The sequence below is a fragment of the Saccopteryx bilineata genome, chromosome 4 (genome assembly GCF_036850765.1).
Source record: "Saccopteryx bilineata isolate mSacBil1 chromosome 4, mSacBil1_pri_phased_curated, whole genome shotgun sequence".
NCBI classification, from domain to species: Eukaryota; Metazoa; Chordata; class Mammalia; order Chiroptera; family Emballonuridae; genus Saccopteryx; species Saccopteryx bilineata.
Window position 1 is genome coordinate 40,526,518 of NC_089493.1, and position 72,089 is coordinate 40,598,606.

At 38.5% G+C, this 72,089-nt stretch overlaps 1 protein-coding gene across 7 annotated transcripts; it reads right to left on the reverse strand.

Annotated features, from left to right (window-relative positions):
* Positions 1 to 5,416: 5,416 nt before the first annotated feature.
* Positions 5,417 to 45,702, reverse strand: PPM1A (protein phosphatase, Mg2+/Mn2+ dependent 1A). 7 transcript variants are annotated; one of them, XR_010731362.1, is made up of 9 exons: positions 45,569 to 45,702; positions 44,685 to 44,908; positions 39,698 to 39,747; positions 15,060 to 15,913; positions 12,209 to 12,326; positions 7,968 to 8,076; positions 6,493 to 6,550; positions 6,321 to 6,415; positions 5,417 to 5,495 (listed from the first exon to the last, which is right to left on the reverse strand). XR_010731362.1 is itself a non-coding variant. In XM_066277398.1 (7 exons), exons 2-7 carry the CDS (start codon positions 39,705 to 39,707, stop codon positions 5,466 to 5,468), a joined length of 1,179 nt encoding a protein of 392 aa, XP_066133495.1. In that variant the 5' UTR covers positions 39,708 to 39,747; positions 44,685 to 45,005; the 3' UTR covers positions 5,423 to 5,465. The 7 variants fall into 7 exon arrangements, 1 of the variants encoding a protein (XP_066133495.1); XR_010731361.1 differs by lacking the exon at positions 45,569 to 45,702 and adding an exon at positions 45,117 to 45,160; XR_010731360.1 differs by lacking the exon at positions 45,569 to 45,702 and adding an exon at positions 45,020 to 45,100.
* Positions 45,703 to 72,089: the final 26,387 nt, after the last annotated feature.

Here is a 72,089-nt window from a genome sequence, read left to right on the forward strand (position 1 = left end):
ATGTTACCCCCCAAAACTAATTTTTTTACTGTCAATCACTATTTCCCCAAAACGCAACCTTTAAAAAGAATACTTTAATGTCGGATTCCAGCCTAGTCCCACATCTACCTCCTCAATCTTAAAAAATGAAACAATTCCTCAAAAGAAGTCAAATTATTTTGATGGCCTTGAAATATTTCTTATGGCTTTGCAGAAAAAAGGTGATGCCCTATTACACTTTAGTAGGATCTTAATCACAGGCCCCTGAACCACTGCAATGCTGTAAACTTTGGGAAGTTATGTACATTTTCCTAAGTAAGGAAGTTCCTAGGATTCATCAGCCTCAAAGGGCCTATAACTTAATTGGTTAAGAACCATTGCTATAGTGAATTTATGCCTACACCTAAGCCTGATCATTACCCAATCTCCTACAAAAATCTAACTGCAGATAGTACCATACAAATGGAAACGTTATTAAAAGTCCTTTACTGGGTCAGGACTATGCAAAAAGGAAAAACTCTAAATAATTTTTCTAAATGTTTAGTTCAAAGCTATTAGAAAACTGGTTCTGGAGCAATGAAAAGAACTGGAAGGTTGGGTTTTGTGATGAAGAAGCACTGCATTCATTTTTCTCAGTTGTTTCTGTGTTGAAGGAGCAATAATTTTTATCATTCTTTCCCTTTCCCTGGTAGAAAAATCAAATTATCTGAAGTAGGAAAGGCTGGTTCTTACTGGTTTATGTGATGCAACAGTTCTTAATAATATGCAGCTGGGTCTAAGGAAGACCTTCCTGTAACTTTAAAAACAATTAAGAGTAATCCTCCTCTGTCATCCTCACTGGCATATCCCCATTCCTTCATCTCCCAAGTTTTCTTAATTTTGGCCCAGTTTTACAAGTATTAATTGGCCTTGGTGAGGTAATAAATTAAGTTTTCTTGCTTAAAAAAAGAAAAAGAAAAAGGAATGGGCCTGTGTCAATCTGAAAAAGAGAAAACACCAGTACAGGAAATGAAGCAACATTTCATTCAAGATCAAGGCAAAAAAAAAAAAAGTCATTTTGTTGTTAGAGCAATTTAAACACCCCCGCATCCCCCCCCCCCACTTAATAAAAGTGTAAGTTTTCAACTACAGTTTCAATATATTTAGGTTCTTCTAACTGGCACACTCCTACCTGCAGATAATATATATGATCAGGAAAAGATGAGATAGGACGCCATGAGTTCTTAAGCAGGTAAGAGGGAAATAAGCTGAGTTGACGTGAACAAAAGTGAAAATGTGCCTTTGACCATGAAGTGGAGCCTAATGCCTCTTGTCACTTCTGCATATGGCATTCTGACTGTCAGTAATAACTAATACTTAATGACACATTATTCTGACCAACAAAAATACAGATTTATATTCATAACATTTAGAAAATGTATTCTTATATCAAGCATATTCTGAAGTAATGTTTAATTTAAAACATACAATACAAAACAAAACTCACGGCACATTATTGAAAGAAATAAAGTAAAATTAGACTTCTAAAATTTTAAATTATAGTCTCCCTAAATCCTAAACAAACAAACAAACCCCTCCCCAAAGCTCCAACTAATTAAAGACCAGATGACTCAATTAAAAAATGGCCACTTCACCAGCTGGATGTGCAAGCGAAGGTGTATGAAACAAAGTCTTTTAAGTTTCCTTCCAAGAGAAACCTCCAATGAGTGACATTTATATACTGAAATATTTATAAAATATTTTCTAACACCAAATCCTAACATAATACTGTACAAACAGGAATCAAAATTTTAAAAGGCTTAAACCTCTCAAATTTTATGAATAAAAAGTATACACATCATGAAATTCAAAATTAAAACAAAGAGAAAACCCTTAACCAATGTAATCATTTCTTTCAAAAATCACAAACTGTATTCTCATATGAATTTGTCCAGTAAAAATAGGCAGTGAAATTATTTATATATATTTAAAAATGCCTTAAACTCAAAATCCACCAAAATTTCTAGTGTTACAGAATTTTAAGAAATGCATGACCTATTTTTCTGACTTGCTCTCAGCAGGAGCAAAGCCCATTTGGTAAAGGCGATCAAGCATACTGAAAAGACATGTGCTTCATCAGTCCAACTTTATTCCTATGCTGAGCAAAACTTTCTTTTGAATGAGAAAAAATTTTTTTTTAACTTTGTGGAGGAACTAAACAGATTTTCAAGTGAATAAAGGAAATACAAATCAGCTCTTTAGGGCTGAGACCTGCCTTGTTCAGGAAATTATCTGATAGGTGAACAAAAATTTTTTTGGATGAGTTATATTATTACATACATTAGATTATAAAGTCTACTCAAATGTAAACTCCTTGAAGGCAAGGATCTATTTCCTCATTTCTTTATAGTCCAAGGGGCTTTGCCTAGAACAGTGTTTTTGCAGATAACTACTCAATACATTTGTGGAAAAGCTCAGTTATAAGCTGGATTAATATGGTCAAATGGATGATCACTAATTCAGATTATTTGAATCAGACTCGATTTATCCTTTGATCCAAATTTCTCAATGTTATTAAGTGGCTGAAGCAGTACACTAATTGCATAGTACTCTAGAAACAAGTTAGTGCTTCATAATTAAAAAATGTTTAAAATAGTTCTAAAGCTAAGAAAAATACCTCTTGGATTTTTAAAAGTTAACGCTAATATTGAGAACTGTTCTGTTATCTGTAAAAGTATATTCCCTAAGAAAGTAGAAATCAAGAATTTACCTTGCTAAAATAAGAGATCAGTGAAATTCTTTAATGTTAGGGTAACAAGAGTTTGCTATACAAAATGTATTTCCTACTAAATTCAGCAAAGTGGGTTCATCCTATTAAAACATTTAAATTAAAGTACATTTTGAATAGTATATTATCATTACACATGGACTTTTTCCTGCCAAAGAAAATAACATACAACACATCAAAAAGTTTTGAGGCATTGCCCTGAGATGCTAATTAGCACACAAAAGGGGGTGGGAGGTCAAGAATTTAAGTGGTACAAAATGAAGTGCACAATAGAGGTGCAAAAGTGCCTTTTAAAAGTGTGGTTGGTTCTCTAACACCACCATTACCCCCAGGAATGAAGAACACACAGTCTGCTGTTACAATGTATACTTCCTTCCTGTATTTTTATAATGAAAAACTATATCTAATATGGTAATGCTAACTCATGTGGAAAAGATTTAGTCTTTTTAAATCACAATACAGTTTTCTCTCACTTCCAAGCCTAATTTCAGTACCAGTAATTTTAACAGAGGAACAATTTTCTTTTTTAAAGGCTATCAAATTTAAAAAGGCTCTATATATGCTATTATGGTTTAAAATATAGCTTTTTATCATATATTTTACTTGTGATTTAAGATTTTGCATTTCAAAATCTAATTCAAGGTTTTGAAATTTCCAGAACTAAAAACTTGAGTCTACTTAAAAAATTAAGGATCTGGCTTCTTGTAATAGAGACTTAGTTTTCAGTACCAGTCAGTATGTGTCTGGTAATCAATCTATACATACTAAAAGTACTGCTATTCATTAAATGCACATTTAGATGCTCGCAAAGCCATAACTTAAAACAGTATCATAGTTCGCACTCTACCACAGATTTAGACATTAAACATTTATTTGTAAGTAGGGAATTGGTTCTGTAATTTCAACTGTTATGAATTTCTAAATATAAATAGTTTTTCTTAATTCATGCTAGATTAAGATATAAATTAAATACAATTAAGTTACATTTAATCACCTCACAAATAAGAGGGATAATGAAAAGATTTTGCTGGTATGTAACTACTTAAATCTGAGACATTTCACATTACTTTTTCCACTATTCCCCTAACTTTACATTAGTTTTAAGGCTATATATACAAATATGTATATTTCCAAGTTATGGAAAAAACAAATATAACAAAACTGATTATATTACCTTTTATATACCAAGTTTTGATTTTGTATTCAAATGCTGAATTTTAATTATTTTCTAGTGGGGAACCTGCCTACTGAATGACTAAATTACATAGTGATAAATACAATACTCACCCTAAAGATAGAAATACAGAAGGGCACAGAACAGTAGTCTTTCCATGTGACATATTTTAAAACTTACTTTCACATGCTTAACCAGAGGAATTTAAGCCTAAATTAAATTAGGTTATTTTTATATCTACAGTTCTTTAAACTTTGAAAGTTATTTTTAAAGGCCAACAACTAAATATTATCAACATGCTGTATTTCGAATCACAAATACATCTTAACTACTTGGATTCTAAAGACATTGGCCAATTAAAAATCACAGGCAAACACACACTCACAAACATACACACACACACACCTACCATAGTGTTGTTAGATTGTAAAGCTCTGACATTTTAATTAAACAGTAGGCAAATTTGAGCTGATACATATCTTAATGAAAAATAAGCAGCCAGAAAGAAACCCATTTAAAAAATAGATTAAGGAACAACAGAGACTTAAATCTTTTAGTTTTGCTAATGGAAGGGAAATAGTTCCATCTATGCCTTGAGTAACAGGATTTTCCAATTAAAAGAGACTAACATCTTTCCTCATGAGAAACTTCTCATTTACAGGGCATGGTGTTTTAAAAGGGAAGGTAAAGGAGGAATTACACATACATGATTAAATTTCTTGTTTGTTAAATCAAGCTTTATTGATAAAATGGAATTCAGAATATCTTACTAGGAACAGCAGCAGGCCCAGCCAATCATGATAGCAAAGATGTGGCAGTCTCCTACTGTATGTAGGAAGCTGCTGCTTATCAATAATTAAATGTGAGGACTTGTAAAGAGGTGCGAAGAATCAAGGCATTACAGCCCCAAGACTGATATTCTTATGAATATACTGTATAACCTGCAATACTCATGGCAACAAGTAGAGAACCTAAAAGACAGTTAAATGAAGGGACCAGCTTTATCAACAATGCAAATCCCGCTGCCAAGAACATTAAGATAGTTTCCAATTAACTCCCTGGATGTTCGGCTTTACGAGATTTTTCGAATTTTTCTCCATAATCATGTGCACATTTGAGCATCTAGCTGACATGGCTGCTGCTCTCCCTGTCCCAACCCCAAGTCCACTCACAACATGACTTGAAAGGTCTATACATCTGTTGTATCACACAAGCCAAACATTTCTTGTAACTTTGATAGTGATTTAAAAGCAGTTCATAATTAAATATGAGCATTTTGTACAAGGACAATTACACTTTACAAAAAACAAAATCATACAACAAAAATTGCTGGAGTCTGATTTACAACATGAATTATGGTTTGAAATCATGTTTACATAAGTCAAATTTACAAAAAAGAAAAATCAGTTCTGGGCTAGCTGTTGTACTGCTGAAGTTCTCTGATGTAATCACTCTCACCCATGTCATATGCCCTTCTTTAAAGTCGAGGATGGATATTTATCTCCTTTGGGTGTGAAGGTCAATTCCATGGACAGATGAGCAGTCTTACCACATATCATCAGTTGATGTAGAGTCCTTTATAAAAGGAAACAAAGCAAAACAAAACTAAGTTACAGCTTAGAGGGGCCACAATACATCACTGGCTGGATAATGCAGGAAGATAGGTTTTGTCAAGCTGACTTTCAGAATATAAATATTTTTTAAAGTATGTATGTGCATGTATGTATATGAAATATCAGTATTTAATCTTTCAAAAAAAAAACAAAACAAAACCCTGTTAACCCTTTGTTTTGTTCTGGAACAAAATACTACTTGAAATATGTCATGAGGTTGACCTAATGTATTTCTAAGCCAATAAAACTACTAAAAATTTTTATTTTTCTTCAATAAACCCAATTTATTTTATTAGAACACTATATTTATAAACATTTATTGCATAAGAGATTAAGACCTCAAGTACTATGAGTTTGGAGGTGGCTTTGTAATGTAATATATAAAATATTTCAGAGCTTTCCCAAATAATCTGAACTTACTACTCTGTACAACAATACAACACAATAGTAACAGGAAACTTAATTGAAGAATGTCATTCTACTATTTATTTATAAACAGAATTTCTATTCTGATACTTAAATAAAGTATATACTTCAGGGTTTCTGGCAAAGGTATTTTCAAGCATAAAAACTATTTAGTGAAGATGGGCATTCTGAAGTTCTGTTGCAGGTGCTTACAAACTCAGAATAATTCAAGATTCTAAGTAGAGATATTCTTCCTAACTTAAAAAAAAAAGAAGCTTAGTGGAGGCAAACCTTCTGAAGGTGATTGCTGCTGGTAGAGGCTTAAAAATCCCACGAAAATTCAAAGGGACTTTCTTCTTTTTTGAGAGAGGTGGCCACTCACCATGATTATGTCCTCAATCACTAGAACTGTGGTGCAGGCAGAGTTCAGAGCAATCAGTCAGGGTGTGTGTAAGAGAATGGGTGCAGTGAACAGTTCTGCAAAAACAGGTAGGAAGGATATGCATTTAGAGTGGCGGGGAAGGGAAAGCAGAGGGAACTGAAATGCTACTTACAGTGTCATCGTTTTTGTAAGGATTCAGTCTATTGTAAACGGCTTCAATTACATTCCGCCTAAATTTTAAAAAATGAAGAAAATTAATTCTTCTTCAGAGTACAAAATTGTTTAATAACTCATAGCCAGATGTTCATTAAAATGGCAGATGACCTTACATTTGGAAATTATTTTAGTTCTATTTCTTACTGTCAATAAGTGAGCCTCAGTTTAAGATACTTAGGGCCCACAGTTAAAGTAGAGGTAATTTTACTGTAAAATGTAACATTCCATCAACACAATTAACAGAAGACTAAAATTCATGATTAAAAAAAAAACAGCCTATATGGACTATTTCTATTTGAACTGGCTTAAGTGGTTAAGACTCAGCAATGACAATGCAGTTCTTAAAATGTAATACCAATTTATTCTGGTTAAGAGTTCAATGTTAATTTTGAAGTAGAAATAACCTCAACTTCTGTTATAGTAATTTATATATTTTTTAGATTTAAGTTTGTAAGTTTTATAATGCTCTTTTAAAACAGATTAAAACTGAAATGTGAAACATTTTTCTGACAAGTCTAGGAATTAGTTTTTGAATCATATTTTGTTAAAAAAAAAATCTGTAATGGCATTTAAGTTATAGCTGCCCTACTTCCAAAACTGATCTGAAATAATTTTATAAACAATAACTTTATAGAAGGTCATATTGGAAGAAAAGGTTTCCAATATACAAAAGCTTCAAACAGAAAGCCTTATAATTACTATTCAGTGAAAGATTATAAAGAACATGGCTACATTTACAGACCACAGTGCAGAATCAAAGATATTACTCAATATATCTTTGTAGGTCAATTTTACGACTATCTAAGGTAAAAGTATTTTAAGTCTTAAATTATAAAACGGCTTAAAGTCTCCACTTGAGTTTATAAATACTGTAAATTCAATATGTAATAGACAAGCCCAGCCCTATGAAATAAAGTGCAAAGAGAAAAAGATAAGAAATTGAACCTTACACCAAACCCCAAGCTATCAGCAATCAACAACTAAAAACCTGGGAAAAGTCAGATGTAAAGAAATAGCCCCAATGCAGGAGAAAGATGCTCATCTCTGGAGTAAATTATTTAGAGCTTGACAAGATCAAAATATAATAATAATGACACTTAGAATTTTGTTGTGCTATATTTATTTTAGTTAAACAAATTCTTTCAATATATTATCTCATTTATGCTATAATGAGGAAATCAATATAACCAAAACTTCCACTAATATCAGTCTTCAGTTAATTAGTTAAAAACAGTACCATTCCGATACCTATTCTAAAAAAGCACTACATATCACTGATATTAAAAAAAAAAAAGATTCACAAATTAAATATTCTGAAGATACAGATAATCATATCACTTTAGAAATTAGGTAACTATACATTTAACCAACAAACACCAAACGTTTTCATGTACTGAAATCATAAGCATATGCAGACAGAATGTAACTTACTTGCTTGCCAATTCACCCCCTGGTGGGAGGCTGGGGATGTTCTCACTGGCTAATGTGCGCATCACATGGACTAAGTCAGGGACGCCTTCCCCCTGCTTCTTTATGATTTCTGGGAATCAGAAGTACTTTTTTTGTAAGTGTTATCTGAATTTAATTAAAAAAAACTGAAACAAAGATAACTTAGGGTTTTTAAAGATGGCATTTACTGCATCTGAGATTTTCTAAACTAGTATAAGAAAAAAATCAAGTTGACCTTTGAAAATTTATGATAAAGGATGCACAAAATGACACAGAATATTTTCCATAATTAACTGCAAAGAATAAAAATAAAAATGCAAAAACAAAATTTCATGTTAAAATCAATATATTACATAATCATAAGTACGTGTGTATAAATGAGAATATTCTTTTTAAGATGCCAACTGTATAGTTACTTTTGAGATCAACACCTCTCCTGAGACTGAAAACATGTTTCCTGAACTTTGCCCTGAAAATACACTGCACAGATTTTTAAAAAGATAAACAATTTCAAGATCTGAATAAAAAGTAACCTTTAAGTATAGGGGAATTTACTGATTACATACTAATGCAAATTATTTTTACATATAATTTATATTTGCAAAATGATAAGTAACATGGCACAGGTTAGGTTATATATTCAAACACCATTTCGCAGTTCAATTTTTGTCTAAAGTATCTTTAAGCAATAAATAGATATATAATAACTTTTCCTTAGTTGATTATTTGAATAAATGTATAGAATGGAAAAAGGTCTAAATATCATGACAAAAATTTTAAAAAGAAAAAAAACTGATAAATTAAACTACATTTAAAATTATTAATTTCAAAATTTCAAAACATTCAGTTATTAAATGGATATAGTGATATAATCTGCAGTATTGTCATGCAGATGCATTTTATTATTCATACCAAAGAATACAAACAATTATGTACAAGCAACTTAAAGAACTTTCAAAATATTCACTTTAATACAAGAAGTCTTCACTTGAAGTTTTGCATATTTATTTTAAACGCAAGGTGATGCCAAAGGTATTTGTGTAAGTTTTATGTTCAAGTTTTAATTTTTTGTTTTTTAATGTTTATACTAAGATTATTTTCTTTGTCACCACTGGGGCAAGAAAATTATTCTAATTCTCAGTTTTTAAGTACTTTTGAAAATAACAATGCATATGAAGATCCTTCATCCTTTGATCAAATCTCAAAATATAAATTCATTCTTAAAGCGACATATTAAAAGACAGAAAATACTACCCATATTTCTTTAAATGGCTCAAATTATCCTTTTAGAATTAAGGCCAAATTCCACCATCTATTTTATTTTGCCTTGGAAAAAAGAAAAAGCCAGTCTTAAATCTGAACAAAAACCAAGGATCTCAGATTTGGTTTGCCAAGTTCCTTTATTGTGTAATCTTTAACATCTAGTATTTTTATTCTACATGGTTCTAAAGCTGGAAATCTGCTGTACAAAAGTAAGGGATTTGATGTTTACCTAAACTGCACAATTTCACAATCTATAGCTGTATTACACTTAACATACAGTCTCTGTTAAGCCAATACAATTACTGGATAGATAACTAGACATAATAGAAATAAACACTGGTGATAAGTTCAATCAATGATGGCTTTAGGTCTAAAAAACATTACCTTTAATTGTCTATATTTGATGTATCTTACATCTCCTTTGTTAAAATATAAATTAGAATATTTTAATTTTGAAGAAAATTAGAAGACAAATTCTTAAAAAATGATATAAAACTTTAAAAACTGTTAATATTGCCTATTACACATGGGATAATACATTTAAACTGTCTGACCATTAATTCTACACTAGCCTTGCTTCTTTCTACTTTTAAAAAATAAAAATAAATGAATTTCAATAAATATTCCTTTAATTGTGTTTGAACTATACATTTTAATTAGAATTGGAAAAAGACTGAATGCTTTTTATTTTAGAACATATAAGTATAGAAGATCTGTTTCACATACTCATATATAATAAACATTCTGCTCCTCCCCACTTCCCTCCACCAAGTCTGAGGGGGTTCTAGCAGTTATCTCCAAATTAGCAAGTTTAAAGGTTGGGCAGTCTTTAGCAAAGATTTAAAAAATATGTATATACAAGTATAATCTTAAATTGGCTTAGAAGGACCTTGATCTTAAGTGGTATGGTTTAAATTATGAGCTGGATCTTTTCAAAACCAAAGAAAGTCAAGTTCTAGAAGGGTACAGATAATAGGAGAACCTCTGTCCCTTACTGCAATGTAGACAGAGAAGCCAAAAGTATTCAAAACAAATGAGGTTTAGTAGGTCACAGAATTTAAAGGCACATATTTAAAGAAAGAAAAGAAAAGGTATTCTATGTCTGTTTTGGAAGCTAAATGTAGTGTTTTTCACTTAAGACGTAATGACTTTTATAATGCAAACAGTTACATTCTTTCTATGTTTTTAAATAGAGTAGTGGTTTTAATTAATGTAATATTTATTCTCTAGCTGCAGTTCCATCAAATCTACCTCAGTCAAGAATATCATATTTAATTTATGAGATAATAATCTCCAACTGAATGATACAAGTGAAATACATTACAACATATCAAAAATTTGAGTAAAATGTTCAGGTGGAAATTCTTGCTCAATAATAAGCATATAAAACTAAGTAGTGTACCATAAAATTATGTATCTAAAGTAATTATTTAGAATTGCATCAAAAATTTAAGAGCACATACTAAAAAGTAGCAATTTATTTCTAACACTTGATCCCATTTCATAGTAAATAAAACTAAAGTACTTAAAATTGTTTCTTTAACACAGTAAGAAAACACGTATGCCCCAGTTTCTTTAAAGTGCCAATAAATTAAATATCAACATATCCCAATACAAATTCTTTCTATGACTTCATACTTTTCCACTAACCAGCAGTTTCAACCAAAGTGTTATGACTTGGTAGCATCCTACATATTTTATTGTATTATATATAAATAACTTACATTGAAATGATTCATTTAAAATATAAATATTCTAAGACCCTTGGTAATAATGAGGAAAAAAACTCATTGAATAGTATATCCAATGAATGAAATACTAAACAGTACATACACACAGTCCTAAATATATCAGTATCAAGTGGGGGAGGACTATAAAAACATAATTGCAGCTCTACTAAATATTGTAGTACTGCAAATCAAACCAATCATAATTCTAATATCAGATCAATTATAATTGGTATCAAACAGTAAAAAGGGAGAAAACAAAATTAAAGTGCATATTGATTTTAATAATGCAGGCACAGCAGGATATAATAGTGTGTAGATCAATGCTTACATGCTATTAGGTCTTTAATGTGTAAACTCATGGTATTAGGAGCCCAAAATGCATTTTAACACTATTATAGGCACGCCACGTTTCTCAGGTTAAAGAAACTGCATGATTTACATGCTTATAGCATATATGAAGTAATTCGAATGCTTTGGGGAGATTTAATATTTATACCAAATAGCAGCTGTACTGAAGATCATTTAAATATTTTCAAATATTTAAAGGCATTACACTTGAAACTTACAAAAATCTTTCTGTTTCAAAGTAATCTGCAGAATTCTGACAATTATACTTGATTTTATTCAGCATTTACATTTCTGTCAGGTAGAGCGACCTAGTATGTCTTCTATTCACGTCTATGTTGTCTAGGTGAGGCAGTTTATGACTTAGGCAAGAAAGCCTAAAACAGTTTAAAATAAAAATTTTAAAGCTGTGGCACATGAAAGTTGTTAATAAACAGGCGGTGATCTTCAAGTTTTTCATTAAAAAATTAAAAACAAAACTCCTAAAGATCTTAAATTCATATACATAACTTTACAGAGAAAGATGGTAATCAAATTATAACCATCATAATCTGTTTATAATTAAATAAACCACAAATCAGACTTTCCTGGCATAAAATTACTCATGTCAGTGAATTCATAAAGATTTTAAAGCATACAAACACTTGAGCCTTTTTAAACAAAAGTATCCTGAACAGAATGTACAGGACCACACCGGTTGTTAACTGTGATAAAAACAATCACAAACATCTAAACAGCTACTACAGAAATGCCCTTTTCCCCACTTTTGTACACTAAACACTAGATGTCAAAAGCATGTAAAGATCTAAAAGCTAAAATGTTAAAGTTTGACTGTGTTGAAGTTTTTCTTTAATAAAGCTACTTATTTTTTGTTAAATGATCCACCTTCTACTCTGCTTTCCAGGTACTTGTCCAACTCTGCCTCCTTCTTCACTGCTTCTGGTGATACTTTGGGTGCATTTGGAAAACAGATCAATATCACACTCATGTTGTCTCGACTTCCCTGGGAAGAAAAAAGTTTGAGAAAATATTTTGGTTTTCTTTTTGCTCTTGGAAGCCTTGAGAACCTTTACAGCCATGCCTATTATAAATATACTTGTTTCAGTGAAAATAATTGTAAATATACTTGTTTCAGTGAAAACATATATTGTTTTTAAGAAGGAAAAAAAATATATATGCGTATGTGGAAGGGGCACACCCCTCCTTATATATATAGTATAATGTACACAGTAACCAACACTCTAAAAGACAGGAGAGAAACACTGCAGCTTACACTGCAATAATCATTTTTTAAAAGTCTATAAAACAAAAATATTTCTAAACATTGATTGGTGGCCTACTTAACTTGAATACCTAAAAACAAATACACATATACATTCAATTAATAAAACAGAAAATTCTAGTGCTAGTTCTTAAAGAGAATTTGACCTGTAATTACATGTATACTTGACATATTTATATTTAAAATAAATTATAATAAATTGTGGGGTTAATTAATTTGCATAAGTAGACATATGGAATTAGAAGTAAAACTACATATATAAACTTTATAAATCAGCTTTTGACTTCCATAATTCAAAAACATTGACAATTTATTTTTTCAAATTTTATTTTATTTATTTATTTTAAGAGAGGGAGAGAAAAAGGGAGAGAGATGAGAAGCATCAACTCTTAGTTGTATCACTTCAGTTGTTCACTGATTGTCATACATGCCAGGATGGGGGGCGGTGAGAAAGGAGGGATGCTGAAGCCAAGTGTCTTTGGGCTCAAACCAGCGACCATGGGATCATGTTGATGATCCCATGCTCAAGCTGGTTACTTAGCGCTCAAGCTTGATGAACCCACACTCAAGCCAGCAACCTTGGGGTTTCAAACATGGGACCTCAGCTTCTCAGGTCGACATGCTATCCACTGTGCTACCATCAGCCAGGCAAAAAATATTGACAACTTTTATAAAGCACATTCATTTTTAAAGACACCTAGGTATTAAAAATACTGTAATTAAAATACTTGAATCAATGATAAGAGTCCCCATTCTCCCCTTCCTGTTAGTAATTGGAGTTAACTTTCACATTTTAAATACTTAATCTCACTATATGAGAAAATTGTCCTTTTATCGTTAGTTTAAGCAAATAATACAAAACTATCTTGGGGTAAAACTGTACAAATGTGGCAAATGATAAAGTATTGAATACTTTTAAAAATAGAATAGAATGCAGAAAAGAAAAAAGTGTTATCTGAGCCATAATTTACTTATATTTGAATCTGACAATTCTCTAAAGAAAACAACTTTTAATTTAACTGACAAGTATTTAATTCTCAAGTAATACAGAATAAACCCCACAAGTAGATGCTACTGTTATGCATACTAACAGGGACAAAGAACATATGCATCAATGTTCAGTTCTCCCCAAATTCAGAAATTGACAGTTACACCATTAAGTTGTGACTCTTGATTTTTTTAAAGTTAGGGTTGAATGTTACATAAACTTGATTTTGTTGCATGCTATACAAAACTGGTTTCTAAGTAAGATCGTATTTTTAATTAATTAAGATTTTAAGTTGGCAGTGTGCATATAATACTACAAACTTTCTATTTGTTGACTTCTATTTCTGAATGTTAAAAGGAAACCAAAATATAGCCCTCAGAAGAGCTGTACATAATCAACATCTACTTAAAACAATTGAATTAGTAAATGAGCATTAATGATAAAAGAGAACAGTGTGGTAGAAAGACACTAAACCTAAGTCAGGGCTTAGATTCTAGCCTTAGTGCTACCAGAAAAGTAAATTGTATAACTCCGCAGAAGTCATTTTAAACACCTTTCAAGGAATTGGTGGTCTTTTCTTTAAGATAGGGAGTAGCACGTATCCAGTACATACCATCTGCTAAGCGAGGCACTTCATATGTATACATTAGCTCATTAATTTAGTTCCTTGACAATCTTGGGTCAGATACTATTATCTTCATTCAACAGCTGAGAGGCTGAACAGTTTGCTCAATACTCTAAAATAGTGGTTAGCTTTGATTCCAGGTCTGTATGACTCAAGTCACAGAGCCTTCTCTGGCTTCAGCTTCCTTTGTAAAATAAAGGTGCTGAGCTGACTCATCTATATACATGATCCCATTTGATCATCACATAACACTATTAGACAGGGTATCAATATTTTTTACCTTTTTTACAATTAAGGAAACAGTTTCCAGATAAGTAGCTTACCTGAAGTCATACAGTCTCCTATCAAGTTCTTCTGACTCCATGTCCAATACTATTTCTATTACATCACACCAATTGATCACTAAATTCTCTTTGTTGGTGCTACAGATTCATCAGACCATAGTCTCAAAGTACTAAATGTATTAAGACATCACATAGTAAAAATAAAGTATGAAAATTCTAAAATATATTTCATTTATAGATGCTGAAGCCTAACCTCTTGCCATCCTGTTTTTCAAAACATGCACTTTACCTTTGACAATCTTCAACAATATTAAAAAGCTCAGTAGTCATGGTTACTAAAAAATTAAACATTGATTATAACTCTTACATATATGGTGCCTGGGTAATTTATTTATAAAAAGTGATCCTATAGTTTCATAACTGGTGAAGAGTATCCTGCAATTTTGCCAAAATCTTATTTCAGAGAATTACCAGGTTCTAACATGATTAAATACTAGGGTAGTAATTAAGATGGCATAAGATCATTTCATCTTAAAAAAAAACAAAACTCTAGCTACCTTATACAAACAGGTGTCGACTACTTCATTGCAAACTTTCTCAAGGTCATCAGTGACTTCAAGTCTGGATCTTACAAAATCACAGAGCTCTTCATTTCCCATAACATCCCAAATACCATCACATGCAAGGATAATGAACTGATCATCTTCTTCAGATCTTTCAATATCATGGACTTCAGGCTCTGGTGAGACAAGCTGCTCTGTAGGACCTTTTCCATGAACACATTTGTAATCAAAGTCCCCAAGGGCCCTCGATACAGCCAGAGAGCCATTCACACGCTGAATCATTACAGAACCACCTGCATTCTGAATTCGTTCTTTTTCCAGCGGATTACTTGGTTTGTGATCTTGTGTGAAGAAGTGAACTTTCCTGTTCCTACAAAGTAAACCTCTTGAGTCTCCACAGTTAATGAAATAAGTATGTTGAGGAGAGATTAAGACACCCACAGCTGTTGACCCACTTCTATCTGCACCATGTTTCTTCTCTGACATAACTCTCATGTGTTCATCAATCTCCAGAAAACCTGTTCTGATTCCATTCTTTACATTTTCCACAGAAGGTGCTCCTGCAGACCCTTTGAAATCCTGGTTATTGGTGATGTGATCTAACAAATGCTCACAGCAGTATTTGGCAACCTGAGAACCAGCATGCCCATCATACACAGCAAAGAATGACCATGTTTCAAGTCCACTTGGCAAACCAATCACAGCTGTATGTGCATCCTCCATTTCAACTCGCCAGCCTTGCATGCTGCTTAGCCCATATCGCAACCCATTACCCTGCCCCTGGGCATTATGTTTTTCCATCTTTGGCTTGTCTAAAAATGCTCCCATTATGTCTTGATTCTTTAGGTCTGCAAAGGAAGAGAAATAAGGAAGTTAACAATTTTATAAACAAAATACATATCCAATAACCTTTTTGAGAGTGAAGAAGATACAAAGAAAGCTTTCAATAATAACTCACAACTCTTGTAATAAGCAAACACCCACTGTATTGTTGACTTGGAACCTGGCTATTAACAAAGATGACTTGGGGGAAGAATGATTAGAAACAACTAAGAATGGATAACAGAACTAAAGCAGCAAGATAAAAATGGCAGACCCTGACACTGTCTTCAAGGTATAACCACTTGAGGCAGAAAGAATACTTGGCAGTAGCCATTAATTTACATAAACCAGGCCGCAAATTTCAGGATGCACTGAACTTGTGACTCTTTTAGGAAATCTCAGAACTAAATTGTACATGTATACTGTATATCAAGAAAAGCCAAGTGAATTCACAGGATATACCAAAAGCCCACTAAATCAAACATTTAACATAGTGGAACGTCAAACCTTCCCAAAGTTTGATCCCAAATTACTTAGTTTTATTTCTACTTGATCAACCCTCTGAAAAAGTAAAAAGTGACCTAAAGGTTCAAATGTGCACACTCTTGCCTTTATGTCAGTCCCCTTAACTGGAATCCCTTGCCTCTCCTCCCTACTTATAAAAAAAGCATACCCATCCTTTAAAGTCTAGCTCAAATTCTACCTTTTGCATAGGGTTTACAGTCTTTGATACAGTAAGTTATTAAATTACCATAAGTGGTCATGTTTCAATTTTCAAGTTGCAAAGCAATCATACATATAACAAAACATATAAATATAACAAAATTAATCTACTGTAATCCACTAGTATTCTAATCTATTGGTAATAACATGTATCATTATTATTGTACTCTATGACCATTAGATATAAATTGTAAAGGAGATAAAAAGATCATTGGACAGCCCTGTGGATAAGCCTGAAAGCTTAGCTAACTTAATTCTTTTCTAATAATCAAAAGCTAAAACCCCTGGTCTAAAATGTGTAGGATTTAGGTTGGACTTTACTTAGGTAATAGCCTAGGAATGTAGAGACTTGGGGTCCAAGCCATCAAATGAGTCACAACTGAACACAAAGCAATGTGAAAAACGACAGAATGAGATTCAATGGAAGTGAAGGGGAAATAGGTACTAAGGGGTAGGATTGGGAAAATCTACCTAGGTAAATTAGGATACAGATATGAAACTAGGGGATTGATGATGCTGGTGATGTTAAGTAAGCTCTGAGCAGGAGCCAGGAGAGAAAAGGGAAGAAAAACCCCTAAGGAAAAGAATAGTTTAGCAGCAACCTACCCCAGTTCTTTTTCCTACTAGGGTCAAACACAGAGAAGTCTAGCTAATTGGTCCAATAAAATAATCTCCTGCCCATTCCTTTGACCCCTAATGTAATTCCAGTAATCAAAGGTAAATAATGAAAACTAGCTATCATTCATTCTTTATGTTGGTATTCATCAGATTACCATCTGACAAGTTGATACACATTATGGCAAGGGTGAGTGTTTCGACTGGACAAAGATTAACATGACCTCTGAATGAAGACACCCTAATGGCAGATAATGTTTAAGAATTCTAAAAACAACTCAGTTTTACAAGTATTACCTTTCATTCTCTTCAACAACTCTATAAAGTGGGTAATATTATTATTTCCAATTTACAGAAGAACCTTAGACTAAAGAACTTGGCCAAGGTCACTCAATTGATAAGTTTAGAGGAATCAGGACTCTAATTCAAGCCTGCCTGACTCTAAAGCACCATTTACTACTAAAGCAATAATCCACAAAAAATTATCTGTGGGCCTTCTAAGAAGGTAGGGAGCCTGACCAGGCAGTGGCGCAGTGGATAGAACGTCAGACTGGGATGCCGAGGAACCAGGTTCAAGACCCTGAGGTCGCCAGCTTGAGTGCGGGCTTATCTGGCTTGAGCAAAAAGCTCACCAGCTTGGACCCAAGGTCGCTGGCTCAAGCAAGGGGTTACTTGGTCTGCTGAAGGCCCACGGTCAAGGCACATATGAGAAGGCAATCAATGAACAACTAAGGTGTTGCAATGAAAAACTGATGATTGATGCTTCTCATCTCTCTCCGTTCCTGTCTGTCCCTATCTATCCCTCTCTCTCTGTCCCTGTAAAAAAAGGGGAAAAAAAGGCTGGGAGATGACTGGGCCATAGTGAGCGTAAAAAGCATGTTGTCTCATCTGTGTACCTTGATATCTTAGCTAGGCTAAAGAGGAAGAGGGCAGTATTATTTTTGAGATGCTTGACACCTACTAATCTAGCATTCCTTATCTGTACAATGGGCATAATATTAATACTTAACTGTGAATGTGCTGCAAGATTTAAATGAGGTTAATGGCTGCAAAGTAGCCACATAAGAGTCTGACAAAAACAAGGCACTCAGCAAATGGAAGTTTAATTTTCACTATATTCCTATATACATAGCCACATTTAGATTCTGATATTAGCTAACAGGGGCCTGACTGTCTCTTATAAAAAAGTCTAGTAGTCATCTTCCAGATATACATAAAAAATTGTCAAATGAATAATCCATTTAAGATAAATAGGGCATACTTTCTAAAAACAAAACTCAAACTTTTGAAAAATATACACGGTATTAGTAATGTAAACATGTAATAGACCAAGTCAACCATTGATAAAATTTTAGGTCCAGCAAATTAACAAATGGAAAATATAGTCATGAGCAAATTAATTTTGTGGTTGCACTTTCACATACTGATTCAGAAAACTTACCTCCTGGGATTGTGAGTAATTTGCAGAATCCTGGTAAAAAGAGCCAACTATAGCTACATAAATACAGCAGATGATTATGTAAATATAATACCAGAACTTATTTACTTATAAACACTATGTTTACATAGTCATCTTCCATAAGTGGACTACTAAAGAATATTTTTAGTCAAATTAGTTCACTGGCACATATCTGTAAACAATAAACACCCAAGGGAGTTCAATTTGCCCATGGAAGTTTAAGCTTCTGAGAAATTTTAGTTCTCATCTAGTCTTAAATGTACTCTGAGCACATACTAGGTCTCATCACAACACTAGCATTATCAGTTAATTTGAACTTTTCAAAACAAAGTACTATGACAAGTGTAAGACTGCATTCATCAAAGATATAACCAGAAAATTTGGTAAACATTTTTGTTTTTTAAAACCAAACTAATCCCTAAATTGAAAAATTGTAAAGCTGGGCCAGAAAGTCATTATTTAAGGTTCAACCACTGTGTTTTATTAAGCAAAAATGATCTCATAATCATAGCAAAGAATTTTGAACCTGCTCATTTGCTTTCATCCCCTCAAAATTATCCCAAAATTAAAAAGGTCTATGAACAGTATTCCACTGTTAAGCTCCTGTAGGCAATATATTCAATCCAAAACAAAAGTTATTCAAACTACTATTTAGGTGGAGTCCTTTAGTTAAAAATTGAAAAAGTAAAACCCTACAAGGTTTTTTTTGTTGTTTACTTATGGACACAATAGTCTAACAGAACATGTTTCTTCCATAACCAGAAGAAAAATTAAATGTGTGTAAAGAACATGGAAAAAACGTATATTCTCTTAGCAATCGTTACCAGAATTCTTAGGGAAAGCCCTACTTTTTCTAAGAAATACTACTTTGATTGGATATGTAAAGAAGGGACTGTAGATCAAAAGTTATACTCATATAACAAAAGATTACTGCTTAACAGGCATTTGAAGGAGTGATGCTGGTAACTGAAGGACCTTTGATGAGCACCAAGATAGGTTTGGTTATAAAAACTGGGGAGGAAAACCTGGAGATCTGTGTAAAAAATAAGAAACATAAAAACTGGAGAACTCTGGAGGAAAGAAACTATATGGCAAGAGAGACTAGAAGCTTCTGGAGTTAGGAGGGAAAGGCAAAAAGTAGAACACTAGCTAGCAGCATAGGAAGCAATGTATAACATGGTAACATTCAGGTTGTAATGGGGTATGGTATGTAAACTATATTATTATTACTACTGCTCCTCCAAATCTTTAGTATATAGTCTTCACTGCCCACTAATGCTTCCATATATGAACAGACTTTGTCAAAGGTGAGGACAAATGGTAAGTGGACCTCTGGAATCCACATTTATTGAATAGAATATTAAGCAATATATAGTATTACGTGGCTGAGGTTCTGTGAAGAAGCACATCTCTATATATCTCTGCAAAATATAATTTAGGGTACAAAAACTACTTTTAACTTGGTAATTCACAAATTACATTTTATAACCCAAGGTAGCCACCTCATAGATAACAAAGTTACCTATGGTAAAGATAAATGAGCACATGAACAAAACTTTACAGCAATTTGGGGGGGGGGGAATAAGGCTAATCTTTGGGTACTTTTTCTCCCATTTGGAACCTGAAATTTCTCATTCATCATTACTTAAAAAAATTATTTCACATATTTGTATTTACATTTACAAATTTTGATAACATGTCTAATTAGAGTCAAAATGTAGAAATGATCTGTCTAAACCTAAATATTTTACAAATGAGAAGGTGCAGAGAAATAGAATTTGTCCAAGGTCACCAAGCTAATCCAGTAAGGTTAGGAATAGGACCTAGTTTCTGGACTTGCACTCGAATTCTCCTACTTAGGCTATCCTGTATACTTGCAAACGAAGTAATGGAAATCTAAAAACATACACATTTTTTAAAGACAACACACAGGCAGATAGGTAGGGAAGGTGTTGCAAAGCTAAAACTTCCTTAAGAACCACTTCTCCCTCCATCTACTCTACATTTTTCTTCGTTTTCTAAACTTCTAAATGACCAAAGATAAATGAATCACCACCACCACCACCACTCCACAAAAAAAGGGGAAAGGATGGAAAGGTGAAGAAGAGAAAAAATAAGAAATTTAAACATAACATGTTGTTCCACTTAACTGTTCATTTAGTTGTGCATGCATTATTGCTTCTCCTATGTGCCCTGACTGGGGAACGAACATGCTACCTTGGTGAGCTGGGAGGACGCTTTATTCACTGAACTATCCAGCCAAGGCCCCATTTCTTTTAACTGAATTTACTGGGATACAGCTGTTCAGGTGTGACACTCAATGAAACATCATGTGCCTATAACCCCAAGCAGTCTCTTTTGTCCCCATTCCACCCTCCTCCCCATTTGCCCATCTCCACCCAAACCTCTTTCCCTCTGGCCATCATCATACTGTGTGTGTGTGTATTTATTTTTTATTATTTTAGTTAATCCCTCTACCTTCTACCATACAGTCCCCAACCCCTCTCCCCTCCAACAGTTGTCAGCCTGTTCCAAGTATCCATTTGTTTCTATTTTGTTCATCAGTTTAATTTGTTCACTAGATGTCATATATGAGATCATATATGTCTTTCTCTGACTGGCTTATTTCACTTAGCATAACATTTTCCAGGACCATCCATGCTGTCGCAAAAGATTTCCTTCTTTTTATGGTTGTGTAGTATTCCATTGTGTAAATGTACCACAGGTTTCTTTCTTTAAGTGAGAGGAGGGGACATAGTGAGACAGACTCCTGCATGCATCCAAACTGGGATCCAACCGGCTACCCATCTGGGGCCAATGTTCGACTGAGCTATTTTTAGCGCCTGAAGCTGATGCACTGGGACCAACTGAGCTATCCTCAGCTCCCAGGCAGAGGCTTGAACCAATGGAGCCACTGGCTGCAGAAGAGTAAGAAGGAAAGAAGGGGGAGAGGGAGTGGGAGAGAAGCAGATGGTCACTTCTCTTGTGTGCCCTGACCAAGAATTGAACCTAGGACTTTCACATCATATGCCAGGCAGATGCTCTATCCACCGAGTCAACTGGCTAGGGCCTGTACCACAGCTTTTTAATCCACTCGTCTACTGATGGGCACTTAGGCTAGTGTCAAATCTTGGCTACTGAAAATAATGCTGCAGTGAACATAAGGGTGCATATATTCTTTCAAATTAGTGTTCCAGGATTCTTAGGATGTATTCCCAGAACTTGGATCAGGGGATCAAAAGGCTGTTCCATTTATAATTTTTTGAGGAAATTCCATACTATTTTCCATAATAGTGACATCAGTCTGCCTTCCCACCAACCATGCACGTGGGTTCTGTTTTCTCCACATCCTCGCCAGCACTTGTCTGATTATTGATGCAAGCCATTCTGGCAGGTGTGAGATGGTATCTAATTGTACTTTCAATTTGCATCTCTCTAATGACTAGAGACCTTGAGCATTTTTTCATGTCTATTAGTCATTTGTATGTCCTCTATAGAGAAGTGTCTATTCAGGTCCTTTGCCCATTTTTTTTCTCCTTAAGTGAGAAGCAGGGAGGCAGAGAGAGGCAGACTCCTGCATGCGTTCAACTGGTATCCACCCAGCATGCCCACTAGGGGGCAATGCTCTGCACATCTGGGGCCACTGCTCCATTGCAACTGAGCCATTTTAATGCCTAGGGCAAGGCCATCCTCAGCATCCAGGCCAACTTGCTCCTGTGAAGCCTTGGTTGCGGGAGGGGAAGAGAGAGATTGAGAGAAGGGAGAGGGTGGAGGGTGGAGAAGCAGATGGTCACTTCTCCTGTGTGCCCTGACTGGAAATTGAACCCAGGACTTCCACACGCCGGGCCTATGCTCTACCACTGAGCCACTGGCCAGGGCCCCTTTGCCCATTTTAAAAAAATTGATTTTAAAGAGAGGAAGAGAGAGAGCAGGAGGGAGAATGGAGCATCAGTTCCTGAATGTGCCAACAGAGGATCAAACTGGTAACCTCTGTGCTTCAGAACGATGCTCTAACCAACCTAGCTATCCAGCCAGCGATCTTTTGCCCATTTTTAAATTGGATTGTTTGTTTTCTTGGTGCTGAGTTGTATAAGTTCCTTATATACTTTGGAAATTAACCCCTTATCAGGTGTATCATTGGCAAATACGTTCTTGCATTTAGTGGTTTTCCTTTTCATTTTATTGGTTTCTTTTGCTGTGTAAGTTTTTTAGTTTGATGTAATCCCATTTATTTTTTCCTTTGTTTCCCTTACCTGAGGAGATATATCTGCAAAAATATTGCTGCAAGTGATGTCTAAAATTTTACTGCCTATATTTTCTTCTAGGATTTTTGTGGTTTGTGATTTACATTTAATAATTTTATCCATTTTAAGTTTATTCTTGTGCATGGTGTTAAGTTGGTAGTCTAGTTTCATTTTTTTGCATGAACTTGCCCAATTTTCCCAACACCATTTATTATTCTTTTCCAATGTTTCCATTGATTTGAGAGGGTGGGGAAAGGAGGAGGGAAAGCGGGAAGGAAAAGGGGAGAAAAGGGAAGGAGGGAGGGGAAGGAGGAGAGGAAGAGAAAAGGAGAGGGAGAGAAGGGGGGAGGGAGAGAGGCGCATTAACTCGTCATTCTACTTAGTTGCACTCATTGGTCGCTTCTCATATATGCCCTGACTGGGGATCAATCAATCCTGCAACCTCAGTGCACTGGGACAATGCTCTATCCACCCAGCAATCTGACCAGCGCACCAACACCATTTATTGAATAGACTGTCTTTATTCTTTACTCCATTGTATGCTCTTGCCTCCTTTGTCAAATATTAACTGACCATAAAGGTGTGGATTTCTGGGTTCTCTGTACTGTTCCATTGATCAATGTTTATTCTTACGCCAGTACCAAGTTGTCCTTATTACAATGGTCTTGCAGTATAGTTTGATATTTGGTATTGTGATACCTCCAACTTTTTCCTTCTCATTTTTGGCTCCCTATACATTTTGGGAATATTTGCTCTAGATCTGTGAAATATGTCATTGGTATTTCAACAGGGATTGTGTTGAATCTCTAAAAAATGCAGAGAATGCTTTGGTTAGTATAGACATTTTAATGATGCTATTTCTTCCAATCCATGAACACAGTATATGCTTCCACTTACTTGTATCTTCCTCAATGTCCTATAATTTTCTGAGTACAAGTCTTTTACCTCCTTCATTAAATGTATTCCTAGGTACCTTACATTTTTGTTGTTGCAATAGTAAATGGGAGTTTTTTAATTTGTTATTATTCATTATTGGTATAAAAATAAGAATGCCACTGATTTCTGAATATTTTGTATCCTACTACTTCACCACATTCATTTATTAAATCTAGTAGTTTTCGGTGGAATCTTTAGGGTTCTCTATGTACAATATCATGTCATCTGAAAATAATGAGCTTAACTTTCTACTTTCCAACTTGGATGCCTTTTATTTGTCCATCTTGTCTGATGACTGTAGCTAGAACTTCCAGAACTATGTTGAATAAGAGTAGTGAAAGTGGACATCCCTCTCTTGTTCCTGATTTTAGGGAAAAAACTTTCAGTTTTTGCCCACTGGGTATGTTGGCTGTAAATTTGTCATATATGGCCATTATTATATTGAAGAATGATCCCTCTGTTCCCACTTTACTAAGAGTTATCATAAACGAGTGCTAGATTTTATTGAATGCTTTCCTGCATCTATTGACCATGTGATTTGTAGCCATCATTTATATAATGTATAACATTTACTGATTTGAAATATTGTTCCAACCTTGCACTCCTGGAATAAATTCCATTTGATCGTGGTATTTGATCTTTTTAATGTATTGCTGGATCTGGTTTGCTAATATTTTGTTGGGAATTTTATCATCTATGTTCATCAGGGATATTGGCCTATAGCTTTCTTTCTTTGTAGTGTCTTCGTCTGGTTTTGGGATTAGGATCATGTTGGTTTCATTAAAAAGAAGTTGGGAGTCTTCCCTCTTCTTGAATTTTTTGGAGTAGTTTAAGAATAGGTTAGTTCTTCTTTGAATGTTTGATAAAATTTGCCTGTGAAGCTATGCACGTGCCTGTTCTTCCCTTTAGAGTTCAACTTCTTTAAAAAAAAAAGTGCTGATGCTCCAAGCTGTTGTCTGGCCATTCCACCAAAACAAGCTCTTCCAAATTGCTTAATACAATGATGCTTTTTAGTTCTCATTTGATTGACTGGTCCCTGCAGCATTCAATACAATACTCCCTCTTGAAACATTTTCCCCGCTGGATTTTCAAGATGCTATACACCAGGGGTCCCCAAACTTTTTACACAGGGGGCCAGTTCACTGTCCCTCAGACCGTTGGAGGGCCGGACTATAAAAAAAAAAACTATGAACAAATCCCTATGCACACTGCACATATCTTATTTTAAAGTAAAAACAAAACGGGAACAAATACAATATTTAAAATAAAGAACAAGTAAATTTAAATCAACAAACTGACCAGTATTTCAATGGGAACTATGCTCCTCTCACTCACCACCAATGAAAGAGGTACCCTTCCGGAAGTGCTGCGAGGGCCAGATAAATGGCCTCAGGGGGCCGCATGTGGCCCACGGGCCGTAGTTTGGGGACCCCTGCTATACACACAGCTTTCCTTCTATCCTTGCTTTTCCATTTCTGTTTCTTTTCCAGACCTCATCCTCATCTCCCAAGCCATTATGTATCGACATTCAAGGATTAGACATAAGCCGCCTTCTCACTCCATGATGACCCCTAGGTATTCTTTCACATATACAGCTAGTGCTCGACTTATGACCACAATTGGTTCCGACAGACCAGTCGTAACACGATTTGGTCGTAAGTTGAGTAGGCTATATGTACAGTACTGTGAAATAATGTTATAAAAATCTTTAAGTCATATTTTATCATAATTTTCTTTCATTATTGTTATATATCATAATTTTCTTTGTTCATTTTATGCCATTTGTATCATCTCTACACCATATTGTTTCTTATTTTTACATTTGTCAGGTTTAAGTAAAACACTGCACTACCAGTACAACTGGTTTTATTTGCAAAGATAATTTCCTCTTGGTAGACATCTTGGGAGGGGTTTGATGAAAAATATCCAAGACACAAAACACAAATTGCTGTACTGCGAGTCTGGGATAACAGTTGAAATGGTGCATACAGAGATGGTAGTACTGCCGGAAGCTGGTCCGCACTGTCCTACGACCAGCTGGGCAATGCTTGCGCTGCCTGACGCGGAGCAGTCATGGCTAGCGATTGTGGTCATAAAGTCGAATGGTTGTAAGTTGCATAGGTCCTAAGTCAATCAATATTTGTATGCAGCTTTGGCCAGCGAATGGCACCATCATCCACTGAAGTGAACAGAAACCAAGGACATATCTTTGATATCTCATTCTACTTCATCTCCCATCAGTATATATGTCCTAAATGTTCTCAAATCTGCTCAGTTGTTTCTCTAACACCTTAGTATTCAAGCTACCATCATCTCTCACTGCATTACTGTACACCAGCTTCCTATTTTGTCTTCATGTGCGTTCTGGGTTCCTCTAATTCATTCTACAAACCAAAGACTAAGTAAACCTTTCAAAATACAAATTTTGCCATATCACTGAAGATTATAAAATGAAGATTATAAGATTATTTTACTACAGGAATATCAACTCAAAAGATATGCAAAACAAAAAAAGCAACTACCAACTAGGACTACAAGTTGGTAGGCTGTTGACCTTCACATATATTAATATACCCTCTCCCCAAAAAGATGTATTCTCAAGTCCCCACTACTCTTTATTGAACACATTTAGACCATTTCATCCACTTTTCCACCATGGCATCTGAGTTTGCATCATTTGGTAAAGAGGATAATACCTGTAATTGTAACAGCATACAATCCCAGAGGATTTGCTCTAATATGATTTTTTTACTATTGTGGCCACCTTGTTTCAAAGTAGCAAAACAAAATGATAACTGCAGTGGGCTAAATAATGACTCTCAAAGATATCAGGTCCTAATCCTGTAAATGTTATTTTATGCAGAAAAAAAAGTCTTTGCAGATGTGCTTAAGAAACTGGACGAAGCAGAGGAAAATCTGACACACCCAGAGAAAGTGATGTGAAGTCAGAGCAGAGAGAGATTTGATAATGTTGGCCTTGAATTTATAGTGATGTAGCTACAATCCAAGGAATGCTGATAGCCACCACAAGCTGGAAAAGGCTAGATATGCATTATCCCTTAAAGCCTCCATGGTGAACACATTCCTGCCAACACCCTGACTTTAGTCCAGTAAAACTGATTTTAGACTTGTGATATCCTGAGCTGTAAGATAATAAATGTGTATTAAAAATAGAAGCTAGGCCCTGACTGGTTGGCTCAGCAGTAGAGTATCGGCTGGGTGTGTGAAAGTCCAGGGTTCAATTCCCAGTCCGGACACACAGGAGATGCGACCATCTGCTTCTCTATCCATTCCCCCCCCCAACCTCTTCTCTTCCCGCAGCCTTGGGTCAAATGGTTCGAGCAAAGTTGGCCTGAGACACTGAGGACGGTTCCATGGCCTCACCTCAGGTGCTAAAATAGCTCGGTTGCAGAGCAACGAAGCAGTAGCCCAGATGGGCAGACATAGCCTGGTAGGGGGCTTGCCTGGTAGATCTGGGTCTGGGTGCACGCAGGAGATGCATGCACTCTGCCTCTCAGCCTCTCAAAGAAAAAAGTGTGACTGTGTACTGGCTTACATGTATTTGTGTATGTAAAGAGAATTGCATACACAGAGGGGAAAAAAGAAAGTTTATAAAACAAATTCAGCAAAATGTTAACAATAGTTGGCCATTTAGGTAAATGTGGAAGTTCTTTGTACTCTTAGTTTTTCAAATATTGTTTCAGCTGCTTTCAAAATAAAATCATTAAAAATAAAAATGTGACTTGACTGGTTTGTACAATGGATAGAGCATCAGCCTGGCATGCAGATGTCCCACATTGGATCCCCAATCAGGGCACAACTCAGAAGCGACCATCTGCTCCTCTTCCTCTCCTTTTCCCTCTTCTCTTTCTCTTCCCCTCTCACAGCCAGTGGCTCCACTGGTTTGAGTATCAGCCCTGGGTGCTGAGGACAGTTCAGTTGGTCTGAGCTTTGGCCTCTGGCACTGAGGATAGCTCAGTTTATTCTAGCATTGGCCCCAGACAGGGATGGATCCTAGTCAGGGTGCATGTGGGAGTCTATCTCCCCTCCTCTCACTTAAAAAATATAAAATAAAATAAAATAATAATAAAATACAATGGGCAAGACAATTTCATAACAAAGACCTTTCAAGCTGTAAAAGAACTTAACTCCCAAATTATATAATTACCTAAAAGAGCAGAGAAAAAAACTTCCCACTTCTTTTCACAAACCTATCATGATCCTGATATAATTGACCAAAGATAGCACTAAAAAAACTGTAATTTAAACACACTCTTAATACAGATGCAAAAAAACCCTAAGTAAAATATAAGCCCTTATTACAAATCACCAATTAAGGTTCATTTTAGGAATTTAAGAGCAAATATTCGGCAACCTGTTAATATAAGTCATTTAAAAAGTTCAAAGAAGAAAAACCATATGATCATCTCTTCATATGCTAAAAAAGATTTGATAAAATTCATTCCATAATATGGTAATTCAAGCCAAACAGGAAGCATAGTGATTAGAACAATTCCCAGGAAACAAGGATACTTGCTCTTATCCTTATTATTTAGCAATGTCTAGAAATACTAATTGATGATGCACTAACTCAAGATTTCTTTTGAATCATAATTATGAAATGAGGTAAAGTATTATTTGCAGATAATGACTGTATGATGGCAAACTAAAAATCGAAAAAAAAGTTCAATAAGATTACCAAATGATAAATAAAAATAATCACTTCAAAAATGCAAGTGTATCTAATTCAAAAATTAACAAGAAATACTCAGGACCTTTAAGAAGAGAGCCTCAGGATAAAAGACACTCCTTTTTCTTAGATAGGAAGAGTTCAATATTAAAAAGATGTTTATTATACCTTTATTAATAAAAAAAAATTCAATATAATCACAACTAGGTATTTTGGTTCCCAGAACTTGATTCCAAAATTCTTATGAAAGAATAAGTGTTTGAAAATAGCCAAGTGTCCAAAAAAAAAAAGAATTTGCCATACCTAACCTTCAAATAATTCAAATTATGGTACTTAAGAGGGAATTGATCAGTAGAATAGAATTTTGGGTCCTGAAAGAGAGCTGTGAGAACAAAAATTCAATGAATGGTGTTAGGACAGCTGGCTTGTCATTCCACATCTGCCCTCCTGTGGAGGGTAGCCAAATCCCTATCACAAAAGTTAAGTTTGAAACACTAATAATAAAACCATGAAAGTACATCCAGGCAAATATTTCTATAATCTTATGGTAGAAAAGGACTTTTTAAGTGTCAATGGCCAAAAGGAAAAGACTGACTACAAAGGAACAAAAAGTGACTCCAGAGAATACAACCTCTATTCTATTAAAAAAAAGCTCATAAACTTGAATGGTAAATATTTTTAAACAAGTATTTGCAATATATATAACAACAAAATGAACAATTTAAAGGAAAAAAGCTGGGGAGATCCTGGCCAGCCAAGGACATGGGATCTCACCCAACTCTTTGACCATTGCCCAAAGGCCCTCAATAAAATGGTTTAGCAATCCTCCTCCCACAAAAGAGATAAATTTATGAAGCAATCTCACTAGCTAGTAAACACAAATTTATTATTATTATTATTATTATTATTGTATTTTTCTGAAGTGAGAAGCAGAGAGGCAGAAATGGACTCCCGCATGAGCCTGACAGGGATTCACCCGGCAAGCCCACTAAGGGGCGATGCTCTGCCCTTCTGGGGCATCCCTCTATTGCAACTGGAGCCATTCTAGCGCCTGAGGCAGAGGCCATGGAGCCATCTTCAGCGGCCGGGGCCAACTTTGCTCCAATGGAGCTTTCTTAGAGATCCAAAATTGCCAACTTCCATAATACAATGAAATAATATCTCGAAGGAAATAATAGGAAGGAGAGTAAAAAAACCTGTTAAGAATTATATGCTTTTAAAAAATGTGTAAAATATACTTTCAGACAAAAACTAGCCCATACTCTGTTACTAAAAAGATTAGTAATAATAATAAAAAGATTACTAAAGGATACACTTTAAGAAGAAAAGTGAACCTAGGAGTGAGTTACAAGGAAGAGAAAGTACTATAGAAACCGGTAAAATATACTAGCTAATCAAATTAGGTATTAACCATACACAAGAAATGAAACATTTTAATGCTATATAAAGGGTAAATAAAATTGTAGGCAATTATACAGATGATGGAGGAATGTTTGTTGCTGTTTAATCTCTCCCTCCCCCTCTTATCTCTAAAATCAATTAAACTCAAAGGATGACTTAAACAATGGATTAAAAACAAATGCAGTAAATTAGCTTGTTGTGGTTAAAAAAAATTATGTTTGCTTCAGAAAAATTTCAACCAAGGATGACAGAAAGGGGAAGGAGAAAAAGAAAATAAAATTCTCCAACAATAGTAAGTAGCATAAATACTCCAGATGCAGGAACTAAAAATTTTACGACTTGGACACTGCATACCCCTGAAGTCCAGCAACTATTAACTAATCTTTATGTTCATATTAATTCCCTGGTATTGGCTATGTATTGTAATAGTAGAATTCTGTAGGTTCTAATTAATCAACACTTATTCCAGTGAAAGAATCAGAAAACATGGTAAATAATGTACCTTAATTTTATACAGAAAAGCTTAAATCTCATTTAACGAATGCTCCTCTGATATTTCATTTTTTTCTAAATATACTTAAATTATAGCAGTCTTTAAATTCTCACATCTTACTTTAGTTAAGGGTAGAAATGTCTTAAAGATTCATTAGTTTGTAGCTCAAAGGATAACGGTGACCTCTTATGTTTCCCCAATCTCCCTCAGAACTAAAATTTCACAGGTTTTTCTAGTTAAATAAAGCTCAGCCTTATAGATTAGTCAGTTAAATCAACAATTATTCTTAAGCTTCTCCTTCTACAATGTAACTATGAAACATTTACAAAGATTTACAGTTGGGCCCTGGCCAGTTGGCTCAGTGGTACAGCGCTAGCTTGGTGGGTGTATATCCTGGGTTCAATTCCCAGTCAGGGCACACAGGAGAAGTGACCATCTGCCTGTCCACCCCTCCCCCATTCCTTTCTCTCTCTTTCCCTCCTGAAGCCATTACTTGATTAGTTCAAGGGCATCAGCCCAGGGTCTCTTCCTTCTTCCCAAATTTCCAGTTTGCTTATTACAGGACTTGACGTACTTTAAAGCTATATGTAGGATTCTGGCTCTCTTGAGGCACTTTTATCGACTGTCCTTAAAATTTCACTAACAATTCTAATCCAACCAGAAGGCCCCTGATTATCAAATCAAATTAAGATTTAGCAGCAGTGGCCCTGGCCGGTTGGCTCAGTGGTAGAGCGTCGGCCTGGCATGCAGGAGTTCCGGGTTCGATTCCCGCCAGGGCACACAGGAGAAGCGCCCATCTGCTTCTCCACCTCTCCCCCTCTCCTTCCTCTCTGTCTCTCTCTTCCCCTCCCTCAGCCAAGGCTCCATTGGAGCAAAGTTGGCCCAGGCACTGAGGATGGCTCTGTGGCCTCTGCCTCAGGCGCTAGAATGGCTCCGGTTGCAGCAGAGCAACGCCCCAGATGGGCGGAGCATCGCCCCCTGGTGGGTATACCGGGTGGATCCCGGTCGGGTGCATGCGAGAGTCTGTCTGCCTCCCCGTTTCCAACTTCAGAATACAAAAAAAAAAAAAAAAAAAAAGATTTAGCAGCAGCAACTTCTCAATTAGTGGCCATACTCTAATTCTAGCAGCTCACTGAATATGGGGGCACCCAGAAGAGGATTCTTCCCCTCCAATTAGCAAACCCCAAGAGGACAGTGCCTTCATTTTCTGTGAGACTTCTTTGAAGTATAATCCGAAAATGAAGGATAATCCCAAAATGAACACCACACTGGTTCAAACCTGAAGATCTCCAAAGAACCCAAAAGATAACACATGACTATGGTTCAGCTTCAAAATGCCTATGCAAAGTTTTGGAAAGAAAAATATGTCAAGGGTACTAATAATCAGCAAATGAGATGATCATTTGTGCTTCAATGATATATCACTAAAATTAAAAATTCAGAACTGAAAAAATTTAAAATTTCACCTATCATCTTACCTTCTATTACATTATAATATCTTTGCCTTCTGTCTACTCTCTAGGTCTTATTTTCTCCTAAGCAGCAGCCAAGTTTTATTCTTCCCACAAATTCAGATTCCTTGAAAATTTTATACAATTTCTATTCCTACTCTTACCACCTTGTCCCTCCCAGCCTGAGCAGTCTCTTCTATTTTCTCTTTCTTGCTTTTAATTCTTTCTCATTCTTGGATTTAGGGTAATGAGAAGGTAGAGTCCAGGCAAGCCAAATGCAAAAGAAACATTTCAACGAACTCCTGCAAATCTTGAGTTTGAGTGGAAAAGAAATGGCTACTACAACAACAGTTTAGGAAAAGTTTGGGGCTATTGAGCAACCCATAGTGAAAAGTACTATTGGAGGTGAGAGTGAATGGTACATATTCATTGAAGTTATAATACAAGTGGAAAGCCTGAATCTTGGTTTAAATTTGGATACAGTCTTCCAATTATTGACTAGTTTGTCTTGAATACAGTAGAAAACAGCCATTATTTAAGCTATAAAAGGAGGCTAAATTATTCATAGCAGGCTGTCTCATGAGATATACAAGATGTTGATAAAGGCTGGAAATCACTTATCAAAAGATATCTGGATTCCACCTATAGGAAATATACAAAAGACAAAAACCTACAGAGGCAGAAAGTACATAGATGACTGACTTGACAAGGGCTGGGAGAGAGGAGAATAAGGGAGTGACTGCTTATGAGAGTACAAGGTTTCTTTTGGAGGTGATGAAAATGTTCTAAAATTAAATTGTGGTAATGGCTGCACAATTATGTGATTACAATAAAAACTACTGAGCTATATATTATACGTGGGTGAATTTTATGCCATGTGAGTTATATCTCAATAATAATATTTTTAAAAATTACTGCCCACTGTTTCTTCAGCTTATAGTTTCAATTAAATATTTACTTCACTCTTTCAATTAAATATTTACTTAACTTCTTTCAACGAACCAAATTTTATCCAAATGAATTCTAATGCAAGACTGTTATTAAGTTAAATAATACCCTAATTTAAATGCCCTAAATTAAAACTTTAAAAATGAAATTTCAAATGGCAAACCAAAACCAACCAATTGAACCAACCAGTCACATAAAGCTCTTCTATACTAAATAGTATTTCCATAAAGCACGTAACAGGCCACTCCCCCCCACCAAATATTATTAAAAAATAATTAGTCTAATCAGTCTGAACTAAGTAAAAATGTACAAGTACCTAAACCACAGTCAGTTTACAAAGGTATTAGCAGCAGTTTCGATTACACAAAATATGAGACTGAACTGCCAACTTTAATGTTTCATGTTTCACGATTTTTATGTATCACCATCTTCTAGACATGTGCCGTGATATGAATTATATACTCCATAAGGTAGTCTTACAGTTCTACATAGGTATGTACCGTACAATTTTAAAAAGTAAACTTTAGAAGTACATAATTGCCTGAAAAATATCTAAGCCAAATTTACTTGGAAAGTTCCAGGGACTATAAAAATTAGATACTGACCTAATTTCACTAGCAATTATAGTATAAGCAAATCACTGAAAAGATTTAGAAGGCAAAGAGCTATTTAGTTTTTAAAGTTTTCTAAGAATGTTTTGGTATTCACAATCTCAATTTGCCTTACTTGTTAACTATTTCAAACTTCTTAGTTTTAGATAACTTGTATACAAATTGAGAAGTGGATTCAATTCTCACTTGCTATTTTTTTTTTTAATCCTTGCATATGTGAGGCTTCAGGCTCAGACTGACCCAGAAAACAATAAATGACTTGCTCAGCCAATCCATCCTTTTATTTATTTATTTTTGCTAAAAACAAGTAAAACCACTGACACAGAGCATTTAGAAATGTTTGCTGATAACTTTGTATAATTAAGTTGAAAGAAGGGAAAATAAAACATTAAATATTTAAGATGGTAAAGGTCATTCACTCACAAAATATGTGGAGATTTTAAATATTTGACACATATGAAATGTCCCCACTGGAAAAAGGAACAAAAATTATTTGTTTCTAAGAGACAGACTTCTATCCATACAAGCTAACAATCTTAAAACAGAATCATTCATTGAGTCCATCCATGAGGTAACTTATGTGTATGGAAAAGGGTGCTGGGAAATAGTGTGTTTTTAAGTGAAAAATTTATCTTTCTAATATCTTTCACACACACACACCCTCCAATACTTGATTAACCAGACCTCAAAAGACATGGCCTAAAATGAATTTCTCAACTCCCTATCATACCACTTCTACCCAGTTCCCTGTCTCAGTAAATCTACCATGAGTAATTTCTTGTATTTCCCTTATCACAGCACATAAGGCCCTGTGAATAAATTATCTCATTTTAGATTTTAAGACCCATGGGAGAGATCATGCTTTTTTACCCATAGCATTTAGCCATATCGTGACACTTGATTAATATGTAAGACAAGTGGGCCCTGGCTGGGTAGCTCAGCTGGTTAGAGCATCGTCCCAATAAGCCAAGGTTGCAGGTTCAATCCCTGGTCAGGGCACATACACGAATCAACTAATGAATACATCAATAAGTGGAACAATAAACTGATGTTTCTCTCTCTAAAAAATCAATGAATAAAAATTTTTAAAAATATGTAAGACAAATGAATGACAGCCATCATTGTGACTTCTCCCTGATAACAGAGTTGGGAATTCTGTTCTAACCAGATATCCCATAGAAGCTGACCTGCAAACTGCACTGTGCCTTTTACACTTTGTTATTCTATAGAATATAGATCACACTACATGGCTCAGTAGTTGTTGACATACTTGCGTATAGTATCAGAAAGCATTTATACAGATGGAGAAATTAAGACAACAGATAAGGGGTAACAAAGGGTCAAGCTGTGAATTGACCACAAAAGATCAGCCTCTTGATGTCTACAACAGCCTTACAGCCTGACCAGGCAGGCGGTGGCGCAGTGATTAGAGCGTCGGACTGGGATGCGGAGGATCCAGGTTCGAGAACCCGAGGTTGCCAGCTTGAGCGCGGGCTCATCTGGTTTGAGCAAAGCTCACCAGCTTGGACCCAAGGTTGCTGGCTCGAGCAAGGGGTTATTCAGTCTGCTGAGGGCCCGTGGTCAAGGTACATGTGAGAAAGCAATCAATGAACAACTAAGGTGTCCCAACGAAAAACTGGTGATTGATGCTTCTCATCTCTCTTTGTTCCTGTCTTTCTGTCCCTGTCTATCCCTCTCTCTGACTCTCTCTGTGTCTTGGGGAAAACAAAACAAAACAAAATAAAAACAACAAAAAAAACCCCAGCCTTACAGACTCTCAGCAAGAATAATATTCTTCTGCTTTATAAAAAGTGAAAAATTTGTCCTGGCTGGATAACTCAGTTGGTTGGAGCATCCTCCCAAAGCACAGAGGTTGTTGGTTCAATTCCCAGTCAGGACACATACAGGAACAGATCGATGTTCCTATCTTTCTCTTGCTCTCCCTTCCTCTCTATAAGATCAATAAAATAAATGTTTAAAAAAAAGTGAAAATTTTATTTATTGCCTATTTATTCTGAAGTATGATGGCATATCAAAGATGTTCTTCTAGGCTCTGGCCGGTTGGCTCAGTGGTAGAGCATCAGCCTGGCGTGCAGAAGTCCCGGGTTCGATTCCCGGCCAGGGCACACAGGAGAAGCATCCATCTGCTTCTCCACCCCTCCCCCTCTCCTTCCTCTCTGTCTCTCTCTTCCCCTCCCGCAGCGAGGCTCCATTGGAGCAAAGATGGCCCAGGCGCTGGGGATGGCTCTTTGGCCTCTGCCCCAGGCGCTAGAGTGGCTCTGGTCGCAACAGAGCGTCGCCCCGGAGGGGCAGAGCGAGGCTCCCTGGTGGGCGTGCCGGGTGAATCCCAGTCGGGCGCATGCGGAGTCTGTCTGACTGTCTCTCCCCGTTTCCAGCTTCAGAAAAAAAAAAAAAAAAAAGATGTTCTTCTAAAATCAGGTTAAATTTTGTGATTCTGTTTGCAAAACAAAAAAAAATAATATACAACCTTTCCTTGCTTATCCTTTTCACTAATATTTTCATTTCTGAATTTTTGTAACAAAGGTAGTAAGCAAGCTGCATCTCTTAAGAGATATAATACCAAATTTGATGCAATTTTTTTTACCACTCAAGCTAAAGAAAAGGAGCAATGCTAAGAAGCTAAGATATTCATTCAAACTTGGTGATGATTTACGGTTCTTATTCTTTGAAATAGCACAACAGTTCTATAATATATTCTTTAAATAAAAATTAAGTCACATACAGCATGACTCAAAACAACCAAAAACAAAACAAAAACCCTGTTTATCTATATTTCTGCCTGACAGTCATATCACTGGGGAAAATACAAAGCACCAGCCTAATTTAAACTGGATTATATATGACCAATGCTCTTTCATAGTCTGTATTTCTGGCTCATATTCAATTTTGTCATGTGATCATCAAAATAAGCAGGGACACTACAAGATTAAACAATCATATATTGAGCACCTATTTGAAACAAATGAAACTTGGTCACTTTCAAGGAAATTTATTTTTCATAAATCTTAATATTAAAATGTTCCAGGTAGTAAACAAAGCATACTTATATAGCTAGTACTTAAGACTGTCTTCTTGAACTCACTAAATATTTCACTTGAATAAAGGACTAATGTAGGCCCTGGCCAACTGGCTCATTGACAGGGTGTCTGCCCAGCATGTGGATGTCCCAGGTTCAATTCCCAGTAAGGGCACACAGGAGAAGCAACCATCTGCTTCTCTACCCCTCTTCCTCTTGCTTTGCTTCTCTCTCTCTCTCTCCTTCCCTCCTGCAGCCATGGCTTGATAGGAGGATGGCTCCATGGCCTCCTCCACTAAAAAATGGCTCCAGTTGCAATGGAGCAACTGCTCCAGATGGGCAGAGCATCGCCCCCTAGTGGGCTTTCCAGGAGGATCCTGGTATGGGTGCATGCAGGAGTCTGTCTCTGCCTGACCTCCTCTCACTAAATTAAAATAAGAAAATTAAAAAGGACTAATGTAACCATTTGTCAGTGGGTTGCTAAGTAGTGAACATAAATAAAATAAGCCATAAAACAAAATTGTGTATGGCTTGTGGTACTAGTTGTAGTATAGCTGTAGCTTACATGTGTTTTTTTTTAATTTAATAGTTCCTCTTGGTGAACCTAAAGGGAGCTAACATGACACCTTGTGCTGTACTTTTCAAATTTAGTGTACACTTCCATCTCAAAACCCAACTCAATCACAAGATTCATTTTTTTGGGTGCAATGAAACCATAGTCATACCCTTCCTATACAAACATTTTCTATTCCATTACAACTGCCAACAGATTTTCTTTTAGCAGTAGCAATAAAACTGTAGTATCCACATATATAATTACTTTGAAGAGTCCAATGATATGTGTTTGGCTTCTGTTACTAGCTGTCAAACTCTGGACATAAAATTTAACCTCCATCTCAATTTCCTCATCTGTTAACATACAGGTAATAATAGTATATATTCCAGATAGATATGAATATTTAATGAGATACTACTTGAAAACCTCTATATTAATGCTTGACATATAAGAGCTCACTAAAGCTCCCTATCAGTTACTAGCTAATGTCAAGGCTAGAAAAACTGAAAAGGCACACAAAGAATCAATTTTAAGATTCTAGTCTTAGTATCATACTACAATAAATGGATCTAAGCAGCCACTGACATAAAATTATCCACTTAAAATTTCAATGTAGGTTGGCTCAGTGGTAGAGCGTCGGCCTGGCGTGCAGAAGTCCCGGGTTCGTTTCCCAGCCAGGGCACACAAGAGAAACACCCATCTGCTTCTCCACCCCTCCCCCTCTCCTTCCTCTCTGTCTCTTTCTTCCCCTCCCGCAGCCAAGGCTCCACTGGAGCAAAGATGGCCCGGGTGCTGGGGATGGCTCTATGGCCTCTGCCTCAGGTGCTAGAGTGGCTCTGGTCGCAACAGAGCGACGCCCGGATGGGCAGAGCATCGTACCCTGGTGGGCGTGCTGGGTGGACCCCGGTCGGGCACATGCGGGAGTCTGTCTGACTGTCTCCCCGTTTCCAGCTTCAGAAAAATACCAAAAAAAAAAAGAAAAAAAAAAAAAAGAAATTTTATATGTATTTTCTAAATACTCTAAATATTAGTTTTAACAGTTTGGTAAGTTTAAAGTTTAGCTCAGAGGTGTTAATAAACAGACTATTCATATATTAGACATTGGTTTGGTTCACATTAAATCAATAACTGCTAACACAATGTTTAATCACTATGCTTCCACAATTCTTCTCTGTTTAAATGAATGTATAGTTTACAGTATTTGCAAATGTAACTCTGGGAAGAGATACATGATTATGAATGTCTTGTTAAGCTTCAATTTCAAAAAATTAAAATGAAACCTTTAGGTCCAGAATCAGTCAACCTAATTTTCTATACCAATATAAACTCTGCTACATTTCAGATTTGTATAATCTTTACTCTTAAATATCCAGGTTCAGCTAAAATAATATATTAGTAATATAATAAATATTTGCTCCTAGAAAGTGCTTAACTCCCTCCACCACCTCCTACAGCAATCACTCCTACTCTTAGGTAGATTTTGCCTAATATTAACAAAATATCTGAATGTCAACTATCCACAAAGCACTGTGCTAGGCTTTGGGTATAATAAAAAGTTATTGTATTTTGCTCTTCAGAATTTTATAATTACATTGAACATACAATCATAATTATTATTATTATTTTTTTGGTATTTTTCTGAAGTGAGAAGATAGAAGGCAGAAACAGACTCCTGCATGCACCAACCGGGATCCACCCGGCATGCCCACCAGGGGGCAATGCTCTGCCCATCTGGGCTGTTGCCCTTTGCAACCAGAGCCATTCTAGTGCCTGAGGCAGAAGCCATGGAGCCATCCTCAGCACCTGGGCCAATTTTGCTCCAATGGAGCCTTGGATGCAGGAGGGGAAGTGAGAGATTGAGAGAAAGAAGAGGGGGAAGGGTGGAGAAGCAGATGGACACTTGTCCTGTATGCCCTGGCCGGGAATCGAACCTGGGACTTCCACAACCACACCTACAATCTACCACTGAGCCGACCAGCCAGAGCCAAACATACAATTATAATTAAAATTTAAATACCTAACAGTAAATTTTATGATTCAAGTTATACATATAATACAATAAATACTTCTACAGAAGGACAGAGAAAAGGAGATAGGAAATATTCTGGTGATCAGAGAGGGTTTTGTGGAAGAAAAAATATTAGAAATGAGCTTTGATACAGGAGAAAACAAAAGCTGAAGAAAGAAGGGCAAGAATTCCAAGCCACCAATTAGCATAAACAAGGACCCATAGAAAGAAAAGCATAGGATGTGTTCCAGAGATGGCAAGTGACCGGATGATACAGATCAGTCCTGAGGTCCAATCACAGAAACTGTCAAAAGCCAAACGAAGAATCGAAACCTTTATTCTAAAGACAAAAGAAATCACTAAGTATATTGAACAGATAAATAATATGAAAATAATATTTTAGGAAGAATTTTGTGATGTTTATAGAATGTGGGATAAAGATGAAGCTAGTGGTAAAGACCAGTTAGAGTTCTAAAACCATGGTTTGGGTATGAGGTAAGACTGGAATTGCTCCAAAACAATTTTCAACTTTAAATAACCCAGGACTCACATGTAAAGCTTTAATGCCTTTTATGAAAACTCCCTATTTCTTTTTTATAGGAAGAACTAAGTTAATTAGGATAATTTAGTTGTCTTACTCTCTTTCATCTTTTCTTACAGCAGTATCTTCTTGCCCATTTCTTCTTTTCTTTAAATTTTTCCATTGATTTTGAGAGGAAGAGAAAAAGGGTGAGAAAGAGAGAAACATCAACTCTGTTTCACTTAGTTGTTCAACCTAGTTGTAGACTCATTGATTGCTTCTAGTATGTGCTCTGACTGAGGAGTCAAATCTACCTCTCGCAAGCTGAGCAACCTGCCAAGGCCTTCTTACCCATTTCTAATCATGAACTCCTCTTCAAAATATCAACCCTTTTATTTCCCTCACTTACTGAACATTCTAGTCTGAACATTCACCTTTGCTTCATCACTCACTTTTTATCCTCTATTTAACCATCAACTCCTGCCTAATCATTAACTCCAAACCCATGACTTTTTTCCAGCTTCATAAAGTAAAATAAATCTACTCATACTCAACTTTCTCTTCCATTATCTCTTAACTTTTAGTCTACTCATATATAAGTTCTAATACCCACAACTTTTATAACCTTTTCTAAAGTCTCTATTCACTCTCTTATAGTTCTTATAGCTTCCAGACTCACAGCTAAAATTATACTCAAAGACAACCCTCTTATAGCCACTAAGTCTCTCTATTCCCCTAGGAATAACAGCTACCATATCTCTTTGCTTTATATAATCATTTCATTTAATCTTCAAGGTTACCTTATGAGAAAAGCTTTTCCATTTTATATATAGAGAAAACTGAGGCTTAGAGAAATCAAGTAGCTTGTCCACATCACCCCACTAAGAAGTCATACTCTGTAGCCTTCAATGTGGTTCTAGGGGCTGTGTATACTTAAAAACATTTCCCTTAGTCCTTCATTAAGGATATCAACCATTTGAGAACACTGATTTCATTCCTCAATATGAACAATGATAGCTGAAGACATAAAATTAGTCTGCTGACTTGCAAAACTTTGGAAATGAGGAAATGAACTTAACTTCTTAAATCTTTTCTGCATGTAGAAGAGACCCTTACATAGAAAGACTTAACTAAATTTATAGACTCTTAATTCTAGGGATTTGGATCAGAAATATTAATATTCAAGACTCATCTAATGGGGAAAAATCCACTCAGAAATATTTTGAAAATAATTTTATATCGACACAGATTTAATGCTGGCATATAACTGATTCTTTGAACCCATATTTCTTCATTTGTGAAAAAGAGATACCATTATAAATTTTAGAGGGTTGTGGTAAAAATTACAGCCAGACACAAATAAATGGTAATAATTATGGCTTTCATTATTCACTTTCTTCTAATATAAAAGTATATAGTTTGGTCTCACAGGATTTTAATTCAAATCATATCAGCTAAAAAACTTACTTTCAAACTGGATTCTAAATATGAATGCTACATATACTTGGTCAACAGATTCAAATTGATACATATGTTTTATAAACACAGTACCAAGTCTCTTTACCAGAATACGCTCCAATCCAGTACCTTTCCCTCAATTTCTAACAAAAACTCTCAAGTCCATTAAATTTTTAGATTAAAAGTATTCTGAAGCTCACCTATCTTAACTGTTCATTTTCTCTGGCTCTTCCTACCTGCCTCAGCAAAACAAAAGCTAGGTAAAGAGATTATCTAGGTAGTACAGAGATAGCTAGGACATGCAAAGGTCAATATCATCAAAGAATATATCCTGCAGCCTCAAAATAAAATAAAATTGTTCCGTGAGTAATATGAAGCACATAAGATATTAGAAGAAAAACAATATAATCAATCTTTTGATATAATTTAACCCAAGCTTCTTTCATATAAGGATCCAGGTAGAAATAATCCCAGGTGGAAAATCAGAGACTTTATACATCAAGGCTAATAGTGAAAAAAATAAATGAAGCAACTGAAGTTTTGACATTTTGTCACCAGCATTATTTGAGATGGAAAACAACATATTCTGGCTGGCATAAACTTACTACCCAAGGTATAGGAAGGCAAATTTTAGCCTAGATGCAGCAACCTTCCCCTTCCCCCAAAGTCCATATATTTCACTGGGCCACTCCTTGTTTCATCTTCTTGCTTAACCCTTATAGAACTCAACTTGAGCTAATTTTCTTACATGGCTGCTTCCTTCCTGATCCAATTAAGGACGGAAAAAAGTCAAGAGTGATATTCACTATCAAGTCATGTTCATGCCCTGATTTTAATACTAGTATCTATCAAAAAACATCGTGATACTTGTGTGGGGGGGAGAGTAACATTCAGGGTCAGGTGCCCATGTAAGAGTTAGATAATCATTTGGGGTGATCATCAAAATATCACCTTATACTTAATTATTTATACATGATTACAGACTTACAGCTTAAGAAATTAATCCAGCTCTCAAGGGTGAGAATTTCAGTGATAACAAGCTCCCTGTGGACATATGTCAGGTCTTTAGTTTTAGATTATTAAGTAAATAAACATTCTTAGTTAAAATCAGCTACATTACTATGCATTATAATAAAGAATCTAGGTGTAATCTGAACAAATTCAAAGACTGTAGGTTTTTAGTAACTGCTTAGTAATACCATGTGACATGATATTGCTACAGATTTCTTTGAAAAAAAAAATTAGGTATTAAGAAACATATTTTTAAATGAAGGTTTACCCAAAAGTTAAGCAAGACACAACCAGAACTGACAGAAAAAACTTCATAATGTGTTCTTATACTAGCCCTTCACATCAAACTACCAAGGGCCATGAGATTGTTCAAACTTGTAGTCTCAACCATTCTTTATCTCCCGCGGAATCTCCATTCCCCTTCCTCCCAAGAATTTTCTACACTTCCCAATCTTAGTAGAAAAGTCAATAAAAGCCACCTCCTGGAATATCTTTACTAAAGAACAATTACCAATTTAAAATTCTTTTAAATAAAACAAAACCCATACAAAAAATCAGGTTTAGAATGCTGAAACATCAAACAGACCAGGTTATTTAGTTAAGGAATATTGAACAAAATAACAAAAAAATTTAACAACTAGACAGTACATTTGATAATGCAATCTACCCCCTTGGCTTTAGTGATTTGTAAGCTGAGACTCAAAGGTTAAAGGACTTATCCATGGACACAGATATTTTGGAGCACAGCCATGACTAAACAATTCTTGTCTCCTAGTGCAATGTTCCTTTCAACAGTTTATACTGTAATTATGGTCATCACTCAGGCTTTCAAACTAAAATATAAACAGATATAATCCGTGGTAAAATACATATATATATTTATATATACACACACACACATATGCATATATATTTATGTCATGTAAAAAGATTTTTGATGACTGCAGCATTCAACCATGTTATTTTTCAAATATGATGAGGTACCCAGTAAACTTTCCCAGTCTAATATACCTCTCCCATAACGACTTCACTGATGTGGAAAAAAAAATGTTAAATGAGTTAGCAAATCAAAAATGTCTTAAGCAATTTTCACGTGCATTTCATTAAGTTAAAAATCATCCCTTCATGACCTAATGTTTTATCAGATATAAAGCGAGTTACACATAAGAACAGGACTATAATATCAGGCCAGGGAATGTTGGTGCTTCAAATTATTTATTGGCAAAACAAATATTAAATTAATAAAGGTAACACGTATGATTAGAAAATAGGTGGTGGAATGGGTCACTATCTTCCTAGTCAGTTTTCTAATCTATAAAGTTACAGAAAGGCAATCTTTGGCAAAGACCCAACATGCAAAAAGATGTAAGTATAAAAATGAGGTTGTTCCGGTTAAGGAGTTGGAGAGCAAGACCTGCTGGACCTCTGAGGGCTCTTGGAACCCCTAGGGCTCGGCGGAGTACTGTTTAAACAAATAAATCCTCTGACTCTTTAGAGCTCTTTGCATCCGAAAAGTGGTTGCGTTTTAAATCCCAACGTGCAAATTTGGAAAGACTAAACCTTATTCCTCAAAACAATTTTTTTAAATTTCTAATTTCTTTCAGCGTCAATTTCATTTACTGTGGGAAAAGAATATCTTTCTCCCACAGATCGTTACACCTCGATACTCCTCCAATCACTCCTTAGAAATCATTCGGCTCATTACTCCAATTAGCAGAAAACTTAAGGCTGGAGGGGGGTCAGGGGGCGCGTAGATTGCTTGGCTTGGGCAACTTAAGGCGACCTCTTTGGTTTTTAAAGTACCATGCGGTGCTTGAGGAAAACGAAAAATACCTCAGGTGATGAAATTTTCAAAAGGTATCTAAAGCTGCGGTTGGCAGAAGGCTCTCCACTACCAGAAAATATCTCGCATCTACCAGCAGAACAGGACTATGCCTCAGCCAAACGCTAACATCAACAACTTTACCCACACAATTCACACGGTCAAAAAGACGAGAAGAAATCAGTGTGCTTGACTTCAGTGGATTTGTTCGACGCCTTAATAATGAATGAACCAGAGGCATCCCTGACTTGAGTTCTGAAGGAGCCTCCCTCTCAGCTCCGTCCCCAATAAATCCTAGAGCAAATTCTACAGAATTTGGTGTTTCGAGGCCAAGTCCGGTCCAAAGGAAACGCCCCCCCCCCTCCCCGGCCTGCCTCCCCGGGGCTGGAGCGCAGGGCGGCCGGGCGGGTGGGGGCGCCGGCAGCACCCCTAGCAGCCCGGGGGAAAGTTCCGCCGGCAGCTCTCGAGCCGGGCCGGGCCCGCCCGCGGCCCTCGCCCGCGTCGCCGCCGCCACCAACACCCAACCCGGCCGAGGGTCGCGCCCCCTCCGAGAGCCGCCGCCACCAACACCCCGCCCCCGCCTCCCCGCCGACGCCCTCGTGGAGCGTTAACCCCTCGCCGCCCGCAGCCCGGCTCCGAGCAGGAGGCCGGGCCAGGGGGTGGAGTTGTCGCGTCTCCTCCCGGGAGCACCCGGGCAGACGCCCGGCTTGTTTACAGGCCCCAGGCCTGGCCGCCGCCGCCGCTGCCGCCGCCGCGCAGGCCCGCGCCGCCCGCCCGTCCGCCCGCCCGCCCTCGGCCCGAGCTTCGCGCTTACCCGGAGCAGCCGCGGGCGGGCAGGTCCCCGGTCGGCCGAGGCGGCGGCGGCGACGGCGGCCAGGGAGCGAGCGGGAAGGGGGTCACCACGGCGGCTGCAGACCAGGTCGGGCAGGGGAGGGGGCAGAGGAGGGGAGGAGCCGGGCTGCGTCCGGGCCCCCGGCTCTCAGCGCCCTCGCGGCTCAGATCATCCGGGCGTTGGAGCGGGAGGCGGAGAGCGGGTCCCTGAGGAGGAGGAGGAAGAGCCGAAGATTCATCGCTTTCGTGCCCCACCTGCCTGGAGCCCCCCACCCCCCTCCCCAACCACCCGTTCCTGAGCTGCAGTCGCCCGAGCACCCGAAGCTGCGGGCCGGGCCGGCCCCGAGACCACTGCTCCCTCGCTCCCGCGCGCGCTCCCGCCCCTAGAGCCGCCGCCGCCGCCTGGAGCGCGTACCCGCGCAGGCGCGCTCACGACGGAGCCGTGCTGTCCTTCCCCCGCCCCTCCCCCACTCCTCCGCCCGCCCCGCCCCACCTCGCCCCGCTTGCTCAGCCGCCGCTACGGCTGCGGCGCGGCGGAGCAGCTGGAGAGACCCGGATGTCGTTGGGCTGGAACTGCGGTGAGGGCCGGCCGGGAGGCCGGCGGGCGGGCGGGGGATGGGCGGCCGTAGATGACGGCGCTGCCCTACCCAGCTCTAGTCGCGGCGAAGGCTGGGGCCCCACGCCGAAGTCGAAGGGAGTGTCTGAGTCCCGGATCGGAACTAGGCACCAGTGTGTGCAACTGTTAGGAGCCGTGGGGAATCGAGAGCCTTTCCGACCCAGGCGGCTTGCCGAGCCGGGACTCAGAAGCTCTCCCCAGGGCGGCCGCGCCTCCCGCCCCGGCGCTAACACCTGTCTGCGAATACACACCCCACTCCCAGCCAGGACGGTGTCCACAGATCCCCGAGGACGGACCCTGCCCTTTCGAGCCGTCTCGGGCGAGGTCGCAGTCTCTTCGCCGCCTGGCTGCTGCAGCTCGATCGCGTACTGAGTTCCAGGCCTCCGCCAAACCCCCTCCCCCGGGGCTCCACGTCTCTGGAGCCATTCTCCCCCAATGACCCCGGGAGGTCCACTACAGTGCCCCAGCCACCCTATCGCGTCCCAGAGGCAGGCGACACACGCAGTTTATCACTACCCACCCACGTGCACACACAGGGCACATGCTCTGAGTTTCTGGCAGGCTTTCTGTCTAGCTCGTGGGCGCCCACATTGTATTTATTTGCACATGTTAGTCACATGATTCTGTCACTGGGGACCTCCAACGACCTCTAGGGAGGTTAAAGGAAAGGAGATTCTTCAAAGTCTATAGGATAATCAGAAATGTAACAGCTCCTCTATGAAGAGTTAGAGATCAGCTTAAACCTAATTGAAACTGCACGTGCAAGCGGCCAAAATCCAGTTTAGCTAGCTAGACTACGGAAAACCGACCCACGCTGTTTGCAGACGCCCGGGGATAGAATGACAAACCCTAGCCGGCCAATGAATCAGAAGTTGAGAGCAGTACATCACCAGCACAGGCTCCCATTGGCTGGGGTGCTTTTCCCTCTCTTGTCAGAAGCTTAACCTGTTCATGGATTTGACCTACACCACATTTGTAGGAACAAGTTTAAAGAAATACGTGTGTGTGTGTGTGTGTGTGTGTGTGTGTGTGTATGTAAATGCTTTGCTTTATATACAAAGAAAAAACAAATATGTAAATACTTCATTGTAGGAGACAGATACTTTTAAAAGAACACGGAAAAACAGCCAAATTGGGTTCTGGCCAATAAAATGTGTGATGAGCCTTTCTCTCCATTTTATCTCAGGAGCTCACTGTAGAGAGCAGGTTGTACCTCCTAACACCACTTTGCTGCCCCAACTCTTATTCTGTCTTTCCATCATCAGCAAACATTTAGCTGCTTTTAAAGCTGTAAAAGCCATCTCTAATTTCTTCAACGTGACTTTTGGGTGAAGGTTCTGTTCCTTTCACTTTTAGGCCTGGGACCTAACAATAGGATCAAACAGTATCACCAAATGGTCATTGGCAGGCCAACTCTTCAAGAAACCCTAAAATCATTATACCTACTATGTTTGGGGTTAGAATTTCTTAGAGTAAGATGAAGATGGATCATTTCCAGGTACACAAAGAAATATAAAATTCACTTCTGCACTTAGCCCCAGTATCATGTGAGGACACATTTCCTAATTACTTCTTCACACACTTGCCAAAAGAAAAAAAAAAAGTAAAATTAGATCAAAGATCTTTGTAACTCTGCCTTATTGGAATCCTTAATACTTTAGACAAGTAACAGCATGATTAGCATGCTAGTGGACTCATTACTATTCTGAAATAGAAAAGCTCATGTGGCAACTACTTTTTGGAGTGTCTTAGGAAACAAAATTTCTTATTTATAAGGCAGAACCAGGGTTGCCAATGGCAGTAGTGGCACTGAACTTGAAGGTCTTGCCTATCTTTCTCTTCCTTCCTTTAGGCATCCATACCTTTCTTCTCTTTGCCCTATATTTGTAGAGGAATCTGTCAATTGTAGCAGAAGTAGAAAAAGAAATATGAACATAAAGAGATTTTTAAGGAGTCTGCACAGTGTACCACAGACTGCTGATAAAACTGCACCTTCCTCTATTTCTCGATACAGCTTGCAGGGATATTTTGGTATGAACTAGGAAACATCTTAAAATTTGAAACAAAGATATCTTAATATTGTCTGAATATATATGTTTGATATTATACTATCCCCTTCCTTATACTAAATATTATATTCCCTAAATGTTATACTAAATATTCCCTAAATATTATCCTAAGGGGGAAAAAATATTTAGAAAGGGACCAAAGGACATTTAAAAAAGAGTGTTAGAAGTTTTTTTTTGAACTACATGTTAGGGATGTTATAATTCATAGTTCACAGTTTTTGTGAAACAGTGGGAATATACTCCCATATTGTAGTTTAGTAATTTTTATAGGTATACTTTAAAACTATCATACTCTGCTTTGGAAATCTGTTTATATTTCAATTACCAAAGAGGAAGAAGATTTTCTGAAAGATTGGCTTTCAAATCCTGACTTTAAGTGTATGCAATTATTAGTCTAGTACTTGGGAGGCTTGGGTGAGTACAGAGGCTGCAGTGAGGAGTCTACAGCTTAGACTGATCAGTAATACTCTCTCCTCTTTTCTTCTACAATCATGATTTAAAGAAAAGGTTAACATTCTTGGTTCCAAAATTACTATTGTAAATTCACCCAGAAGAGTCACCCCTGAGATAGCCTTACTTAGGCCTCTCAAAATAAATCTCAGCAATTTAAGTGACCCCCTCAAGGGAATCCTGGAGAATCCCCCTTCCCTGACCCATTCATCCTTCCGCACTGAAGTCAGTCACACTACCAAAGAGTTACAAAGCCAAGCAGAACACAGGTTCAGCTCTTCCTTTCTCCTCCTCCTTCACTACCTGTTTTACGTTTTATTCTCACAAACATCCTCTTCACTTGTCCTCTTCTCTCTCTTCTTTTTATTGCTTCTCTCCTTTTCTTCTGTTTTCTTTTCATCTCCTTTATCCTTTTCCCCATTCTTGTTTTCTCTTTTTTCCTTAGTTTAGTCCAAATTATGGCTTCTGCATACCCACTTTATAATGAAGCAATGAATGGTGCCCCTAAACTAATTTTTGAGGGTATACCCTCCACCCCAATCCTCTTTCCGTCATCCTCCTATCCCCCACTATATCTTGAAAGACTTGGCTGTTTAAAGGACTGTCACAGAATGAAAAGCATTAGAGCATTCTGTCCTGTGTGACATCACTGAGGCAGCCTCATTAGGGTGGGGCAGAGAGAAGTCAACAGTCTTCTGCTGCCACTTGGGCTCCTCCTGGTCCCTGAGAGAAAAATGGGCCCTGTGAGCACCACAGGCCAAGCCCTGGATAGTCTTTAGAATAGGCTCTTGCCTCAAGAGAACTGTATATGGCCATGGCCTTACAACACGGTGTGGCTTTTGCCAGACAAGGTCATCTATTCAACAGATGGTTGTTGTGTCCCAGGCACTGTGCTGGGTGCTGGGGGTACATAATGACATCAATGAGCAAAAACCCAACTCCCAGGGAGCTGTTATTATAATGAGGGCACAGACAAAGGAGTAAGTAAATAAGGAAATTACAGGTTGTGATCAGTGTTGTAAAGGAAATAAATAAACTATCAGGGAGATGACTTGAAACAAGGAGACCCTGCCAAGAAGGTAGCGTTTAAACTGAAGGGTGAGAAGGAGTCAGGTTTGCAAGGAAACATTGGAGAGCTTTCTAGGCAGAGGGATCAGCATGGGCAAAAAGCTTGATGTGGGAAAGAGCTTTGGCAGAAAAAGTTGCCTACAGACCCAAGAGAAGTTCAGCAAACTCAAGGCATACATTTTATAAAGTCGCTCAACTTTAGAATTTCAAATTAGGATATTTGGGTTACTTAATCCAGTTTACAATTAGAAAACTGCCTTGAGCAGAGGGGCACAATCCATACAAAATAACTTCGTGAATTGGTCTGGGCCAAAAAGGCAAAGCAGCTTGAAAAATCCAATGAAAAATCAAAACACCTTTATGTAACTATTGAAATTAAGAAGCATTCCACAACCCCAGGAGAGTTCTTTTCAGACAATTCAACAGCAGCTAGAAATGAGTAAATTATAAACGGAAAAAATTGGTTTCCTCTCAATATAGATAGCTGTTCTTAGTAAGGAAAGACTAGCAAAAATTTGGAGCTTTTTTTCCCCAGTGGGTGTTTACTTCTAATGAGGGCATCACAGAAGATCTCAAACTAAACCATACCTTTGAAAGCTGCAACACATTTGGCATCCTTAACAAAGGTGACCTGGTGTTAAGTGATAAAACTAGTGATGAAATGACCATCATGACAAAGGCTTTATTTCTATATCTGGCTCTGCACTGCCACTTAGACCAATGAATTTAATCCTCACAACTCTTGTGGACAGGCAGGCAAGGACTGTTCTCGTCATTAACAGAAAACTGAGTGTAGGAAGGGTAGCAACTACCCAGAGTCACCAAAAGTAATGACAGGTATCCAGGTGTTTCCTGGTGGCCTATGGGTCATCCCTTGCTTTAATATGCCAGTAACAGGCAACAAGGAGAGTCAAGGAGTGGAAAGAGCATGTCAGGGTGTGTGCACCCGGCTTGTACTAGCTCAGGAGAGCTGGCTGTTAAATTTTTAGGAACTTTTCTAGTTGTAAATTACCAATTAAGTAAATTTAAAACAAAAGTGTAATTAAAACTCATCACTTTCAAAGTATAGTATTTTACTATTTTCTATACTTGGGGTTGATGACACATATTATATGTGCATGATGAAAATTCTCTATACTGTGTTATTCACATGTCTTCCCAACATCACATCCCGTGATTTCACTTTGGTAGCTTCAAGTTGACTGTGGAGGGAGTATGTACACCAGGGGTCCCCAAACTACGGCCCACGGGCCACATGCGGCCCCCTGAGGCCATTTATCCGGCCCCCACCGCACTTCTAGAAGGGGTATCTGTTTCATTGGTGGTCAGTGAGAGGAGCATAGTTCCCATTGAAATACTGGTCAGTTTGTTGATTTAAATTTACTTGTTCTTTATTTTAAATATTGTATTTGTTCCCGTTTTGTTTTTTTACTTAAAAATAAGATCTGTGCAGTGTGCATAGGGATTTGTTCATAGTTTTTTTTATACTCCGGCCCTCCAACGGTCTGAGGGACAGAGAACTGGCCCTCTATGTAAAAAGTTTGGGGACCCCTGATGTACACCATGGATGTCAGCAAATGCCACAAATGAGGGTTTGACTTGCTGCTCTGTTGATTGTCTAGGCTTAAGAAAGTGAAGGAGGGAATGTTAACAGTGCCGGTTAAACTTAAGAAGTGTGTTAAGTGTGTAGGTGTTACATAGTGAATAGCACAAAAACACCCAATTCAGCAAAGAAGTCATATCATAGACAAGTACGCTCTCATATAGTACATTTTCGTTGCTTCACTTTTATCTTAAATGAAATTATTAACCAATAGGCATGACGAACTACATTTGAAGAGCTGGTTGTTAAACATTTGCCAGCACACCGCTGGGTCTGCCTCCACTCTGCCAGTTGAGCCACTTACTGGCTTTATGACTTTAAGCAAATCACTTAAAATATTAGCCCTAGTTTTCATCTTCACAAAATACTTCCTCTTATGATGTATTTCTGAGACTTAGAATAGATAAGGTATCCTTGACCACCACATCCTTCTTCCCCCTCACCGGTAGACGGCCCCTCCCCTCACTACTGGTTGTATAAGGATACATGTTCTCTCAATCTTTCTTGTAGCCTAGCACAGAGTGTTCTAAGTCTATGTGCCAGCAGACACTAGTATGTCTTGAATGGGTTACAGACATGACAAAGTATTGATCCCTTAAGCCTTTGGAACATTCAAGTGAGTTTCAGCTTTTGAAGCCCTGAGATGATCCCATTGGTCCCAAGCAACCTCATCCAGGTACCCCTTTGTGTCATAAAAACATCATTTTTCTATTTGTATCATGATGTGAGAAAAGGTTAATGTGATGCAGTTCTGACAGTGGAACCTGAGGGAAAGTCCTGGGGAGATGGATGTGAGAAAGATTTTTCTCCCCAATAAAGAGTCTCTAGAGAGAAAATATCTTCTTCAGCCATATGCCGTTTATCTACATATGAGCATGGAACTTCTGCGTTATCTTGCAAAGAAGCAAGGTGGTGGGGAGAAGGGGAATGATGGCAAGAGCCTGGGTCTTTCACACTGTTGAGCCATTGAGCCCATCCCTGGAGTTGTCTACCTTGGGAACTTAATTTTAGAGAGTGGATAATAATTTTCCTTATTATTTAAGCCACTCTTATTTTTATATTTGGTCATTTGTAGCTAAAAGCACCCAAACACAGAAGAGCTGGTATATTCATGACATCAGTGAGTGCTCAGAAAGGTTAACCACCCGAATAGATCCTTGGCCTTTAGAAAAACTGCCATGGTCAGATCAGTACTGGTCATATCCTTTAAATATTTAAGAACATTTTTTCAGTACTTAGATTCACGTTTTTGGGTATTTTTTTTTATAAACTAACAGGAGGTGAGATAATTAGACAGACTCCTGTATGTGCCCTGGCTGGGATCCACCAGCCACTGGGTCTGCCTCCTTTGTCTGGGGCTGATGCTTGAATCAGCTGAGCTATCTTCAGTGCCTGAGGCTGATGCTGGAACCAATGGAGCTGCTGGCTATGAAAAGGGAAGAGGGAGAGAGAGAAGGGGGAAGGGGGCGAAATAGATGCTTGCTTCTCTTGTGTGTCCTGACCAGAAATCGAACCCGAGAAGTCCGCATGTCAGGCCGATGCCATATCTGCTGAGACAACCAGCCCAAGCCTACATTCACTTTTAATCTTTACCTTGAGTGTTAATCTTAGGAAAGAATAGTAAAAATGATAATTGAAAATAAATCATTTTAAGCTTGGGAGTGGTTAAATACAAGGATATTAATATGCATTTTCTTTTTTGCAGGATCTCGCCAAACTAGAGCTTCATCACAGAAGAAGGTAACAAAATGCCTTTGTGTTCTGCAGAGTAGAAGTAGAACCAATTTGTGAGAATTGCAGAGATCATTTTAGTTAAATATAAGGGGATGGGACCGACCTTGATCTAGAATGGGCCAACCTCCATACCAGGCCCCTTATGGATATTATTTAATTCTCACAATAATTTTGCAAAGAAGATACCCCCCCCCATTTTACAAAAGAGGAAACTAAGGCTGAGAAAAAGAGCTCTTTTGCAGACACAGGACCATCAGATTTTCAAATTCCTGCTTTTTCTGTTTCAGAAGCTGACGTCTTACTTTCTCCCTGAGGCCCTTTCCAGAGCATTTTCCCATCCAAGAAAAAGAACAATTCCAACAATGGCATCTTTACTGAAGATATGTTGGTGAGACAAGAGAAGAGTTATACTGCACATTACACAGAAAAATCTTTCTCAGCGCCCCAGCCAGTTTGCTCAGTGGTAGAGCATTGACCCAGCATATGGAAGTCCTGGCTTCAATTCCCAGTCCAGGCACACAGGAGAAGCAACCATCTGCTCCTCCACCTTCCCCTTCCCCTCTTCTTCTCCTCCCACAGCCATGGCTCAAATGGTTTGAGCAAGTTGGCCCCAGGCTCTGAGGATGACTCCATGGCCTCACCTCAAGTGATAAAATTGCTAGTTGCTGAAGCAATGGAGCAATGGCCCCAGGTGGGCAGAGCATTGCCCTGTAGGAGGCTTGCCAAATGTATCCTGGTCAGGGTACATTCAGGAGTCTATCTGTCTACCTCCCTGCCTCTCACTTAATAAAAAAATGTTTTTCAAGCTTCATGAAAAATCATCACATTTCTGGTCTTGGCCAGGTGGCTGAGTATGATAGAGTGTCATCCCAGTGTGCTGAGGTCACAGGTTTGATCCCCAGTCAGGACACATAAAGGAAGCAACCAATGACTGCACAACTAAATGGAACAACTAAGTGGAACAATGAGTTGATGCTTCTTGCTTTCTTTTTCGTTTTTTAAATTTTTATTGATTTTAATTTATTGTGCTTACATAGATTCAAGTGTCCCACTGAATATACCTCCCTCGCTCTCACCCCCATGTTCCCCTTGATACCCCCTTTGACTCCTCCCCCCAGCACCCTCCCCCCTTCTCTTCAGGATTTGCTGTCCTGCTCTCTATAACACTATGTGATGTATATATAATTTCTGGGGTGTTGCTCCATTGCAACCAGAGCCATTCTAGCGCCTGAGGCAGAGGCCATGGAGCCATCCTCAGCGCCCAGGCCAACTTTGCTCCAGAGGAAGGAGAGGGGGAGGGGTGGAGAAGCAGATGGGCACTTCTCCTGTGTGCCCTGGCCGGGAATTGAACCTGGGGCTCCTGCATGCCAGGCCAATGCTTTACCACTGATTCCATCCTCTCCTCCACTTTCTCTCTGACTGCTTTCCCTCTGGTCCCTTTTATCCCACCTCTTCCTCTATTCCATTCCTCAGTTCACATTGTTCATTAAATTCCTCATATGAGTGAGGTCATATGATATTTTTCTTTTTTTGCCTGGCTTATTTCACTTAACATAATAGTCTCCATGTCCATCCATATTGTTGCAAAAGGTAAGATTTCCTTCTTTTTCATGGCTGAGTAGTATTCCATTGTGTATATGTACCACTGCTTTTTAATCCACTCATCCACTGACGGATACTTGGGCTGTTTCCAGATCTTGGCTATTGTAAACAATGCTGCAATAAACATGGGGGTGCGTTTCTTCTTTTGAATCAGTGATTTGGTATTCTTAGGATATAGTCCTGAAAGTGGGATAGCTGGGTCAAAAGGCAGTTCCATTTTTAATTTTTTGAGGAATCTCAGTCTATACTGTTTTCCACAGTGGCTGTACCAGTCTGCATTCCGACCAGCAGTGCAGGAGGGTTCCCTTTTCTCCACACCCTTGCCAGCATTTATTTACTATTTTTTTTGCCAGCTCTTATTATGTGTTGTTTTGTTAATGAACACCATTCAGACAGGTGTGAGGTGGTATCTCATTGTGGTTTTAATTTGCATTTCTCTAATGATCAGTGATGTTGAACACTTTTTCACATGCCTATTGGCCATCTGTATGTCCTCTTTGGAGAAATGTCTGTTCAGTTCTTTTGCCCATTTTTTGATTGGGTTGTTTACTTTCCTGGTGTTGAGTTTTAGAAGTTCTTTATAAATTTTAGTTATTAACCCCTTATCAGACTTAGTGTCGAATATGTTCTCCCATTGTGTGGGTTATCTTTTTATTCTGTTCATGTTGTCTTTAGCTGTGCAAAAAGCTTTTTAGCTTGATATAGTCCCATTTGTTCATCCTGTCTTTTATTTCACTTGCCCGTGAAGATAAATCAGCAAATATATTGCTGCGAGAGATGTCAGAGAGCTTACTGCCTATGTTTTCTTCCAAGATGATTATGGTTTCATGACTTACATTTAAATATTTTATTCATTTTGGGTTTATTTTCGTGTATGGTGTAAGTTGGTGGTCTAGTTTCATTTTCTTGCAAGTACCTGTCCAATTTTACCAATACAATTTGTTAAAGAGACTGTCTTTATTCCATTATATGCTTCTACCTCCTTTGTCAAATATCAATTGTCCATATAGGTGTGGATTTACTTCTGGGTTCTCTGTTATGTTCCATTGATCTGTAGCCTGTTCTTGTGCCAGTACCAAATGCTTCTTTCTTTCTTCCTCTCTTGTTCTCTTCCTCTCTCTCTCTTTCAAATCAATGGGGAAAAAATCATAACATTTTCTAGAGTTTGGCTTCCACTCGTCACCTCCATTCTCTTGCTCTCTCTACTCAAGGAAAGCTATTTGTTTCATCTGACCTGTGGTGGCGCAGTGGATAAAGCGTCGACCTGGAAATGCTGAGGTTGCTGGTTTGAAACCCTGGGCTTGCCTGGTCAAGGCACATATGGGAGTTGATGCTTCCAGCTCCTCCCTCCCTTCTCTCTCTCTGTCTCTCCTTTCTCTCTCTCTCCTCTCTAAAAAAAATGAATAAATTAAGAAAGCTATCTGTTTCTTTCTAACATACAGTCCTTTTATTTTGACACACCCTTTAAAAATCCCACTTAGCAGGACAAAAGCTAACATAATACTCAATGACCCCCATTCCACATGCCATTGTAGAGCTTATCCTGTCATTGGTACAAACATGGCAGAGGAATCTGTAGAAAAGCATCAAGTAGTGGGAAAAATTCAGGTTAGCATTAGAAACCAAAAAAAAAATTTTTTTGTGTTTTTCCAAAGTTAAAATTGGGTAAGCAGGCAGACAGACTCCTGCATGTGCCCAACCAGGATCCACCCAGCATGCCCACCAGGGGGCGATGCTCTGCCCATCTGGGGTGTTGCTCTGTTGTGGCTGGAGCCATTCTAGAGTCTGAGGCAGAGGCAATGGAGCTGTCCTCAGCGCCTGGGCCAACTTTGCTCCAGTGGAGCGTTGGCTGCAGGAGGGAGAGAGAGAGAGAGAGGAGAGGGGGAAGGGTGGAGAAGCAGATGGGTGCTTCTCCTGTGTGCCCTGGCCGGGACTCAAACCCAGGACTTCCACACACCTGGCTGACACTCTACCGCTGAGCCAAGCAGTCAGGATCTGAAAACTTCTTTTTAAAAGGTTTTACTTATTCATTTTAGAGAGGAGAGAGAGAGAAGGGGGGGAAGGAGCAGGAAGCATCAACTCCCATATGTGCCTTGACCAGACAAGCCCAGGGTTTTGAATCAGGACCCCAGTATTCCAGGTCGACACTTTATCCACTGCACCACCACATGTCAGGCCAAGACTGAAAACTTAGTAGCCAATGATGGGGACCAGGCAGGTCACTATAAGTGTGAGATGAAGAGTGGCAGGTAGGAACAAAGGCCGTGAGGTAGAAGTAAGAATGGCATGTCAAGAAAAAGAACTCTAGGATGGCTGGGGCATAATGAAAGAGGGAGAGAGTTTATTGTAGGCAGGATATCTGTAGACCACAGTAAGGATTTTCTTTTTAAACGTTAGGGAAAACTACTGGAAGTTCTTATGCAGGGGAGTTACATGATTTGATTTGTTTTGCTCTTGCTGTAGTACCAAGAAGAGATTTTAGGAAAGCAAAAGTGGAAGTAGAAATATCATTTCATGTCAGTTTCATCAATCCTTATAGAGGAAGCAAAATTAACTTTTAGCTTTAAATGACATAGAGTGATTACATTTACATGCTCAGAGTGCGGTCTTTTAGAGATCTTGTGTTACTGGGGCTCATGTTTTTATTATCTGGGAACTATACTTAGATATTTTTGCCAATGACTCATCCAGTAATTTTTCTTGGTAAAATGTAGCAAGGAGTACCTTATAGGAAAGGCCAAGAGTCATTAATATCCATTTAAGTGATTGAACGTAGGTGAGTACCAAATGCCCTCAGATATATGCTCTAGGAACCTCATTACTCTCTTGCTCAGTACTCAGTGCTCTCCCAACACACATCTGAAGGCTGAAGACTAAAATTCTACTAATTAATTTATATGTGTATCTAGTGAGGAAGATAGTTTGGGTGTTCTTACCTGAGGCAGACGTTTACATCTTAATATGAAAGTCTTTAGATCTTTTAGAGCAGGGGTCCCCAAACTTTTTACACAGGGAGCCAGTTCACTGTCCCTCAGACCATTGGAGGGCTGAACTATAAAAAAATCTATGAACAAATTCCTATGCACACTGCACATATCTTATTTTAAAGTAAAAAAACAAAAAGGGAACAAATATAATATTTAAAATAAAGAACAAATAAATTTAAATCAACAAACTGACCAGTATTTCAATGGGAACTATGCTCCTCTCACTGACCACCAATGAAAGAGGTGCCCCTTCCGGAAGTGCGGCGGGGGCTGGATAAATGGCCTCAGGGGGCTGCATGCGGCCCGCGGGCCGTAGTTTGGGGACCCCTGTTTTAGAGTCAAGTTTTAATACACCTCAAGCAAGTTGCCTTGACACACGTTGGTGAGATAGAGTAAAAGATATTTAGGAAGGGATTTAGTAAAGATCTCAATAACATCAAAAAGGAATTCTACTTCTTTCACAACCACACTTAAGTCCAGTCTTGCTCATGAATCTTTGAAAGAAATACATACACTTCATGTATTTAGTTTTCTTATTTGCTGCTGGGTTTCCTTCATTTAATTTAATGGTCAAATATTGGTGGTCTCTAAAGTATACCTAGAACAGGCCTTTGGCAAAAGACCATGAGCAATTTTATGTTTAATCTTATAACTTGTACATTATACGCAACCTAAGAAATATTTTATAATAAAAATTATATTACAATACAGAATATAGTTTTTACATTGATGAATCAAACAATAATTTCTGCCTATGGTGTCAAATTCAGCCTATGTACTAGATGGTGTAAATTATAAGCACCTATCATTGGAAAGAATAATCCATCATTCAGAACCAAGTACTCATTAAGAACCTACATGTGTCAAACACCATTAAACATGGAAAGGGATGCAAATAATAACTTTCGTAATATACTACAAATATCCTATTTTTTAGACTCTTATCTATGTCCTATCAATTCTATTCTTTTTTTTTTATTGACAGAGACAGAGTCAGAGAGAGGGACAGATAGGGACAGCCAGACAGAAAGGGAGAGAGTGAGAAGCATCAATTCTTTGTTGCAGGACCTTAGTTGTTCATTGATTGCTTTCTCATATGTGCTGTGACCGGGGATCTACAGGATAGTGAATGACCCCTTGCTCAAGCCAGCAACCTTGGGATCAAGCCAGTGACCTTGGCTTCAAGCTAGTGACCATGGGGTCGAGTCTATGATTCCATGCTCAAGCCAGTGACCTTGTGCTCAAGCTGGTGAGCCTGTGCTCAAGCCAGATGAGCCCGCACTCAAGCTGGCGACCTTGGGGTTTCAAACCTGGGCCCTCCGTGACCCAGTCCAACATTCTATCCACTACACCACCGCCTCATCAGACAATTCTATTCTAATATCTATTAGAAATACATTTTATGGAAGTTATAACTTCCTAAAAGAAATATTTGATAAAATATATGCATTTGTACTTTTAGAGAACCATATGTACATCTCCTGGTGGGTGAGTAAAAGTACTGGCCTTTGACCAAGTAGGTAAGACATAAAAAATTCTTTGGTGTTGTCAATCACAACAAAAGCATGGGAAGGTTAAAGGGAACATTGTCAGTACTTGAAACATGCAATGCCAACAGAAAAATATTGACTTTATATAAAATATCAATGATTGTATGGCCTGGTGAGTCATGGGTATCATATCTAGGTTATGTACTTATAAACATTGTCTTAAAGGCAATAGTCAGACTATTTAGACCAGAGGTAGTCAACCTTTTTATACCTACCGCCCACTTTTGTATCTCTGTTAGTAGTAAAATTTTCTAACTGCCCACTGGTTCCACAGTAAAGTAGGGAAGTAACTTTACTTTATAAAATTTATAAAGCAGAGTTACAGCAAGTTAAAGCATATAATAATACTTACTTACCAAGTACTTTATGTTGGATTTTCACTAAGTCTGGCAGAATAAATCTTTATAAGACAACTTACTATAGTTAAATCTTTTTATTTATACTTTGGTTGCTCCGCTACCGCCCACCATGAAAGCTGGAACGCCCACTACTGGGAGGTAGGGACCAGGTTAACTACCACTGATTTAGACTGTCATCACTAAACTCATCAGTATGTGTCAGTTCTGCCTTAATGTGAAAGCGAAAACTAAAATATAAAAACACATGGAATTGATGACATACAGCGTTTCTGCTGTCCTACACTTGGATTCCCAAAGGTAGGGTTACAAAAGGATGTTCAAAAGCCCATGAAATGCTTGTAATTTTATCTAAATTGGATTAGCTAGATCCTTTTTTGTTATTTAATATTTATTTAAAGTTTATTAAGGGCAGGAACTTTCACTGACTTATCAATAAAATGCTCTAGATCAGGGGTCCCCAAACTTTTTACACAGGGGGCCAGTTCACTGTCCCTCAGACCGTTGGAGGGCCGGACTATAAAAAAAACTATGAACAAATCCCTATGCACACTGCACATATCTTATTTTAAAGTAAAAAAACAAAATGGGAACAGGAAGTGCGGCGGGGGCCGGATAAATGGCCTCAGGGGGCCGCATGCGGCCCACGGGCCGTAATTTGGGGACCCCTGCTCTAGATGATGTAAATCTTAACCCTGACCTATGAAAAAACTAAGTTAGTCAACCACCTAGTATGGAATATGTGTCAAATCCCATTAAACATGTCAAGAGAGGCCCTGGCCAGTTGGCTCAGTGGTAGAGCGTTGGCCTGGCATGCAGAAGTCCCGGGTTTGATTTCCGGCCAGGGCACACAGGAGAAGCGCCCATCTGCTTCTCCACCCCTGCCCCTCTCCTTCCTCTCTGTCTTTCTCTTCCCCTCCTGCAGCCAGGGCTCCATTGGAGCAAGGTTGGCCCGGGCACTGAGGATGGCTCTATGGCCTCTGCCTCAGGCGCTAGAATGGCTCTGGTTGCAATGGAGCAACACCCCAGATGGGCAGAGCATTGCCCCCTGGTGGGCATGCTGGGTGGATCCCGGTTGGGCGCATGTGAGAGTCTGTCTGATTGCCTCCCCGTTTTCAACTTCAGAAAAATACAAAAATACAAAAAAAAACCCACAAACAAACCATGGCAAGAGATGCAAATAATAGCTACAATTTATTGAGCATTTCCTGTTTTCCAGAATCTTTATTTCCACAGTGGTTAATGTAATGGTGACAATATCCCTTCAACGTGGCTGTTATTACTATATTTTTCAAATGCAAAATGGAAGTTGAGAAAGGATAAGTCACTTGTCCAAATTAATAGAGCAAGTGTGTGGATAGAATTTGAAGCCCTTGTGATTCTAATTTTTGCTGTTTTTTAATAGCAGAGTAGAAGTTTAAAATATGATCTTGGTATCTATTAAAACATTAGACTATACAAAGAGGGGGGCAGACTGCAGGGTTTTAGCTTTGGCTCTGATGCTATGCCACTGTGTGCAACATAGGAAAGTTATTCAATCTTTTTGCATTTCAACTCTTTACATAGTGTAAGATGAATGTGTTGAATCAAATAACTTTTATAGACCCTTTTAGCTTTAACATTAAATCACGTCATCAAAGGAAAAATTCCTGAATCTGGAATTAGACACCTATTTCCCCATAGTCTGGTAACAGTAATACACATTTCTTTAGCTGGGACCACTCTTTCTCCTCTCTCGGTGTAAGTTCTTCTGACCTCAGAATCTGGTGCAAGGTTAGACACATGGCCTTAGTGGACCAGTTAGAGTAAATCCCAGGAATTGTTTGGAATGGAATTCGTTAGAAGAAAGATACCCTGTTTCTCTATGATTGCTAGCAGTAAGGGTAATGAGTCAGATTTATGCCTAAGGTTAGATCCTCCTCTGGAGTGCTCAGTTTCTTTTTTATTTTATTTTTAAATTTTTTTAGTGAGAGGAGTGGGGGCAGAGACAGACTCCTGCATGCACCCTGACTGGATACACCCAACAAGCCCACTAAGGGGCGATGCTCTGCCCATCTGGGGCCCTTGCTCTGTTGCAACTGGAGCCATTTTTTAGTGCCTAGGGCCAACTCGCTCTAATTGAGCCATGGCTGCAGGAGGGGAGGAGAAAAGAGAGAGATATATAGAGAGAAGCAAGAGGGGGAGGGGTGGAGAAGCAAATGGGTGCTTCTCCTGTGTGCCCTGACTGGGAATTGAACCCTGGTCTTCTACATGCTTGGCCAATGCTCTACCAATGAGCCAATTGACCAGGGCCTGGAGTGCTCAGTTTCTTGAGGCAAAACATTCCATCTGCTATGCTATTTTAAATAAGTATTTCTGTCTATTGGTTCATAGATATCTTTAAAGAAATGGGCTGGATTTTCTTTAGAAGACTTTCCAGTGGGGGAAAGCTATGTCCAGAATCCTTGAGATGGGAATGACTCCCTTAACTGGATTGGAAGCAAACTGTGAAGAGGCAATCAGAGATCAGGAAGGAGAAGTTGTATGAGACCTGTCACAGATTTTGAAAGCCTCCAGGAGGATTGTAGACTTGATGGTTATATCAGATTTATTATCAAAAAATGCCTTTATGATATTTTCCAATACTCCTCTTTTAAAACTACTATTCTTGGATTTTCTCCCATTGATTTTGGATGAGTCTTTAGAAATTCCTCAACAAATAGAATGTGATTAAAGTGACATCCTCATTACTTCCAAGCCTAGATTAAAAAAAAGCATTATAGTTTCTACCTGGTTCTCTCCCTTTCAGGACATTTACCCTGGGAACCATATTACTATGTTGTTAGGAAGCTCAGGTAACATGGAATGGCTATGTGTAGGTATTGTAGTTGACAGTCTAAGTAATTTAAAAAAATTGGTCTTTGTCCCTAGTTCCTGGGAAGTTCCCTCTAAAACCTTGGAATTTCCCAAGTGATAGGAGTGTCTTTGTTATTTGTTATGTTCCCTGATAGGTGACTAATGGTGGGCCCTCAGATAGTTTAAACAAAGAAGATGACTCAGGACAAAAGCTGACCACTCCAGAAAGACCAACCATGTGATGAGAGGGTTGGGCTTTTGAATTGAGTGATATTAGACCAAACTACCAAGCGGCTTGGGGGGTTGGAGATTGAGTCATATAGCCAATGATTTAATTAATCCTGCCTGTGTAGTGAAACCCTAATAAAAACTCTGGACACTGAAGTATGAGTGAGTTTTCACAGTTGGCAATACTCTGAATATTGTCACACTATGATGTTTTGGGAGAAGAGGCTAAGAGTAATCACAATATCCTTATAAGAGGGATAAGTAAGGGCAGAGTCAGAGAAGATGTGATGATAGAACCAGAGGTCAGTGATATGAGGAAGAGGTTACAAACTAAGGAGGGCAGGGAGTTTCTAGAGTTTGGAAAAGGCAAGGAAACTGATATTTTCCTAGAGTCTTCAGAAGGAACATGGCATTACAGACAAAAATATTATTATTTCTGACCTCCAGAACTGTAAGACAATAAATTTGTATTTTTTTTTAATTTTACTTATTAATTATTTTTTTTAAGAGAGCTTGGGGAGAGAGAGAAAAAGGGCGCAAGGAACGGGAAGCATCAACTTATAGTATATACAGTGTGTCCGTAAAGTCATGGTGCACTTTTGACCGGTCACAGGAAAGCAACAAAAGACTATGGAAATGTGAAATCTGCACCAAATAAAAGGAAAACCCTCCCAGTTTCATACCTATTCAGTGCAGTTCGATGTGGGCTCACGCACAGATTTTTTAGGGCTCCTTAGGTAGCTATCCCGTATAGCCTCTATAGACTTGTCACTGACTGATGGCCTACCAGAACGGGTTTCTCCACCAAACTGCCACTTTCCTTCAACTGCTTATCCCACCGAGTAATGTTATTCCTATGTGGTGGCACTTCGTTATAAACGTGCCAATATTCACGTTACACTTTGGTCACAGATTCGAATTTAATGAGCCACAGAACACACTGAACTTTCCTCTGTACCGTCCACATCTCGACTGGCATGGCTGTGGGCTGCTTCGCTGTATACACGGTGCTACGTCATCATCTGCGCATGCGCACATGCTGCCACATCATCCTACAGAAACTGGGAGGGTTTTCCTTTTATTTGGTGCAGACTTCACATTTCTATTGTCTTTTGTTGCTTTCCTGTGACTGGTCAAAAGTGCACCATGACTTTACGGACACATTGTAGTTGCTTCTCATACGTACCTTTACCTGGGCAGGTGCAGAGTTTCAAAACCAGCAACCTCAGCATTTCAAGTTGATGTTCTATCTTCTGTGCCACCAAAGGTCAGGAGATATAAATTTGTGTATTTTAAACCACTAAGCTTATGGTAGTATTTTGGATCAGTAATAGGAAACTAATGCATTTATAGTAGTCCCTCCTTATATGCAGGAGATAAATTCCAAGAATCCCAATGGATGGCTGTAATCATGTGACCATGCATAGTACTGAAACCTATACATAACTTTCACTTACAGAAATCATTTTACGGTTTCTCTGGCATATCTGAATTGCCAATATCACTACTCTTGTGCTTTGGGGCCATTATTAAGTTAAATAAATGTTACTTGAACACAAAAACTGTGAGACCGTGACAGTTGATCTGATAATCAAGATGGCTATTAAGTGACTAGTGGGCAAGTATCATACACAGTGTGAATACACTGGACAAAGCAATGATTCACAGTGAAGGTGGAACGAAATGGGATGGCGTAAGATTTCATCACACTACTCAGAACGGCATGCAGTTTAAAATTTATGATTTGTTTATTTCTGAAATTTTCCATTTAATATTTTTGAACTGCTTTTCTAGGGTTACCATGACAAAGTATCACAAATTGGCTGACTTAAACAAAAATGTATTGTTTTACAATTTGGGAGCCAGAAGTCCAAAATCAAGGTATCGGCAGGGGCCATGCTCCCTCGGAAGGCGGTCGGGAGCGATCTAATCCGGGACTCTCTGAGCTTCTGAGAGTTCCTTGGTCTGTGGCAGCATAGCTGAAATCGTCACATGGCATTCTCCCCGTGTGTGTCTGTCTTCAAATTTCCCCACTTTATGAGGACATCAGTCATACTGGATTAGGAGCCCACCCTATTTCAATCTAACCTCATCCTAACTCCTGACATCTGCAAAGACCCTATTTTCAAATAAGGTCACATTTTGGGGTGGACCCTTCAATATATGAATTTTGAGATGGACAGAATTTTACCCAACAGGGTTGAAGGGTCCAGGAGACTAAAAACAAGGCTTGTCAAGAAGATGGGCAGGATAACAGTAACAACTACCTTTCATTCTCACAGGGACTCTCCAAAGTACATGCTTTTAGCTCCACCTCAAAGATAAGGAAACTGAGGCTGAGAGGGGAGGCGATTTCTCCACGTTAACACAGTTATACAGGACCAGAGTTGGGTGGCATACCCAGATTTGTCTGTTTCCAAAGCCCAAGCTTTTAATCTCTTCGCTCTGCCGCCTCCAGGAATGTGGAAAGAGCAGGAGACTTGGTTTTTAGGCCCAGTGCTGCCACATAAGAAGCATGAGACAGACATTCAATAAATCAGTTAACTTCTCTAGGGTTTAATTTTCTTTCAGCAAAATGAGCCTAATAATAATATGTGGGAAAGCACAAGTACTTCATAAACTGTAGAGCATCCTACCACTGTAATAAATGTTATTAAGAACAGCATCAGCATAAGACAAAGACAATTAACATGTTCTCAGTGGAGAATGATGATATATTTGTGGTCCCTAGGTTTTTAGAGTTTGTGTTGCTTCTATGACCTTCCACCCTCCTTATGTGGGTCTCTCCATCAGCACTTAAACATATCTTTTGACCTTCCCCCTGTTTAAATTTGAATTTTGTTTTGTTAACTACATGCTATGAGTGGACAAATAATTTTCAGGCTACCTTTTCTTTTTCTTTTTAAAGCAAGTTTTCTCAGTTAAAATCATTGTTTTATTGAAACGATTTTTTGGGTAGTTATGAAAAAAAAGTGTCCTCATTTGGGCTGTTATAACAAAGTGCCACAGACTAGGTGGCTTATAAACAACTGAAATTTATTTCTCAGAGTTCTGGAGGCTGGGAAATCCAAGACCAAGGTGCCAGCAGATGACATGTCTGGTGAGGGCCTGCCACATGGTTTATAGGTTGCCAGCTTCTCATTGTGTCCTCAATGGCAGAAAGAGTGAGAGAGCCCTCTGGGGTCTTTTTTTTTTTTTTTTTGTATTTTTCTGAAGTTGGAAACAGGGAGGCAGACAGACTTCCGCATGAACACGACCGGGATCCACCTGGAATGCCCACCAGGGGGCAATGCTCCGCCCATCTGGGGCACTGCTCTGTTGCACCCAGAGCCATTCTAGCGCCTGAGGCAGAGGCCATAGAGCCATCCTCAGCGCCAGGGCCAACTTTGCTCCAATGGAGCCTTGGCTGCAGGAGGGGAAGAGAGAGACAGAGAGGGGGAGGGGTGGAGAAACAGATGAGCACCTCTCCTGTGTGCCCTGGCCGGGAATCGAACCCAGGACTCCTGCATGCCAGGCCAACGCTCTTCCACTGAACCAACTGGCCAGGGCTGGGGTCTTTTTTATAAGGGCACTAATCCCATTCATAAGGGCTCCACTCTCATGACGTAATTCCCCCCAAATATCCCACTTCCAAATACCATCACCTTGGGGCTTATGATTTCAACATATGATTTGGGGGGGGCATACACACATTCAGTCTATAGCATACAGAAAATGGAGCATTAGGCCTCTTCAGAAGCTTGTTAAGTCTTATTTGTCCTTTGACATGTTATCGATTATTAAACTGCAAAAAAGCAAAACACATAGAATTGGGCACGTGAAACTTATATAATTATGTTAACCACTGTCACCCCAATAAATTCAGTTAAAAAAAGCAAGCCCTGAGTGGTTGGCTTAGTGTTAGAGTGTCAACCTGGTATGTGGATGTCCCAGGTTTGATTCCTGGTCAGGGCACACAGAGAAGTGACCGTTTGCTTCTCCAACCTTCCCCTACTTCTCTCTCTCTCTCTCCTCCTGCAGCCATGGCTCAAATGGTTCTAGTGCATTGATCTGGATGCTGAGGATGGCTCCTGGAGCCTCTGCCTCAGGCACTAAAAAATAGCTCAGTTGTGAGCATGGCCCTAGATGGGCAGAGCATCGGCCCCAGATGAGGGTTGCCCAGTGGATCCCAATGGGGGCACATGCCGAAGTCTATCTCTCTGCCTCTCACTTAGAAAAGAAGAAAAAAATTTTTTTAAAGCAAATACACAACCAAACAAAAGACCAATTAATTCACCTGACAATTTTACATAAATTTATTTATTTATTTATTTATTTTTATTTAGAAAGAGGCAAAGAGAGAAAAATAAAGAGACAGGAACACCGAGATCTTCCTGTATATGCCCTGACCAGTGATCGACCCAACACCTCTACGCTTCAGGACGATGCCCCAATCAACCAATCTATCCAGCCAAGACTTAAGTTTTTATTGATTGATTGATTTTGCAGAGTGACAGAGAGAGGAAGGGGGAAAGGAAGCATTCATTTGTTGTTCCACTTAGATGTGCATTTATTAGTTGCTTCTGGTGTATGTGCCCTGATTTAGGATTGAACCTGCAACCTTGTCATTTTGGGATGATGCTCTAACCAACTGAGCTAACTGGTCAGGACCAAATTAATTTTTTTAACTTGGCTTTTGTTTACTTTTTTAATATTGGCAAAGACACATGTTTATTATGAAGAATTGAAAGAGACACAATAAGTACAAAAAATAAACCTTACCAGATCTCATATCTGTTTCTCAACAAAAAGAAATTATTAACATTTTGGTTATTTATGAAAAAATGAACTTTAATGCACATTTTGCTGTTTAAATTCAAGTGGGAGTGTTGCCTCCTGATTCCCACAGACGGATATCATTGGCTCATTTGAATAATTCTGTGAGCTGACAGGGAGCTGAAACCCCCTACTCAGGGATAAGCAGGCACTGTGCCTGGACCTTTTGATAAGAAGAGTTGTTTGGCTATCAGACCTTATCCACAGGAACAGAGTAGGGAGGGGAAATTAACAGTTAGGCCATTCAAGGGCCTCTGGATTTTACAAGATATTAAGACAGTGCATAATATTGAGCCTTAATTTCAAGACTTATACCAACATAATACTTCAGGACATTGGTTGATAATGGGCTCCAATGGTTAAAAAGAGAAAATTCCAGGAGAGAAATTCAGGTTCTGGGCAGAAGTTACTTTATACCTTCAGAAAGCAGATATTTCAAAATAAAATGGCAGAAGGAAAACAAATTATCAAGACAGTTTGGGAGTGGAGGGTGGGCAAAATGGGTAAAGGGGGTTAAAATGTATAAGCTTCCAGTTGTAAAATAAACAAGTCTTGGGAGGTAATGTACAGCCTGGTGATTATAGTTAATAATACTCTATTATATATTTGAAATTAGCTAAGAGAATAGATCTTAAAATTTTTCGTTACAAGAAAAAAATTGTAACTATATACGATGATGGATGTTAACTAGACTTGTTATGGTGATTGTTTTGCAATATATATAAATATCAAATCATTATGTTGTACACCTGAAACTAATATAGTGTTATATATCAGTTATATTTCAATTTAAAAAATAAGAAAGGGGGGGAAGACAGAGTGAATATCAAATGATTGAGCTAAGAAAGAGCCCACACAAGGTAGCACTCAGGAGAGGGCTTATTGTCATCCAACTTATGCCTAGTGAGCTCAGCGACGGAGATGGTGTTTACCTGTAATTTAACCTGCCCTCTACAAGGGTATGTGCCCTTCAGTCAATGCTGCACTGTGAGAAAAGGGGAAGAAAAAGTGAATCCCATGGTCCTGGTCTCTAGCGATCCACCTATCCTGTCACTCAGGTGATGACAGCTATAGAAAGCAGCTAGAGAAAGTTCTGGGGGCTTCCCAGGGATGTTTTGTCATAGTCTGACATAAGGTGCTGGGTGGTACTTTCCAAACAAGTCAGATCCTGGACGCAGATTTAGCAGTTGCTTACTTTTCATCAACTATTTGATGAGCACCTACCAAACACCTAGAATTTTTTTATCTGGTTTCACAGGACAGGATCCCTTCTCTCAAGGAGCTCCTCATATCCTTAGGAAAATAATATAATTTTATATTAAATGGCAATGTAGCAACATGTATTAATATTTTCCGTGAAGAAGAGCATGGAAAAATAATGCTATAATAGAAGTCAGTATATGTTCTTTACATTGCTTACATTCTATGCTTTAAATAACTTACTATACAAAATATATTATGCGGTGAGACACTTTCTTTTGTTAATTTTATTAAATTTATTGGGGTGACATTGGTTAATAAGATTATATGTTTAAAGTGTTTAATTCTATAATACATTATCTGTATATTTCATTATGTGTTCACCACCCAAAGTCAAGTTTTCTTTCATCAAAATATATTCGCCCCCCTTTACTCTCTTCTACTTCCCCCCTCCCCTCTGGTAACCACCACACTGTTGTCTGTGTCTGTGAGTGTTTTTGTTTGTTTGTTTTACTTGGTCGTTGGTTGCTTTCTGTTTTATATCCCATATATGAATGAAATGATATGATTCTTGTCTTTCTGTTTCCCTGTGAGTCACTTTCTTGACCTATGAGCTGAATTTCTCATGTACCCACAAACTAATAATGGCTAAAGTTTCTTATTGCTAGTCCTTCTTGTTTACTCTTGGGCCTTTGATTTCTTCCACTTGATAATTATGGAGGAAATAATTGCTACCATATTTTAAAGTCTTCCCATGTGCCCAAGATTTTGTGAACTGAGTTATACGAGCTCATTTAATCATTACAACAATCTCAGCAGAAACATATTAGCTCCATTTTATAGATGCAGAAACTGAGGCTAAATGTCTTGCCCAGGGTCACATAGCAAGCCATAAATCAAACTCAGACATACGTGTGGTCAAAGCCTGTGCTTTACAAAGAGATCTTTTTCTGGGCAATGATGTTCTGAAGGGCAGATAGGATCTACAGGAATTATATATTTGTACTCTTGGTGCCTCCCATTATCTCTGTGTAGGCTCGAGGGAGCACTGTGAGGATGGTTTCAGCCCCAAAGATGACATTTCATTGGAGCATCTCCAACCAGAGCTAATTAGATATAAGAGGCTCCAGGATTCTTGGAATTCAACTGGCTATTAGGGCCATAGCAGGTACAACATTAGATGTGCTGAGATGAAACGAACTGTGGGTATGTACACGCATGCACACGCACACACACACACAGGATTGTATGGTATAGAGGATGTCAGGAGCATGGGTTCTGGCCCCATCTACCATTCTACATTTAAGAAAGTCCAGGCTCTGGCCAGTTGGCTCAGCCATAGTGCATCAGCCATGCATATGGAAGTCCTGGGTTTGATTCCTGGTCAGGGTACACAGGAGAAGCAACCATTTGCTTCTCTACCTCCCCATCCCTTTTTCTCTTTTTCCCTCCCACAGCCATGGCTTGAATGGTTCGAGCAAAGTTGGGCCCCGGTGCTGAGGATGGCTCCATGGCCTTGCCTCAGGCGCTAAAATAAAATAGCTCAGTCATTGAACAACGGTGCAGTGACCCAGATGGGCAGAGTTTCACCTGGTAAGGGGTTTGCCTGGAGGATCCCAGTCTGGGCACATGCAGGAGTCTGCCTCTGCCTCCCTGCCTCTCACTTAATAATAATAATGGTAATATAATAATAATAATAATAATAATAATAAAAGAAAGTCCAGAGGAAAAGTAGGCAAACCAAGGGCTTTTTGAGCACATACTTTTACTCTATAAATGCAGCAAGTTGCCAGACACTTCAATCTTCTAGAAAGCCTTGAAACCAACTGTCCTCCCCTCATCCTCTAGCCGTAAGCCCTCTTTGGCAGCTATGAATCCTCTTGGGCCACAGCCCTATCACCAACCCTCTTCCCAAGGGCCCCCAAGCTTCCTAGCAGGGGCTGAGGTCTGCAGTGCCTGGATGGAGCCCCATGGGAGACCACAAACTCATGCTCTTGGGGTCTCTAAAGACCACTGATGCCTTTCGGGGCTCAGAACCACAGGAAAATCAACACTTCCAAAAAAGGCATGCTGATCTTCCCATCTGTGCTTGGGAGCACAGTCTAGTTTAAAGCATGATATGGAAAATTGTGTTCACTTTTGGTACTCAGAACTGTATTTTGAGTCCTGAAAGAGCCTTTTGAGGCTTGTTCTTAAGGCTTTCTAACACTAAAGGTACCATCTGTATTTGTAGTCTTCTGGCTGTACCATCCCCAGGGTACAGGATCTGAAACGTCATAGGAGCCTTTAGGTACGAGGTACTCTGGGAGGGAACACATGATGGCATAGGCCTTGTGAGCAGGCAGCCGTTTTCAGGAAGTTGTTAGTTTGGCACATGACTTTAGACTCAGACAGACTTGAGTTTAGATCCTGGCTCTGCCCCTGAGTAGCTGTATATTCTTGGAAAGGTCACATGCTTCTCTGACCTTTGTTTCCTTCTCTGGAAAATGAGGGCACTAATACCTGCTGTGCATTATATGCTAATGTACATTATATGCTAATGAACATTATGAATTTCCAGTAGGAGGATGATCAAAACCAAGTGAGCCCCACTTGTCATTTATGCCTCACTGTGAAGGAGTTTAATCAAAACCTTGCCAGGGAGTGAGTGATGGAGAAGAACCAGCCATGGGCTCTGAAGATGAGAAACGGTCTCTCTCCAGTCTGCCCCCAAACACAAAGTCCCTGGGCACCTGGGAGCAAAATCAAGTCACGTCTTGTATATCTAAGGCAGGTGGACTGATCACATCTCATCTTCCACAACTGACACTTGGCCCAGCAATCTCAACCTGGACCTCAGTCCTTTTTACTACTATTCTTACCAAAAGACTTCTTACTTACATCAACTATGGAGGGATTTCATCTGTTTGTCATCTTCAATAAAAAGTGACTCCAACAACATAGTGTAAGGTTGATGTGTCCCAAGAAACAGACCTGGTCTCTGTCTGGTTTTGTTTTCTTTTATTGCCTTTGAAATCCAGCATTCCTCTCTTTGTTGCTGGCTTGGGATATAAGACAGTACTGGTTTCTCTCAAGTGGATTATCTATTTGGAGTTGATGGAAAAAAGAAAGCTGGCTCAAGGAAGGGTCAGGCTAGACCTAAAGATAATTAGAATGGAAATAAAGTGTGACACTTAAACCAGACGGGTTGGTTTGCATACTTCATATATTGCCTTCCGAGAAGCTGGGTTTGATGTGAGCGTGGGGCAATGCTGGAAACCTCGCAATGGATGCCGCATGTCAATGAGCTTGACTAGAACAGAGTTGGAATGTTGGCTATGATTCCTGCTGCTGCTAGGATGTCCCCACAGTATCAGGGATAGTGTTTAGAGGCAGGGAAAGACTGAAATTACTAAGAGTTTGTCTCTAGTCCTTACCATATCCAGCTGGGAAACTCAGACTGCTCCCTTCACTAAAGTCACCATTGTTGCTTCCCAACGTGATCTAAGGATCTAACTTATTTCTGTCCATTGATTCAAGTTCTGATTCTGCTTTTAAAACTAATGGCTTAAACATCTGACTTCCTCCTACCTAAAGTATTTGGATTTTTAAGGAGGGTCTTCTGCTGAAACCGAACAAGTCCCTCGAATGGTGGGAAGTCAGACAGCAAGACAGACACTTCAGGATAGACTGTCCTTCAGTTCCCTTCCAGCCCTACACAGAGGCAGCTGTCTGCTCCGGCGTGGCAGGACTGGCACAGTGACAGACCTCTGCTGTGGAGTAAAGGTAGGTCAAAGGGCAGCAGTGCACCAAAGGGAACCAAGAATAGAAAACAGCACATAGAGATGGCATTTTGTTCATGGATCGGGGATTACTATCCTAAGCAGCCAGTAGAGTTTTATACAATAAAACAAATATGTTCTGCACTTTTAGCGTTTAAATAAACATGGAGGATTTATTTCTAGCCATAATGTAAATTGGTGATGTGGAAAGTTATGAAAAAAGAAGGCGTGCTAAAACTTCAGACCTCCTGGTTTCTGTCAGAGTGCTGTGTGCTTAAATAACACTGATTTCTATATAAATAACCTCTTATTCAATATTTGTAAGCTATTTCACTTTAAGCATTCCTCCCCTTGCTTCTTTAAAAATGTTACTGTTAATATGAACAAAACTTTATGGAAACTAACATGAGTAAACTAAGGGAAAAGTGTAATATATATATTACCATTTGAGCTTTTGATTTGCTGTATTTATGTTTAAAATTACAATTAAATACTATTACCCAAGATATCCATT

Coding starts and splice junctions, on each gene's coding strand:
- PPM1A (XM_066277398.1), bottom strand. Junction 8,077..12,208: donor CCTGGAAAGCAGAGTAGAAG/GTGGATCATTTA, acceptor TCTGATTCCCAG/AAATCATAAAGAAGCAGGGG. Junction 5,496..6,492: donor CTTACAAAAACGATGACACT/GTAAGTAGCATT, acceptor CCTTTTATAAAG/GACTCTACATCAACTGATGA.